The following is a 72,089-nucleotide window of genomic DNA, read 5'->3' as shown; positions in this document are numbered from 1 at the left end:
CCACCTCCTCCTCATCCTCGTCCTCCTCGTCCTCCAGTAGTGGGCCCTGGCTGGCCACATTTGTACCTGGCCTCTGCTGTTGCCAAAAACCTCCCTCTGAGTCACTTCGAAGAGACTGGCCTGAAAGTGCTAAAAATGACCCCTCTTCCTCCTCCTCCTCCTCCTCCTCCTGGGCCACCTCCTCTTCCATCATCGCCCTAAGTGTTTTCTCAAGGAGACATAGAAGTGGTATTGTAACGCTGATAACGGTGTCATCGCCACTGGCCATGTTGGTGGAGTACTCGAAACAGCGCAACAGGGCACACAGGTCTCGCATGGAGGCCCAGTCATTGGTGGTGAAGTGGTGCTGTTCTGTAGTGCGACTGACCCGTGCGTGCTGCAGCTGAAACTCCACTATGGCCTGCTGCTGCTCGCACAGTCTGTCCAGCATGTGCAAGGTGGAGTTCCACCTGGTGGGCACGTCGCATATGAGGCGGTGAGCGGGAAGGCCGAAGTTACGCTGTAGCGCAGACAGGCGAGCAGCAGCAGGATGTGAACGCCGGAAGCGCGAACAGACGGCCCGCACTTTATGCAGCAGCTCTGACATGTCGGGGTAGTTGTGAATGAACTTCTGCACCACCAAATTCAGCACATGCGCCAAGCAAGGGATGTGCGTCAAATTGGCTAGTCCCAGAGCTGCAACGAGATTTCGCCCATTATCACACACCACCAGGCCGGGCTTGAGGCTCACCGGCAGCAACCACTCGTCGGTCTGTTGTTCAATACCCCGCCACAACTCCTGTGCGGTGTGGGGCCTGTCCCCCAAACATATGAGTTTCAGAATGGCCTGCTGACGTTTACCCCGGGCTGTGCTGAAGTTGGTGGTGAAGGTGTGTGGCTGACTGGATGAGCAGGTGGAAGAAGAGGAGGAGGAAGCCGAGAAGGAGGAGGTGGCAACAGGAGGCAAAGAATGTTGCCCTGCGATCCTTGGCGGCGGAAGGACGTGCGCCAAACAGCTCTCCGCCTGGGGCCCAGCTGCCACTACATTTACCCAGTGTGCAGTTAGGGAGATATAGCGTCCCTGGCCGTGCTTACTGGTCCACGTATCTGTGGTTAGGTGGACCTTGCTACAGATGGCGTTGCGCAGTGCACACTTGATTTTATCGGATACTTGGTTGTGCAGGGAAGGCACGGCTCTCTTGGAGAAGTAGTGCCGGCTGGGAACAACATACTGTGGGACAGCAAGCGACATGAGCTGTTTGAAGCTGTCTGTGTCCACCAGCCTAAATGACAGCATTTCATAGGCCAGTAGTTTAGAAATGCTGGCATTCAGGGCCAGGGATCGAGGGTGGCTAGGTGGGAATTTACGCTTTCTATCAAATGTTTGTGAGATGGAGAGCTGAACGCTGGCGTGTGACATGGTTGAGACGCTTGGTGACGGAGGTGGTGGTGGTGGTGTTGGTGGTACATCCCCTGTTTGCTGGGCGGCAGGTGCCAACGTTCCTCCAGAGGCGGAGGAAGAGGCCGAGGCGGCAGCAGCAGAATAGGCCGAGGCGGCAGCAGCAGAAGAGGTAGCAGGGGGAGCCTGAGTGACTTCCTTGGTTTTAAGGTGTTTACTCCACTGCAGTTCATGCTTTGCATGCAGGTGCCTGGTCATGCAGGTTGTGCTCAGGTTCAGAACGTTAATGCCTCGCTTCAGGCTCTGATGGCACAGCGTGCAAACCACTCGGGTCTTGTCGTCAGCACATTGTTTGAAGAAGTGCCATGCCAGGGAACTCCTTGAAGCTGCCTTTGGGGTGCTCGGTCCCAGATGGCGGCGGTCAGTAGCAGGCGGAGTCTCTTGGCGGCGGGTGTTCTGCTTTTGCCCACTGCTCCCTCTTTTGCTACGCTGTTGGCTCGGTCTCACCACTGCCTCTTCCTCCGAACTGTGAAAGTCAGTGGCACGACCTTCATTCCATGTGGGGTCTAGGACCTCATCGTCCCCTGCATCGTCTTCCACCCAGTCTTGATCCCTGACCTCCTGTTCAGTCTGCACGCTGCAGAAAGACGCAGCAGTTGGCACCTGTGTTTCGTCATCATCAGAGACATGCTGAGGTGGTATTCCCATGTCCTCATCATCAGGAAACATAAGTGGTTGTGCGTCAGTGCATTCTATGTCTTTCACCGCTGGGGAAGGGCTAGGTGGATGCCCTTGGGAAACCCTGCCAGCGGAGTCTTCAAACAGCATAAGAGACTGCTGCATAACTTGAGGCTGAGACAGTTTCCCTGGTATGCATGGGGGTGATGTGACAGACTGATGGGGTTGGTTTTCAGGCGCCATCTGTGCGCTTTCTGCAGAAGACTGGGTGGGAGATAATGTGAACGTGCTGGATCCACTGTCGGCCACCCAATTGACTAATGCCTGTACCTGCTCAGGCCTTACCATCCTTAGAACGGCATTGGGCCCCACCATATATCGCTGTAAATTCTGGCGGCTACTGGGACCTGAGGTAGTTGGTACACTAGGACGTGTGGATGTGGCAGAACGGCCACGTCCTCTCCCAGCACCAGAGGGTCCACTAACACCACCACGACCATGTCCACGTCCGCGTCCCTTACTAGATGTTTTTCTCATTGTTATGGTTCACCACAACAACAAATATATTATTTGGCCCAATGTATTGTATTCAAATTCAGCGGGATATAAATTTGAGGCCTAGTATTTAGGCGCTGGGTGACCGGTATGGATTTAGTGACAGAATTAGACTTGGAAATGCACAGAAGCGTGTGTGTGTGAAGTTATTCTGAATGACCCAATGTGCACCTTGAATATTATATACCCTTTTAGGGATAGATTTCAAATAGCTCTGATATAGCAGAAACCACTAAATTATGAAATTGTTAAATTGGGAATTGTATTTAAACCCAGAACAAAAAATGTGCTTTGACGGACACTAAATAACTTTCCCAGCCACAACAGGACAGCGTTAACGAGAGATTTAGCAGGATATAAATTTGAGGCCTAGTATTTAGGCGCTGGGTGACAGGTATGGGTTTAGTGACAGAATTAGACTTGGAAATACACAGTAGCGGGTGTGTGTGAAGTTATTCTGAATGACCCAATGTGCACCTTGAATATTATATACCCTTTTAGGGATAGATTTCAAATAGCTCTGATATAGCAGAAACCACTAAATTATGAAATTGCTAAATTGGGAATTGTATTTCAACCCAGAACAAAAAATGTGCTTTGACGGACACTAAATAACTTTCCCAGCCACAACAGGACAGCGTTAACGAGAGATTTAGCAGGATATAAATTTGAGGCCTAGTATTTAGGCGCTGGGTGACAGGTATGGGTTTAGTGACAGAATTAGACTTGGAAATACACAGTAGCGGGTGTGTGTGAAGTTATTCTGAATGACCCAATGTGCACCTTGAATATTATATACCCTTTTAGGGATAGATTTCAAATAGCTCTGATATAGCAGAAACCACTAAATTATGAAATTGTTAAATTGGGAATTGTATTTAAACCCAGAACAAAAAATGTGCTTTGACGGACACTAAATAACTTTCCCAGCCACAACAGGACAGCGTTAACGAGAGATTTAGCAGGATATAAATTTGAGGCCTAGTATTTAGGCGCTGGGTGACAGGTATGGGTTTAGTGACAGAATTAGACTTAGAAATACACAGTAGCGGGTGTGTGTGAAGTTATTCTGAATGACCCAATGTGCACCTTGAATATTATATACCCTTTTAGGGATAGATTTCAAATAGCTCTGATATAGCAGAAACCACTAAATTATGAAATTGCTAAATTGGGAATTGTATTTCAACCCAGAACAAAAAATGTGCTTTGACGGACACTAAATAACTTTCCCAGCCACAACAGGACAGCGGTAACGAGAGATCTAGCAGGATATAAATTTGAGGCCTAGTATTTAGGCGCTGGGTGACAGGTATGGGTTTAGTGACAGAATTAGACTTGGAAATACACAGTAGCGGGTGTGTGTGAAGTTATTCTGAATGACCCAATGTGCACCTTGAATATTATATACCCTTTTAGGGATAGATTTCAAATAGCTCTGATATAGCAGGAACCACTAAATTATGAAATTGCTAAATTGGGAATTGTATTTCAACCCAGAACAAAAAATGTGCTTTGACGGACACTAAATAACTTTCCCAGCCACAACAGGACAGCGGTAACGAGAGATTTAGCAGGATATAAATTTGAGGCCTAGTATTTAGGCGCTGGGTGACAGGTATGGGTTTAGTGACAGAATTAGACTTGGAAATACACAGTAGCGGGTGTGTGTGAAGTTATTCTGAATGACCCAATGTGCACCTTGAATATTATATACCCTTTTAGGGATAGATTTCAAATAGCTCTGATATAGCAGGAACCACTAAATTATGAAATTGCTAAATTGGGAATTGTACTTCAACCCAGAACAAAAAATGTGCTTTGACGGACACTAAATAACTTTCCCAGCCACAACAGGACAGCGGTAACGAGAGATTTAGCGGGATATAAATTTGAGGCCTAGTATTTAGGCGCTGGGTGACCGGTATGGATTTAGTGACAGAATTAGACTGGGATATGGCCAAAAAATAACCACACTATTGCTGGTTAAATGCACTTGGTGACGGGCGCAGCTTGCCCCTGATTTAGTATATGGCCAAAAAATGAACAGACTATTGCTGGTTAAATGCACTTGGTGTCACAGCTTGACGCACCACACTACTGAGGGTTAAATGCACTTGGTGACGGGCGCAGCTTGCCCCTGATGTAGTATATGGCCAAAAAATGAACAGACTATTGCTGGTTAAATGCACTTGGTGTGACAGCTTCACCCTGATGTAGGCTTTAGCCAAAAAACAACCACACCATTGAGGGTTAAATGCACTTGGTGACAGGCGCAGCTTGCCCCTGATTTAGTATATGGCCAAAAAAATGAACAGACTATTGCTGGTTAAATGCACTTGGTGTGACAGCTTCACCCTGATGTAGGCTTTAGCCAAAAAACAACCACACCATTGAGGGTTAAATGCACTTGGTCGCAGCTTGGATGCACTTGGTCGCAGCACCGCACAAGACACAAAATGGCCGCCGATCACCCCAGAAAAAAGTGACTGACAAACGGTCTGGGCAGCCTAAAAACAGTGAGTGAGCATTTGAATTTCAGCAGCTCAATGATGCACAGCTGCAGATCGATCGATTAATCAAGTGAAGTCCTTTGGAGGAGTTAATCTGCCTAATCTCGCCCTACTGTCGCATCCGCAACCTCTCCCTACGCTAATCAGAGCAGAGTGACGGGCGGCGCTATGTGACTCCAGCTTAAATAGAGGCTGGGTCACATGGTGCTCTGGCCAATCACAGCCATGCCAATAGTAGGCATGGCTGTGACGGCCTCTTGGGGCAAGTAGTATGACGCTTGTTGATTGGCTGCTTTGCAGCCTTTCAAAAAGCGCCAAGAAAGCGTCACAAAAGCGCCAAGAAAGCGACGAACACCGAACCCGAACCCGGACTTTTACGAAAATGTCCGGGTTCGGGTCCGTGTCACGGACACCCCAAAATTCGGTACGAACCCGAACTATACAGTTCGAGTTCGCTCATCCCTAGTTATAACTGTTCACCATTTTGCAATGGCCAAGATAGTAATCTGGGCTAAATGTTCACTTCTTGATAATGTTGTTAAGGGTACAAAAGGGTACTACTGCAAACATCAGGTCTCTGAACACAGTAAATGGTCTCTCCCTGTGGGGGGTCTGGGGAGCACCTGGGGGCTGGGTACTTGGAATCCACACCTCACCCTTATCCCCTTAGCATGACTGACCTCCATATTTCTTCAAATAATGTTAAGGGATTTAAGTCACCCTCCAAAAGATCTGAAATTTTCTCCCAATTAAAGATACATGGCAGCTTGGTAATTTTTCTTCAAAAAAACATTTTAATTTTGATCATTACCCGAAACATTTCATACTCAAACTTTCCAATATGGTATCACTGTGGATCTGACTCCTCAGCCTCCAGGGGCGTTAGTATTGGCTTCAAGAAGGGGAGCTCATTCCAGTACTGCTCACATGTACATGATCCTGAAGGTCGTTATTTAATGTTGAAGGGGACTTTTGCAAACCAGATGTATACGTTCAATAACATATATGCCCCCAATTCCCGACAATATCAGTGGTTTAAAACACTTTTCCCATTAATAGAGAAATTCAAAGAAGGTATAGTAATTATGGGTGGAGACTTCAATATCTCACTGGAACTTTTGTTAGACTCCTCCTCTCAAAAATCCACCCTCTCCCCAAAAGAAACTCAGGGCATCACTCCCAGTTAGTGGATGCATGGAGACTTTTAAATCCACTTTGTAGGGATTACACTTTTTACTCTAACTTGCATCAATCCTACCATAGAATCGACTATCTGTTTATATCCAGAGAACACCTTCAAAACTGCACCAAGGCTGAAATAGGCTCCATCCACCTTTCAGACCATGGCCCAATTCACACATCTCTTATTTCTCCCCATCATGCTCCCAAAACATTCAAGTGGAGATTAAATGAACAATTAATCACCATACCAGAACTTAAAGCCCAGGTCTTCTGGACAAGTATTTCCATCTGAATGCTATTCCTGAAACATCCCCTCATATGGTGTAGGATGCCCACAAAGCATTTTATTAAATTGGGAACACACCTAAAAAAGAAAAGAATGGTGCGGATGGAGATGCTCTTATCAGAAATCCAAAGGGTTGAGGGCCTTCATTAAAAAACCTTACTAGAATCTAATCTTTCCCAACTTATTGATCTTAGAACTAAAAAATCTTCTCAACCCCAATTAGGCCCAATACTATCTACACTCTCAATTCAAGTACTTTGCTCATGGCAATAAAGCCTCTAAACTGATGATGAGCTTTATAAAAAATAGGAAATCTCAAAAATATATTACTAGAATAAACAAACAAGACATCCACGGAGATTGCTCTCCAATTTCAAAAATACTAAGATAATATACCTCAACTTCTTCTAGGTAACACCAACCTAACCATTTCTGACCCGAATAATTCCTTCCTTAGCTCTATATCTCTCCCAAAATTAGACTTCACCCAAAACAAGCCCTTGGCGCCCCCTTCAGCCCTGATGAACCTGAAAAACTATTCATAGACTCCCAAATGGCAAAACCCCAGGCCCCGATGGCCTCCCTGCTCTTTATTATCATACCTTTAGTAAATTCCTAATCGCCCGCCTCATACATATATGCAACCAAACCCTCCAGGGGTCCCCTGTGTCGTCAGATATGACCAGGGCACATATAACCATCCTGCCCAAAGAAGGAAAAGATCCAGCCCAGTGTGCAAGTTACCGCCCCATATCTCTGTTAAACCTAGATTTAAAATTAATGGCCAAAATGCTAACCGCCTCTCACCTTTCCTTCCCACTCTGATACAGAGACCAGACAGGTTTCATCAAAGGTCGGGAGGGAAAAGATAATTCTGCAAGAATCATTAACGCCCTCTACCATGCCAAAAAGAACTCCATCCCCCTTGCATTGCTGAGCACCGATGCAGAAAAGGCATTTGATAGGGTCAATTGGGATTTCATGTGCCATGCTATGATCAAATTTGACCTTCCAATGCCATTCATATATGCTACATTTGCCATGTATACGGTAAATGACATTATCTCTCATACATTCGGTATTCGTAATGGTACTAGACAGGGGTGTACTCTATCTCCCCAACTATTTGTCATGACTATGGAACCACTCCTCCAAGCCATCAGGCAAGAACCTAAAATAGAAGGGATTAATTTGGGCAAACAAGAACATAAGGCAGCTGCCTTTGCCGATGACTTACTGATTCTAACTATAAACCCGCAAAATTTTTGTCTGTCATCTACAATTTACTAGAAAAAATTCAGCCCACTATCCAACTTCAAAATGAATATGAATAAATCTCAGGTCATGAGTGTGGGCCTTCGCCTATGCATGACAAATTCCCTAAAAGCCATATCACCCTTTAATTGGGAAGCCCCGCACATCACATACCTGGGGATTAAAATAGGCCCGGGGTACCCGATGGTTTCTCTCCCTATATAACTTTGTTTTCAGTGGAACACAGCGCAGGCCAGTTACAGGGAAATAATGTCTCTGTATGGTGATGATAGTGGTGTTGACGGTGTCTCCTACCTGGGTACAGCTAGACTCCTGGCTCCTGGCTGACTTGCAATAAATTGAAGTTGTCATATGAGGAGTAATAGAGGGATTTTGCAGCAGGAACTGATGTCCAGACCTTTAGTAAAGTTAAAACTCATATTTACTGAGGGTAACTTGTATCTAAGCAAAGTACAGCTTTGGTCTTAGGTCCCAGCAGGCTTTCAGCAATGGTTGGCAGGAATGAATCTTCTGCTCTGTAAACCTGGAGCTTGCAGGAAAGTACATCTGCTTTATAGCTCCAAAACTATGGCAGGAATTTGTCTTCTGCACTTTTTTCAGTCTTCTGCTTTATGGGGACTGACTAGCTGAGGAGGAGTATGGCTTCTCCTGGGTCTCTGGACTTTACTCACAGTTATATTCTCAGGGAATGCTTTCTTCATGGAACTGGAAATTGTCTGCTTGCTTTATCCAGCTGAGGCTGCAGGGCTCAGGCTGGGGATTTGATCAATATCTCCGCATAAGACTTGGTCCTGGCTCCTTACACACACACCCTACCCCTAGCAGGGGGTGGGCTACACTCCTCCCTAACTTCCTTCTCCACCCAGGGTGTAGGTTGTGGGAATAGTCCACGCCTCCACAGAGGGGTAGCTAAGCTGGAATGAACTATTCCAGCTTAGAAATACTAAACTGGAACTAACTACTTACTAACACATTGCTTCCACCTGCTGGTGAACATGGAAATTACAATAATTATTTACATTTAACATGGTTTATGCACAATTTTGAATGACATAATGTAAAATCATATCAGATGACAAGGTAAAGGCTCTTAACACAACTCTGGGGTGTTACAATTTCTTGTTTTGTCACTTGCCTAAAGTGTGAATAAAACACTGAACTGTTTGATCCAAAGAACTTGTTGCCTCTGTACTGTGTCTGCTAATCCTGTCTACCAGAGCAAGTCCCCACAATATATACTGTATGGCCAATGGATGCCTTAGCGGATGCTAGCTATCCAACTTGTCCATAGGCTGTCACATTAAAAAGCATACTGTATATGTTTAACATAAGTATTTAAAGGGGTTGTGCGAGTTCAGAGCTAAACCCGGACATATCTACATTTTAACCCTGGCAGCCTCCCTAATATGAGCATCGGAAATTAGCTTTTTGGTTTATAATAACACACTGCAGGATGGAAGCTTCTGCCCAGCAGTGTGTTTTGGTGGGCGAGCTTTAGCGCTACCCTAGCCGTTTTACAGGCTAGGGCAGCACTAAAGCACGCACATTAGTGCTGGTGACATCATAGGGCTCACTGCTGGGTAGAAGCTTCCACCTAACAGTCCCTATGGATCTCTAGGAAAAGCTTTTCCCTGCGCGATTCAGTGTAGGGCAAAGGAGAGCATCGAAGCATGAAATGCTTCCATGCTCATATCAGGATGGCTGCCTGTGTGAAATTGTGGGTGTGTCCTGGTTCAGCTCTGAAATATTCATTTTATGCTGGATGACTGTGACAGATGCCTCTGACAAATGCCATCTATTTGCCATCTGTCACCCAATGGCTCCCATGTTAAAAAGTTACATATCATTTTTATTTATTTTTTACTGGATGTCCCAAGACTGTATTGAATTGGTATTATTATAAACTGTGTAAGGTTTCATTCACGCTACCATATTTTGCGGTCTGCAAAAAATATGGATGACGTCTTTGTGATGTCAGTGTTGCATCTGTTTTTTTTTGTTTTTGTTTTTTGGGCGGACCCATCCGCACAATGGACAAGTATAGAACATGTTCTATCTTTTTTTGTGCGGCTGTGTAATGGACATATGGATGTGATCAGCACATGTTGTGCTGTCTTCCTTTATTTATGACCCCTTTGTCTGCATCCGATCAGATGCAAGGTAAGAATATGATTGCGTGAATGGGGCTTAATAATGTAATTCAAGAATAAAGGATTGGCACATCTGTAGATTAAAGTTGGATGCAATGGATGCAGTAAACAATTGCTATTCTCTAAAAATGACTTGGGGCTTAGAAGATGGTCGTCTATTATTAGATAGGCACCTCCAGTGTTGCAATGAAATTCTGCATAGTGTGAAATTACATGCAAAACACTATAAAATACGAAATGTAGATTACTGTATGCTAAAATCAAAACTAATGTCTCTTTTAATAAATACTTTAGTTGTCAAGTTTTTACCCAGAATATTCATTCTATATACAATTCAATACTTTGCAACATGCAAAAATCAATGCAAAAAAGATCATTGATGACAATTTGCTGCAAAAGCATCTTGGCATTTCCCTACACTATATTCACACCTCCTCAGTCAATAAAGCATTAGACCTGGTTCCATATAGAACCTTTGTGCACTTTGAAGTTGCAGTGTTTAGATTTTCCATTCAGATTTCTTTGCTGAGGTGTTTTTATTTATTTATTAATTTATTTTCTTTCCTAAAATCATGTGTTATTAAGGGAATTGCAGCATACTGTAGGTTTGGTTGCACAGACTTCATCACGGCAATAGGGGAAATTTACTATAAAGTTCTCTGACTTAAGATGCATCAAAATCATTAAAAGACACACACTTCTTAAGAATTTTGGCACATCGTGGTAAGTTAGTGTACCAGATGCCTATATGTATGGTGTAGAATTCAGGTCTTACTTATGTAGAGAAGCATTTCAAAATTCCCTCCAATGTGTTTTTCCATGGAAGCAGCTCTAGGGATATTTCTACTGTTAGGCCCCTTTCACACAAGCAAGTATTCTGCGCAGGTGCAATGCGTGATGCGAACGTTTTGCGCCTGCACGGAATCCGGACCCATTCATTTCAATGGGGCTGTGTACACGAGCGTTGGGTTTCACGCATCACTTTTGCGTTGCGTGAAAATCACTGAATGTTTAATATTCTGCAATTTTCCAAACAGCCCTGGCCCCATAGAAGTGAATGGAGCAGCGTGAAAATCGCATTGTATCCGCAAGCAAGTGCAGATGTGATGTGTTTTTCATGAATGGTTGCTGAGAGATGTTGTTTGTATACATTCAGTTTTTTATCATGCGTGCGAAAAACGCATCAAAACACATTGCACCCACGCAATAAAAACTGAACAACTGAACACGATCGCAGGCAAACTGAATCACATTGCCTGGGAAATTGCTAGAGTCGAGAAAAAACATTTTAATGTAAAACAATTGTTATCCAGTTTTGCTGCAGTTTTCATGTAAGTTGGTTATTGGTTGGCCAATTATTATTATTTATTTGAATATTATTCAAATTAATTCCATGGTGTTGTACATCTAGAGGGATTACTCATATACAATATAAAAAATACTAATGCGATCACAGAGTGATACAGATACCTGCACATAGGTTCGGGCTGTCAAACAAATTCAACATGGATTTTGGCGCAGATTTCTTAGCATTTTAGCACCAAAATTCACATGACTTACTTACGGATTTTGATATGGTTTTTCCCCATCTTACTCTTTGCATTGCAAAGGCTACTTTCACACTAGCGTTAATATTTTACGATATTGAAATCCGTCATAGGGTCTCAATACCAGAAAAAAATGCTTCCGTTTTCTCCCCATTCATTGTCAATGGGGACAAAACGTAACTGAACAGAATGGAATGCTCCAAAATGCTTTCACTTCCGTTCTCATACCGGAGAGCATGCTGCGGCTTGCTTTCCATCCTAGAATGCGGAGGAAGATGGATCCGTCATGACTAACAATGTAAGTCAATGAGGACGGATCCGTTTTCTCTGACACAATCTGACACAATAGAAAACGGATCCGTCCCACATTGACTTTCAATGGAGTTCATGACGGATCCGTCTTGGGTATGTTACAGATAATACAGTACAAACGGATCCGTTCATAACGGATGCAGACGGTTGTATTATCAGTAACTGAAGCGTTTTTGATGAACCCTGCCGGATCCTGCAAAAATGCTAGTGTGAAAGTGTGAAAGTTCTAGTGTGAAAGTAGCTTTAGGCTACATGCACATGACAGTATGTGTTTTGTGGTCCGCAAATTGCGGATCCACAAAAAAAATTGATGCCGTTCGGTATGGCATCAGTTTTTTGTTAGCGGATCCGTTTTTTTTGCAGATCCATTGTAATAATGCCTATCCTTGTCCGCAAACTAGAAAAAAATAGGAAATGCTGACAAAAAATAGGACATACTGATGCAGACAGCACATGGTGTGCTGTCCGCGTTTTTTGCGGACCCATTGAAATGAATGGGTCCGCATCCTATCCGCAAAAAAAAACGAATTGGACACGAAAACAAAATGCAGTCGTGTGCATGAGGCCTAAATCTGCACAAATCCGCACAAAGAACACACACAAACAATGCACTAGCTGCAGATTTCTAAATCCACATGGCAGGTCAATTTCCACACAGAAAAAAAAAAGCTAAGTGTACTTTTATCAGATCTCATTCTGTTTGGAGGTACTGTATGACCCTGTGGTTTTTCTGTACCAAAAATTCTGCACAGTAAAAACACTTGTATTCTGCAATGTGTGTAGGTACCCTGAAGTGTATCACATCTAGACCATACAGTAAAGTTTATCACACCATATGGCAGAATGAAGAATACTTCCATATACACTCACCTAAAGAATTATTAGGAACACCCTACTAATACGGTGTTGGACCCCCTTTTTGCCTTCAGAACTGCCTTAATTCTACGTGGCATTGATTCAACAAGGTGCTGATAGCATTATTTAGAAATGTTGGCCCATATTGATAGGATAGCATCTTGCAGTTGATGGAGATTTGAAGGATGCACATCCAGGGCACGAAGCTCCCATTCCACCACATCCCAAAGATGCTCTATTGGGTTGAGATCTGGTGACTGTGGGGGCCATTTTAGTACAGTGAACTCATTGTCATGTTCAAGAAACCAATTTGAAATGATTAGAGGTTTGTGACATGGTGCATTATCCTGCTGGAAGTAGCCATCAGAGGATGGGTACATGGTGGTCATGAAGGGATGGACATGGTCAGAAACAATGCTCAGGTAGCCCGTGGCATTTAAACGATGGCCAATTATTTAAACGATGGCCAATTGGCACTAAGGGGCCTAAAGTGTGCCCAGAAAACATCCCCCCACACCATTACACCACCACCACCAGCCTACACAGTGTTAACAAGGCATGATGGATACATGTTCTCATTCTGTTTACGCCAAATTCGGACTCTACCATTTGAATGTCTCAACAGAAATCGAGACTCATCAGACCAGGCAACATTTTTCCAGTCTTCAACAGTCCAATTTTGGTGAGCTCGTGCAAATTGTAGCCTCTTTTTCCTATTTGTAGTGGAGATGAGTGGTACCCGGTGGGGTCTTCTGCTGTTCTAGCCCACCTTTCTTTCCCATTCTGACATTCAGTTTGGAGTTCAGGAGATTGCCTTGACCAGGACCACAACCCTACATGCATTGAAGAAACTGCCATGTGATTGGTTGACTAGATAATCGCATTAATGAGAAATAGAACAGGTGTTCCTAATAATTCTTTAGGTGAGTGTAAATAGCAAGGATACTTAGCATAGTGTAGTGAGTAGTTTGTCACTATGATGCAAGACACAGTCATATGACAACATTTGGTAGACAACAGGTACTTGGTGAAAAAGGCTGGTTGTGATTTAACCAGGTGACATTTGTGCTACTATAGAGTAGTCTATTGCATTATCCGTATTTCTAAATTAATTGGTATACTATTTCCACCATTAATTGATATATATTCTGTGTCGCTGCATGGAAAAATTGATCTATGACAGCAACATATAGCTATAAACTGTCATAGATTTGTACTATAATTTAAAGAGGACATGTCACCACAAAATGCAATGCAGTCTGAAAGCACCATTTTATAGAGCCGGAGAAGCTGATCTATAGTTTTGTAGGAAAAGATTCAGTAAAACCTGTAATTTATTTATACACTTTTCTCTCTCTGCTTTTTCTACCTCCTTTGAGCAGCTATTGGTACAGGATGGAGGCGTTATCAGTAATAGTATTGTATGTGTATAAGTGAGCATACAGAGATAGCTGTCAGTCACTGATAACCCCTCCCTCCTGTACCTATAGCACTTTATGGAGCTGCAGATGTAAATGTAAAAAATTAGTTTTACTGAATCTTTTCCCACTAAAATATATATCAATCTGCTCAGCATCTCCTGTTCTGTAAAATGCTGAACTTCATTTTTTGGTGACAGGGCCTCTTTAAGCCAGCATCTGTCATAAATTACAGTAAATCTCGAAGAGTCACATCATTTATGTGAAAACGTTAAACTTTCTGATGCCAGAAAAATGTAGATTAGTGCTAGATTTCCCCAACATGTGATGGAACATTCAACTATTCTGTTTAATCCTTAAAAATGTGTGTATGGGCCAATATGTATATGGATCTGTGCAAAATGGATCCGTAATACAGCTTTTTGCATTAGGCCTTAAAAAGGTATTCAGATTGGTACAAGTTATCCCCTATCCCCTATAGATTCGGTTGGTTTGCCAAATTTTCCGAAAATATTTGATTCGATCCGAATTTATTTGCGGCAAATTGTGTTAGAAAATGGCTATTTCCTGGCTGCAGAGAGCCTGTATAGTAGTGTAGAACACTGTGCCTTGCAGTAACATGCATAGGGAGTCTGCTGTGGTAGTGAAACAATACTGTGAGTCACTATGGCAAATGAGAGGTGTCGCTCTTAGGCTACATGCACAAGTAACGGCCGTCACACAGCAATCTTTAGCACCAGTGAAAGTCTATGGGGCTATTCACATGGCTGTTCTTTTAACGGCCAGTGAATAGCGTCCGTTCCAAAATAGGACATGTTTCACGGCAGGACGGACCCCATTGAAATCAATGGGACAGTTTTTAATGGCCGATTGACAGGAGTGCACCCGTCTAATGGACGGTAAAAACAGGTACACTGGCCATTTAGGGGTTAAAAAAAAATCACCTCATCCACTTGCTCGCAGAGCGTCAGTCTCTTCTCTCTTCATTGAGCAGGACCTGTGTTCTGCGTGTTGATGTAACCACGTGGGAGCGCGCAGTGACGTCATCGCGCACCATCGGCAGGTCCCATTTTGTGAAGAGAGAAGAGACTGCTGCAGCACGAGCAAGTGGATGAGGTGAGGTTTTTTTTTTGGGCTGTGGGACTCTATATAAACCATGGGGGACATTATAAAGATGGGGTCCCTAAAAAAAACGAAAAACACACACTATGGGGGACATTATTTAAGATGGGGCCCTACATTGGGGGCATTATTAAAGCTGGGGGCAGCAACAAGAAAAAAATCCTACACTATGGGGGACATTTTAGCTTAGGCCCTACCATCCTGTGGGTGTTCTCAGAAGAGTGGGTCTAGAAATAACTTGAAATCAAATTCATTCATTTTTCATGTCTGTTTTTAAGGGACACGAAAAACTGATCCAAAACGGATGCAAAACGGACATTAAAAACAGACACATGGCCAGAAAATGGATGCACACAATGATGCAAAATGGCCATGAAAAACTGACAGTGTGTCAGTTTTTAACTGATGTTTTTTTTTCACTGTCGTGTGCATGAGGCCTTAGAATCACTTTACACTTCACTCATTTGGTCAATTACGGGGCCAAAACTAATAGCCTTACAGGTCAATGTTAGCGCCAGGTATAAAGAACCATGCAGAGGCCTAAGATCCTACTATAGCGTGAAAGAGCACACTCCTTTTACACCGTCGTCAGCTGATTGCACATAGATGTCTACAGAACCTGCTCTATTAAATGCTTATACAAGTAGAGGACCCCTGACAGAGGAGAGGGTGTCATCAGTAAGTTTGTGTTGAGGTCACTGATTATTTTGCCCTTCCTCTGATCCGTCAGAACAATTACCCCCCCCCAAAAACGGATCCTGTCAGTAATCCATCAGTATTGCTAAAGCAAAAAAAAACAGGAGTGGATCCAAAACAGAGATGGAATACTGAATGGAATATTTGCATGTCTTCTGTGTTTTGTACCCACTCCTGCTTTTGGCTACCAGATCATAAGCAAATTCTGATGCAAAATATGGGCCATGTCATACAGGCCTTACACCTGCTACTTAGACAGCACCGTTGTGCGTCTCATTTTTCCTTCCTTCTGACAGATCAGAAGAAGGGTCAAAAAAATTATGATGTCAACCAGGCCAAAAAGGCAAAATAGTGACCCAGTCATGAAGTTGAGAGGGTAAGAACGGATAACAAGTACACAGAGTGGCCCAGTGACAGAGTAGTGAGGTAGCAGCAGCATGAGGAGACCAGAGAGTGGCCCAATGACAGAATGGTGAGGTGGCAGCAGCAAGAGAAGTCCACAGAATGGCCTAGTGACATAGTGTTAAGGTGGCAGCAGCATGAGGACCCCACAGAGTGGCCCAGTGACATAGTGGTGAGGTGGCAGCAGCATGAGGAGCCCACAGAGTGCTGTGGTAGCAGCAGCATGAAAAGACCACAGAGTGGTGATGTGGCAGCAGCATGTGGAAACCGCAGAGTGGTGAGGTGGCAGCAGCATAAGGGGACCACAGAGTGGCCCAGTGACATAGCGGTGACGTGGCAGCAGCATGAGGAGACCACAGAGTGGCCCAGTAACATAGTAGTCAGCTGGCAGAAGCATGAGGAGACCACAGAGTGGTGATGTGAGAGCAGCATGAGGAGACCATATAGTGATGAGGTGGCAGCAGCATGAGGAGACCACAGAGTGGCCCAGTGACATAGCGGTAAGGTGGAAGCCTCATGTGGAGACCACAAAGTGGTGATGTGACAGCAGCATGAGGAGACCAAAAATTGGCCCAGTTATATAGTGGTGAGGTGACAGTAGCATGAGGAGCCCACAGAGTGGTGAGATGACAGCAGAATGAAAATACCACAGAGTGGTGAGGTGGCAACAGCATGAGGAGACCACAGAGTGGCCCAGTTACATAGTGGTGAGGTGGCAGCAGCATGAGGAGACCACAGAGTGGTGAGGTGGCAACAGCGTGAGGATACGACAGAGTGGCCCAGTTACATAGTGGTGAGGTGGCAGCAGCATGAGATCACAAAGTGGCCCATTGACATAGTGATGAGGTGGCAGCAGCATGAGGAGACCACAGAGTGGCCCAGTTACATAGTGGAGAGGTGGCAGCAGCATGAGGAGACCACAGAGTGGCCCATTGACATAGTGGTGAGGTGGCAGCAACATGAAGAGACCACAGAGTGCCACAGTGACATAGTGGTGAGCTGGCAGCAGCATGAAGAGACCACAAAGTTGTGATGTGGCAGCATCTTGAGGAGACCACAGAGTGGTGAGGTGGCAGCAGCATGAGGAGACCACAGAGTGGTAAGGTGGCAGCAGCATGAGGAGACCACAGAGTGGGGAATTGGCAGCAGCATGAGGAGAACACAGAGTGGCCCAGTGACATAGTGGTGAGCTGGCAGCAGCATGAGGAGACCACAAAGTGGTGATGTGGCAGCAGCATGAGGAGACCACTGAGTGGTAATGTGGCAGCATGTGGAGACCAGAGTGGGGAATTAGCAGCAGCATGAGGAGTCCGCAAAGTGGCCCATTGACATAGTGGTGAGGTGGCAGCAGCATGAGCAGACCAAAGAGTTGTGATGTGGCAGAAGATTGAGGAGACTACAGAGTGCTGAGGAGGCAGCAGCATGAGGAGACCAAAGAGTGGCCCAGTGACATAGTGGTCAGCTGCTTTTTGGCAAAAAAATGACGGCTTGGGACCCTCCACCTTGGTTCGGGACAAGCCATCAGTTCTCTTAAAGGTGCAGAGTCCACCACTTGGAAAGGGAGGGACTGCAGCACCAGCAACTTGGCCAGGAGCACGTTCAGTTTTTGTGTCATTGGGTGAGCGCACGCATACTGTTGTCTCCTGGCAATCGTTTCGGAGATCGATTGTTGACGGAATGACTGATGAGAAGTCAGGACCATCAGATGATGAGAAGGACAGACAGCTCCCTTCAGCTGAGGTGGTGGAGCCTTGACTGCCTGAAATCGTCTGCATGCCACTGGGGTTTACAGTGCTTGCTGCAGCAGGCTGGACCACCACATTGGAGCTACGGTTCTCCCAGGGAACTTTATGGTGACCCATTGACATTGGCACCCTGGCCACACTTAACCTTCTGCTCACAAATTCGGCAAACGGCCATGTTCACCTCCGGCGGCCTAACAAAAAATTGCCACATCGCCGAGTATGGCATTTTCCCCCCAACACTCCACGCTGACTGCTACTGCCGCTGCCTCCTTGAACCCCTGCACTGCTACTTTCCGGGCCAGTCGGCTCCTGCGAAGTGGGTGGTCTACCCCAGCCATATTTGGCTCCTAACCTCCCACTGCTGCCACCCTGCTGACTCACAGCCACGCTACCACCCTGCTGGCTCAGCCACCCTCTTCTCCTGATGATGATGATAAAGCCTCTTCTTCGCCCGGCTACCAAGTGAGATCGGCTACATCATCATCATATGCTACTTTCTGCACGTCACTGATGTCCCCCTAAACGGTATCGGTGACAAGAGCCTGACCGCTCGCAACACCTGCTCCCACTTGACTTTCATCACTACTTGTCCGCCTACCAGAGAAAGCGGTGGATGTCTCCTCCAGATCTTGGCTGGGAAGTAGCTGCTGACTGTCCTCTAGTAGCTCGTCCTCGCTGAAAAGTGGAGCTGAGCCTACGGCATATAAAACTTCTCGCGCTGAGTTAACTGAAAATTACAGAGGAAGGTTCAGGACAGATGGAGGCACAGGGCCTACTTCCGGGCCATGCCAACTAAGCGTTGTGTCAGAACCCACCGACTCTTGATGTCACTTGCGACAAAGACCGAGTCAACCATTCAAGCATTGCTAGGTTGCTGGTGAAGACACGACCGCTAGATGACACCAGTAGTTCAGGCCTCTGTCACGACCATGTTTATGGCCGTGACTCCTTGGGAGCCGCATACAGTTGCCCGAGGTTTGGATTGTAGTGTCAACCGCAGCGGGAGGCATATTGTTGTTGGCCTCAAGTGCGGTTGCCGCGGACAACAGCTATGTGTGCGGTTCCCTTGGAGTTGTGTGCGCGTTTGTATGCACTTTGGTATGTCTGTGTGCACTCTGTGTTATGTGTGGTGTGCACTTACATCGTCCCCTCACTGTGGTTGCCTGTGGCAACGATTGGTCGTTGTGTGTACATGTGGTGGCAGTGTCCCAGCCTTCGGGCTGACTCCCAGGACACGGTTGCCACCCATGTCGTTGCCTGCGGCAACAGCCACAGTGTGTTCGTTGTTTGGACACTTCCCCTGTAAGTTGTGTTTTCCCTTCAGTGGTTTTGGAAGGGTTAACTCCCTTTCTGTGTGTGTGAGTCACGGGGTGTGTCTGATTGTTGGGTGTGGCCTCTTGGCCCTATATAGCCTCAGTTGTAGGCAGTAGCCAGAGAGGGTGCTTCAGCCATGCTGGCTGGAGACATCCTCCTGGTTACTTACCAACTGCCAGTGGGGGCCATCCTTCTGGTCATAGCAAATATAATGTCGTTTGGTGTCTAGAAGATGTGTTTGGTTTTATGCTTGTTTAGTGCACCTATGGTCCTGGGTTCCCGTGTGATGTGTGTTGTGTGCGGAGTCCTGTTGTTTGTGGATAGCAGTACTTCCACATGGGTTCCAGGTTTTGTGTCTGTGGCAGGTGAGTGTTATGTTTGTGGCAAGTACCTGCCATTGCCATAGGTTGTATTTGTTCTCCCTTCCTTGCAGCTTGGCCAGTTAGACTCCTGTTCCTCCGTATCCAGAAGGAACAGGTTGTCTTACCCTGACTCCTAGTCCAGGGACCGGTCGGAGGGTGAGTTAGGGCTCCGAGGTTCCTGAGCATGGGTCCTCCTACCTTAAAGGTCGGCCCATGCAGCTAGGAGTTAGGGTCAGGTTAGGGACACGATAGGAGGTGACCTGCTCCCTAATCCTGTCCACCTGGTCAAGTAGCGACCATCTTCCACCATCGCACGGCTGAGGGTTTTCCCCATCCTCAGCCGTGACAGCCTCTCACTGAGACTCCTGCTGCCAACCCCCCTTCTTCTGCTGCTGTCATGGTGGGGAGTGGGGGAAACCCCCCAAAGTACAATGTGACCGACAAGCTACTAGTCCAGAAGCTGGAATAAGGGAGAAGGTCACCTCCTATTGCTTCCCTAACCCTCGCCCTAACTCCTACCTATATGAGCGGACCTGGATGGTAGGACGGCACATACCCAGGAACCCTTAGTCTCCCTGATAATCGCTCAAAAATAGGCAAAGGGCTGAGGTGACCTGTTCTTCCATTACACGGAAGCACAGGAGTCTCAACCAGCCTAGTTTCCAGGAAAAAGTAGAGACCATATATAGCTACTGGATTGGCAGGTAAGCACACAGAACAACACACTCACCTGCCGCAGCCACAATGTCTGGTGAACCAGTTTTACGGACACTGGGGAAACACATCGGGACAAGTAACTGTAAAGGGACAAGAATCTGAAAACTCCACTAGCAGGGTTACAGCAGGTGACAGTCAGGCCTTAGCTACCGAGAGGTGGGGTCGCCACTTTCGGGGTGGGTGCTCCGCCTGTAGGCAGGGGTAATGTTGAGGGATATATTAGGGATTTCTTCCCCCTCCTGTCCTGACTTCACCTCTCGTATAGCCATTGTCCAGGTCCATGGTCTCCAAACTGTAAGTTTGTAAATTTTAGTTTATTGGATTGTATTATCCTGGACACATCTAAAGTAAGGCTTTATCTATTTATCTGGCATAGTTCACAATTATTTTCTTTATTTATATAGGGTATTATATTAACATGTAAAAGTTAAAGCTACGTTTTATTTGGAAAGTAATTTTTTCTCTGTGATATTCCGATTTGTCACTTTTAAAACCTTTTAATTTTTTACAGTGATAGCCCTTTTCCTATTACTACACCCCAGAAAAAGAAATACAACAATCACAATTCACTGCAGAACGGATAATGAGACGTACATATATTTCCTTTTAATAATAAACCACGTAAATGGCTGTAGTACAATGTAACTTTGCCACTGAACGGCAATTTAGACGATACATTTTTTTTTTCTGATTAATAAACCCCCCCAAAAGAAATGACAATCACAATTCACCACAGAACGGCAATTAGGACGTATTCTTTTTCCTATTTCTAAACCCTAAAAAAAGAAACAATCACAATTCACCCCAGAACAGCTAATAGGACGTACGTATCTTTCCTATTAATACACCCCGTAAATGGCTATATCACACCGAACTTTCCCCCCAATCACAAGCAAGGTTTGCTGGAATTATTGATGTATCATAAAGTGCAAACAACCTAAAAGCAGCAGTATAACACCAATTTGGATCCCCAATTAGTGCAGCAAGATATAATAGAATCACTCCTATTACCCAGGCCTAGCACTCTCCTATTGCACCCTGTTATCATTTTATAGTGTGGATGATGCCTCTCCATCCTTTTTCCTACAGCTTGAATAATCTTTCCCTGAACTTCTCGATTGAATTGATCTTTCAGCACAAAGAAGTCCTTCCTATCACTGTCTCTAGTGCCTGCTGACATCTCTCCCTGTACTAAGCACACTGGAAAATGACTGAATCCAAGATGGCTGAGGCTATTTATAGGGCTTCGACATCACAGGGGCTGGCTGGCTGCTGATTGGCTGCATGCATGGCATCGTGGGTGATCACTCATTTCCAGAGTTCCTTGCTCCATGTCCTAACACCTGCAACAGCCATTTTACGAAAAAATGTGATTCGGTACAATGAAGAGTGAATAAATTTGGCTTCGGTGTGAATCAAATTTTTCCTGAAATTCGAATCTAATTCTACTTCGTCAACTTCGATTTGCTTATCTATACTAATGATGCCAGGATTTCTAAAAAGACAATGGCTGATATGGCGCGTCACAATGTCTTGGCATAAAGCCTGTCAGTACAATACAATTCCAGATTATGTGCGGGTTAATTAAAAGAAAAATTACACTTGATTTTTAAAAAATAATTACAATTACCCACTACACATAACTGTCACAACCAGACAGCTGAGAAGCTCTGACAGAAGCCTTTCAGAACCTCCTCCTTGAGTTTTCTTTGTTGCTGGGCGGCTTATACTACTTCCTGGAGTGTGTGTGCATGCTGATCCTGTTTCCCAGTCTGCTACAAAGTTAAGTGCTGTACATTTATCTGTTATTTTCTGTTTGCTGGATCCCAGGTGACCCTGACTCCCTCCGTGTCTGGTGTAGGGAGCCGGTGATCATGTCCCCTCACTATTGTAGGGTGTTCAGGGGTTATATAGTCGAGGTACGTGGATATGCAACCATCCATCTTTGGGATTTTTGCATAGGCTGAGCAGCCAGGGAAAGTGCCAGGTCTTGTGCAGGGGTCTCCCTTTTGGTTCCTTAGCCTTGGATCCAGTGAGTCATATATGCATGTAGCATTGTCTTGTTTCCTGTACACCGTCAGTGACAATAACCCACTACACATGCTATGCGCTACATTATGAAATTACTATAAAAGAACTAATCAAATCCTGACTAATCTGACATTACACTGTACATGCACAAAGGTTCCGTTTGACCTTCACAAGTAAAAATACATATATGTTTATTTGTTCTCCAGGAACCCTTAATGATTGAAATTGACAAGCACAAAAAACACGGCAATATTTCAAGAGTCTATGCCTTGGATTACTTTGACCAGTTTAACCAGAGAGCTTTTCTATGGTCTTCTGTGTTTTTTTTGCTCATAACCGGGATGACACATTTCATTTAGACTGTCTGCCTGGTCAGAAGAGCAAACAAGCAGAAATATTGGCAGTAGTTTCTAACTTGTGAAATAATACATCTCTTTAAATATTTGTGACTCCGTTGGGAAATGAGATTCATCTTTGAGATATCAGATAAATAAATCTATCCCATTAATGCTAATTACATTTAAATACACTTTAAAGCAACAACAAAATATGACTTTATGAGAGTGGAAAGCAACACAATTATCATCTAATGTACATCTCAAGGACAGTGCTCATTTAGCATATGGTGCCTTTGATCAGTCATCTTTTACCTCTAAATAAAATACACTCTCTAGTGATGCTTGTTGTTGTGCAAATGACGCGTAATGATAATGACAATAAGGCTATGTCCATACAGAACATAAACAGAGATGAGCAATTTTTCAGAAATTCATTTAGGGTTCGATTTGGTCATTAGTTGGCAGATTAGATTGGGTCAAAATTACAGATGAGCAAACCTTTTGAGATTTGGTTTGTTTCAGAGTTGCAACATTTTTCCAAAAGTTAGTTTCGGACCCAAATAGATTCTACCCAAATGAAAGTTTCTCCAATTGCCCTGAAAATTGGTAGTTAATTCCCTCTAGTCCCCTAGGGCATATATATATATATATATATATATATATATATATGTACAGTTGCAAGAAAAAGTATGTGAACCTTTTGGAATGATATGGATTTCTGCACAAATTGGTCATAAAATGTGATCTGATCTTCAACTAAGTCACAATAGACAATCACAGTCTGCTTAAACTAATAACACACAAAGAATTAAATGTTACCATGTTTTTATTGAACACACCATGTAACAACATTCACAGTGCAGGTGGAAAAAGTATGTGAACCCCTAGACTAATGACATCTCCAAGAGCTAATTGAAGTGAGGTCTTACCCAACTGGAGTCCAATCAATGAGATGAGATTGGAGGTGTTGGTTACAGCTGCCCTATAAAAAACAGCAGTTCTGGGTTTGTTTTTCACAAGATGAAATGATGCCTCGCACAAAAGAGCTCTCAGAAGACCTACGATTAAGAATTGTTGACTTGTATAAAGCTGGAAAGGGTTATAAAAGTATCTCCAAAAGCCTTGCTGTTCATCAGTCCACGGTAAGACAAATTGTCTATAAATGGAGAAAGTACAGCACTCCTGCTACTCTCCCTAGGAGTGGCCGTCCTGTAAAGATGACTGCCAGAGCACAGCGCAGACTGCTCAATGAGGTGAAGAAGAATCCTAGTGTCAGCTAAAGACTTACAAAAGTCTCTGGCATATGCTAATATCCCTGTTAGCGAATCTACGATACGTAAGACGTTAAACAAAAATGGATTTCATGGCATTTACATGATACTACAGAGGAAGCCACAGCTGTCCCAAAAAAACCATTGCTGCACATTTACACTTTGCACAAGAGCACCTGGATGTTCCACAGCAGTACTGGCAAAATATTCTGTGGACAGATGAAACCAAAGTTGAGTTATTTGGAAGAAACACACAACACTATGTGTGGAGAAAAAGAGGCACATCACAACATCAAAACCTCATCCCAACTGGGAAGTATGGTGGTGGGGGCATCATAATTTGGGGCTGCTTTGCTGCGTCAAGGCCTGGACAGATTGCTATCATCGAAGGAAAAATGAATTCCCAAGTTTATCAAGACATTTTGCAGCAGAACTTAAGACCATCTGTCCACCAGCTGAAGCTCAACAGAGGATCGGTGTTGCAACAGGGCAATGACCCAAAGCATAGAAGTAAATGAACAACAGAATGGCTTAACCAGAAGAAAATATGCCTTCTGGAGTGGCCCAGTCAGAGTCCTCAACCCGATTGAGATGCTGTGGTATGACCTCAAAAAAGCGATTCACACCAGACATCCCAAGAATATTGCTGAACTGAAACAGTTCTGTAACGGACCGTTTCAGCAGACAAGGGGTTAAAATCTGTTTAGGCGATATGCCCCTTTCTGAGAGACAGGCACAGCTACTGCAGAACACCAAACTCCCGAACTGGATTCAAAATAGCACTCCAAACTGGAACCTCGCGAATAGCTGCTAGCAGACGAACAGGAAAAGCATACAATCAGCTTACACTCCTGGCAATCAGTCTCTAACAGCATACAGGGAACCCCCCCAATAACGAGACAAGGCTCCGTGTTGAGGGTCAAGCAGTGGTCTGACTGTACTTCAAGTGCAGCCTCTTTTATTCACAGAAAACAAACATAGTACTGCTCACAGGGTTTTGAAATCCAACCAATCAAAATCTTACAACACACACAATGCAAGTACAGCAACCAATCGTTCACGCCCTCAGAGGACCAGAAGGGAGACTGCGACACAGGACAGATACAACACATCCCCACAATGCATCATGGTTTCCTCCTCTCTGTCCCGGAGACAACCGAGGAGCAATCCAATTGTCTCTCAGGACAAAGGGAAATCGCCAATACACATGTAGAGACAACAGGACAGGAATCACCACCCAAACACACAATGTCACACCCCCACAGCAAACACAGACATTTAACATATCCCCAGATAGCTCAAGTCTGAGTGCATATCATTAGGTGAATGGCACTCAGAATACACAAATACAATAATATTAGCTATCTGGGTACCCTCACATAACATACAATTTAACTGAACGCATAATAACATAAAATACAATTCCAAAGACAGATTTAAGCTGTGCGGCCGGTCTGTCTTCTCCTTTAAAGTTAATATGGGCCATAATCCTGAGGCAAAAGGCTTTTAAACAGGCCTCTCCAAAACCCAGTGGCAAGGTTGGTTTCGCCACACATCTCCCCCTCCCAGGGAAGACTAACCAGATACCTGACCTCACGCCGGTCGGTACATGAGTTAGTCTGGCAGCTCACCCACAACCAAATACTGGACCTGTTGAATTTAGTAGCCTGTCTCTGTCCAGTGAATCCACCAAGGTTATATTGGTAGCTGGTACTCCCGGTCTCTGAGTTGCTCCCTGGCTTGGAGTGAGGGTTGCTTTGTGGGCAGGGATCAGCGGGACTCTGCCCTGGTACCAGCGCTACCATGGAAGAAGCCTGGTTGGAGTCTGGTTGTTGGAGGGGGAAACTGACTGTCTCCCCTTTGGCTAAACAGCCCTGTTGCTGGGGGACAGGACTGACTGTCCCTACCCCTGTGCTGTAAGTGCAGAGACCACTGTCCCATCTGCACTGTTGTGGGGCTTACTGTCTCCCCCTGGTGCATTAAACTGCCGCTGGGTAGAGGGGGTAACAAGCTCTTCTCCCATACATACTTCCAGCCGCTGGGGAGGGCGACCGACCGCCTCCAATCCCAATACAGTGTCCTGCTGCTGGGTAAAGGAGACTGGGCTCTCTATTCCCTGTAGGACACTTTGCCGCTGGGGGACAGGACTGACTGTCTCTACCCCCTGTAACTCCGCCTGCCGCTGGGGAATGGAGACTGGGCTCCCAATTCCCTGTAAATCACCCAGCCGCTGGGGAATGGAGACTGGGCTCCCAATTCCCTGCAATTCACACGGCCAATAGGGAGAGGGGGTAACTAGCTCCTCTCCCATACATACTTCCAGCCTCTGGGGAGGGAGACTGACTGTTTCCACTCCCAATACAGTGTCCTGTTGCTGGGGAAAGGAGACTGGGCTCTCTATTCCCTGCTGGACACTCTGCCGCTGGGGAATGGAGACTGGGCTCCCAATTCCCGGCACATCACTCGGCCGCTGGGGATGGAGACTGGGCTCCCAATTCCAAAAAAATCATGCTGCTGCTGGGGGGCAGGAGCAACTACCTCTGCCCCCTGTAACTCAGTCTGCCGCTGGGGAGGGAGGACGCTGCTCTCCTCTCCCTGCATTTTACACTGCCGCTGGGGAATGGAGACTGGGCTCCCAATTCCCTGCAGGACCAGTGGAGAGACCTCAGTCCCATCTCTACCGGCCACCTGGGGTCCTTCCCAGTAACGCTCTACAATATCTGCCCATCTGAATGGGTCTGGGTCTGTCACCTTACTCTCCTGCTGAGCCTTCCCAATGGAGTGGAAGAGATCTCGGTAGTCCTGCTCCAGTTCCCACTCCAGGGTTGCTAGGTGAGCCAGGTCTTGCTCTACCTCATGGGGGTCATCCCACTCATGCCTAGCCTCCCTCTCATAGAAAATGTCCTGAAGTCTGGTTTGCGCAGGGCTCCCAAAGCCAGGCTCTGCAAAGGACTCCCATAACAAGCCAGGACCATCAAACTTCTCTCCCTCTGGCTTGTCATGTTCGGCTGTCCAGGGTATATACTGTGCCATATACCACCAAAGCGCCTGGTAGGCATCCTCCAGCCATAGCTCCTGCCATACCCGGTGCTCTAGTTCCTTCACCCATTCCTCCAGGGGCTGCTCTCCCAGGAAGGGCATCCGCAGGGCAACTTGCTTCTGCAACCGCTGCTCTTCACTGGGGAGACTCTCACCCCGCTGGTATTGTACATTATCGAGGGCCTGGTACCAGATGCCTTTCCTTAATGCATCCCGGCCATCCAGGTCCTCCTCCTCGTATAACACTGCTATTCCATCCTGTTGCTTTTAGGGTCGCTGTACTGGGACATGCGTTGCCCTTAAATTGTAGAATCCACAGAAATGGTGTCTCCTGTAGCTGTCCTTCTGGCTGTAGGAACGATCCTGCTGCTTGCCACCATTTGTAACGGACTGTTTCAGCAGACAAGGGGTTAAAATCCGTTTAGGCGATAGGGCCCTTTCTGAGAGACAGGCACAGCTACTGCAGAACACCAAACTCCCGAACTGGATACAAAATAGCACTCCAAACTGGAACCTCACGAATAGCTGCTAGCAGACGAACAGGAAAAGCATACAATCAGCTTACACTCCTGGCAATCAGTCTCTAACAGCATACAGGGAATCCCCCCAATAACGAGACAAGGCTCCGTGTTGAGGGTCAAGCAGTGGTCTGACTGTACTTCAAGTACAGCCTCTTTTATTCACAGAAAACAAACATAGTACTGCTCACAGGGTTTTGAAATCCAACCAATCAGTATCTTACAACACACACAATGCAAGTACAGCAACCAATCGTTCACGCCCCCGGAGGACCAGAAGGGAGACTGCGACACAGGACAGATACAACACATCCCCACAATGCATCATGGTTTCCTCCTCTCTGTCCCGGAGACAACCAAGGAGCAATCCAATTATCTCTCAGGACAAAGGGAAATCCCCAATACACATGTGGAGACAACAGGACAGGAATCGCCACCCAAACACACAATGTCACACCCCCACAGCAAACACAGACATTTAACATATCCCCAGATAGCTCAAGTCTGAGTGCATATCATTAGGTGAATGGCACTCAAAATACACGAATACAATAATATTAGCTATCTGGGTACCCTCACATAACAATACAATTTAACGCATAATAACATAAAATACAATTCCAAAGACAGATTTAAGCTGTCTTCTCCTTTAAAGTTAGTATGGGCCATAATCCGGAGGCAAAAGGCTTTTAAACAGGCCTCTCCAAAAAACAGTGGCGAGGTTGGTTTCGCCACAAGTTCTGTAAAGAGTAATGGTCAAGCATTACTCCTGACTAGGGATGAGCGAACTCGAACTGTATAGTTCGGGTTCGTACCGAATTTTGGGGTGTCCGTGACACGGACCCGAACCCGGACATTTTCGTAAAAGTCCGGGTTCGGGTTCGGTGTTCGTCGCTTTCTTGGCGCTTTTGTGACGCTTTCTTGGCGCTTTTTGAAAGGCTGCAAAGCAGCCAATCAACAAGCGTCATACTACTTGCCCCAAGAGGCCATCACAGCCATGCCTACTATTGGCATGGCTGTGATTGGCCAGAGCACCATGTGACCCAGCCTCTATTTAAGCTGGAGTCACATAGCGCCGCCCGTCACTCTGCTCTGATTAGCGTAGGGAGAGGTTGCGGCTGCGACAGTAGGGCGAGATTAGGCAGATTAACTCCTCCAAAGGACTTGATTAACTGATCGATCTGCAGCTGTGGATCATTGAGCTGCTGATCCTCAATTGCTCACTGTTTTTAGGCTGCACAGACCGTTTGTCAGTCTCATTTTTCTGGGGTGATCGGCGGCCATTTTGTGTCTTGTGGTGCGCCAGCACAAGCTGCGACCAAGTGCATTTAACCCTCAATGGTGTGGTTGTTTTTTGGCTAAAGCCTACATCAGGGTGAAGCTGTCACACCAAGTGCATTTAACCAGCAATAGTCTGTTCATTTTTTGGCCATATACAAAATCAGGGGCAAGCTGCGCCTGTCACCAAGTGCATTTAACCCTCAATGGTGTGGTTGTTTTTTGGCTAAAGCCTACATCAGGGTGAAGCTGTGACACCAAGTGCATTTAACCAGCAATAGTCTGTTCATTTTTTGGCCATATACAAAATCAGGGGCAAGCTGCGCCTGTCACCAAGTGCATTTAACCCTCAATGGTGTGGTTGTTTTTTGGCTAAAGCCTACATCAGGGTGAAGCTGTCACACCAAGTGCATTTAACCAGCAATAGTCTGTTCATTTTTTGGCCATATACAAAATCAGGGGCAAGCTGCGCCTGTCACCAAGTGCATTTAACCCTCAATGGTGTGGTTGTTTTTTGGCTAAAGCCTACATCAGGGTGAAGCTGTCACACCAAGTGCATTTAACCAGCAATAGTCTGTTTATTTTTTGGCCATATCCCAGTCTAATTCTGTCACTAAATCCATACCGGTCACCCAGCGCCTAAATACTAGGCCTCAAATTTATATCCAGCTAAATCTGTCCCTAGTGCTGTAGCTGGGCGAGTTATTTAGTGTCCGTTCAAGCACATTTCTTGTTCTGGGTTGAAATACAATTCCCAATTTAGCAATTTCATAATTTAGTGGTTCCTGCTATATCAGAGCTATTTGAAATCTATCCCAAAAAGGGTATATAATATTGAAGGTGCACATTGGGTCATTCAGAATAACTTCACACACACCCGCTACTGTGTATTTCCAAGTCTAATTCTGTCACTAAACCCATACCTGTCACCCAGCGCCTAAATACTAGGCCTCAAATTTAAATCCCTCTAAATCTCTCGTTACCGCTGTACTGTTGTTGCTGGGCAAGATATTTAGTGTCCGTCAAAGCACATTTTTTGTTCTGGGTTGAAGTACAATTCCCAATTTAGCAATTTCATAATTTAGTGGTTCCTGCTATATCAGAGCTATTTGGAATCTATCCCTAAAAGGGTATATAATATTGAAGGTGCACATTGGGTCATTCAGAATAACTTCACACACACCCGCTACTGTGTATTTCCAAGTCTAATTCTGTCACTAAACCCATACCTGTCACCCAGCGCCTAAATACTAGGCCTCAAATTTAAATCCCTCTAAATCTCTCGTTACCGCTGTACTGTTGTTGCTGGGCAAGATATTTAGTGTCCGTCAAAGCACATTTTTTGTTCTGGGTTGAAGTACAATTCCCAATTTAGCAATTTCATAATTTAGTGGTTTCTGCTATATCAGAGCTATTTGAAATCTATCCCTAAAAGGGTATATAATATTGAAGGTGCACATTGGGTCATTCAGAATAACTTCACACACACGCTTCTGTGCATTTCCAAGTCTAATTCTGTCACTAAATCCATACCGGTGACCCAGCGCCTAAATACTAGGCCTCAAATTTAAATCCCTCTAAATCTCTCGTTACCCACCGCTGTACTGTTGTTGCTGGGCAAGATATTTAGTGTCCGTCAAAGCACATTTTTTGTTCTGGGTTGAAGTACAATTCCCAATTTAGCAATTTCATAATTTAGTGGTTTCTGCTATATCAGAGCTATTTGAAATCTATCCCTAAAAGGGTATATAATATTGAAGGTGCACATAGGGTCATTCAGAATAACTTCACACACACGCTTCTGTGCATTTCCAAGTCTAATTCTGTCACTAAATCCATACCGGTGACCCAGCGCCTAAATACTAGGCCTCAAATTTAAATCCCTCTAAATCTCTCGTTACCCACCGCTGTACTGTTGTTGCTGGGCAAGATATTTAGTGTCCGTCAAAGCACATTTTTTGTTCTGGGTTGAAGTACAATTCCCAATTTAGCAATTTCATAATTTAGTGGTTTCTGCTATATCAGAGCTATTTGAAATCTATCCCTAAAAGGGTATATAATATTGAAGGTGCACATAGGGTCATTCAGAATAACTTCACACACACGCTTCTGTGCATTTCCAAGTCTAATTCTGTCACTAAATCCATACCGGTGACCCAGCGCCTAAATACTAGGCCTCAAATTTAAATCCCTCTAAATCTCTCGTTACCGCTGTCCTGTTGTAGCTGGGAAAGTTATTTAGTGCCCGTCAAAGCACATTTTTTGTTCTGGGTTGAAGTACAATTCCCAATTTAGCAATTTCATAATTTAGTGGTTTCTGCTATATCAGAGCTATTTGAAATCTATCCCTAAAAGGGTATATAATATTGAAGGTGCACATAGGGTCATTCAGAATAACTTCACACACACGCTTCTGTGCATTTCCAAGTCTAATTCTGTCACTAAATCCATACCGGTGACCCAGCGCCTAAATACTAGGCCTCAAATTTAAATCCCTCTAAATCTCTCGTTACCGCTGTCCTGTTGTAGCTGGGAAAGTTATTTAGTGCCCGTCAAAGCACATTTTTTGTTCTGGGTTGAAGTACAATTCCCAATTTAGCAATTTCATAATTTAGTGGTTCCTGCTATATCAGAGCTATTTGAAATCTATCCCAAAAAGGGTATATAATATTCAAGGTGCACATTGGGTCATTCAGAATAACTTCACACACACGCTTCTGTGCATTTCCAAGTCTAATTCTGTCACTAAATCCATACCGGTCACCCAGCGCCTAAATACTAGGCCTCAAATTTATATCCCGCTGAATTTGAATACAATACATTGGGCCAAATAATATATTTGTTGTTGTGGTGAACCATAACAATGAGAAAAACATCTAGTAAGGGACGCGGACGTGGACATGGTCGTGGTGGTGTTAGTGGACCCTCTGGTGCTGGGAGAGGACGTGGCCGTTCTGCCACATCCACACGTCCTAGTGTACCAACTACCTCAGGTCCCAGTAGCCGCCAGAATTTACAGCGATATATGGTGGGGCCCAATGCCGTTCTAAGGATGGTAAGACCTGAGCAGGTACAGGCATTAGTCAATTGGGTGGCCGACAGTGGATCCAGCACGTTCACATTATCTCCCACCCAGTCTTCTGCAGAAACCGCACAGATGGCGCCTGAAAACCAACCCCATCAGTCTGTCACATCACCCCCATGCATACCAGGGAAACTGTCTCAGCCTCAAGTTATGCAGCAGTCTCTTATGCTGTTTGAAGACTCCGCTGGCAGGGTTTCCCAAGGGCATCCACCTAGCCCTTCCCCAGCGGTGAAAGACATAGAATGCACTGACGCACAACCACTTATGTTTCCTGATGATGAGGACATGGGAATACCACCTCAGCATGTCTCTGATGATGACGAAACACAGGTGCCAACTGCTGCGTCTTTCTGCAGTGTGCAGACTGAACAGGAGGTCAGGGATCAAGACTGGGTGGAAGACGATGCAGGGGACGATGAGGTCCTAGACCCCACATGGAATGAAGGTCGTGCCACTGACTTTCACAGTTCGGAGGAAGAGGCAGTGGTGAGACCGAGCCAACAGCGTAGCAAAAGAGGGAGCAGTGGGCAAAAGCAGAACACCCGCCGCCAAGAGACTCCGCCTGCTACTGACCGCCGCCATCTGGGACCGAGCACCCCAAAGGCAGCTTCAAGGAGTTCCCTGGCATGGCACTTCTTCAAACAATGTGCTGACGACAAGACCCGAGTGGTTTGCACGCTGTGCCATCAGAGCCTGAAGCGAGGCATTAACGTTCTGAACCTGAGCACAACCTGCATGACCAGGCACCTGCATGCAAAGCATGAACTGCAGTGGAGTAAACACCTTAAAACCAAGGAAGTCACTCAGGCTCCCCCTGCTACCTCTTCTGCTGCTGCCGCCTCGGCCTATTCTGCTGCTGCCGCCTCGGCCTCTTCCTCCGCCTCTGGAGGAACGTTGGCACCTGCCGCCCAGCAAACAGGGGATGTACCACCAACACCACCACCACCACCTCCGTCACCAAGCGTCTCAACCATGTCACACGCCAGCGTTCAGCTCTCCATCTCACAAACATTTGATAGAAAGCGTAAATTCCCACCTAGCCACCCTCGATCCCTGGCCCTGAATGCCAGCATTTCTAAACTACTGGCCTATGAAATGCTGTCATTTAGGCTGGTGGACACAGACAGCTTCAAACAGCTCATGTCGCTTGCTGTCCCACAGTATGTTGTTCCCAGCCGGCACTACTTCTCCAAGAGAGCCGTGCCTTCCCTGCACAACCAAGTATCCGATAAAATCAAGTGTGCACTGCGCAACGCCATCTGTAGCAAGGTCCACCTAACCACAGATACGTGGACCAGTAAGCACGGCCAGGGACGCTATATCTCCCTAACTGCACACTGGGTAAATGTAGTGGCAGCTGGGCCCCAGGCGGAGAGCTGTTTGGCGCACGTCCTGCCGCCGCCAAGGATCGCAGGGCAACATTCTTTGCCTCCTGTTGCCACCTCCTCCTTCTCGGCTTCCTCCTCCTCTTCTTCCACCTGCTCATCCAGTCAGCCACACACCTTCACCACCAACTTCAGCACAGCCCGGGGTAAACGTCAGCAGGCCATTCTGAAACTCATATGTTTGGGGGACAGGCCCCACACCGCACAGGAGTTGTGGCGGGGTATTGAACAACAGACCGACGAGTGGTTGCTGCCGGTGAGCCTCAAGCCCGGCCTGGTGGTGTGTGATAATGGGCGAAATCTCGTTGCAGCTCTGGGACTAGCCAATTTGACGCACATCCCTTGCTTGGCGCATGTGCTGAATTTGGTGGTGCAGAAGTTCATTCACAACTACCCCGACATGTCAGAGCTGCTGCATAAAGTGCGGGCCGTCTGTTCGCGCTTCCGGCGTTCACATCCTGCCGCTGCTCGCCTGTCTGCGCTACAGCGTAACTTCGGCCTTCCCGCTCACCGCCTCATATGCGACGTGCCCACCAGGTGGAACTCCACCTTGCACATGCTGGACAGACTGTGCGAGCAGCAGCAGGCCATAGTGGAGTTTCAGCTGCAGCACGCACGGGTCAGTCGCACTACAGAACAGCACCACTTCACCACCAATGACTGGGCCTCCATGCGAGACCTGTGTGCCCTGTTGCGCTGTTTCGAGTACTCCACCAACATGGCCAGTGGCGATGACACCGTTATCAGCGTTACAATACCACTTCTATGTCTCCTTGAGAAAACACTTAGGGCGATGATGGAACAGGAGGTGGCCCAGGAGGAGGAGGAGGAGGAGGAAGAGGGGTCATTTTTAGCACTTTCAGGCCAGTCTCTTCGAAGTGACTCAGAGGGAGGTTTTTTGCAACAGCAGAGGCCAGGTACAAATGTGGCCAGCCAGGGCCCACTACTGGAGGACGAGGAGGACGAGGATGAGGAGGAGGTGGAGGAGGATGAGGATGAAGCATGGTCACAGCGGGGTGGCACCCAACGCAGCTCGGGTCCATCACTGGTGCGTGGCTGGGGGGAAAGGCAGGACGATGACGATACGCCTCCCACAGAGGACAGCTTGTCCTTACCCCTGGGCAGCCTGGCACACATGAGCGACTACATGCTGCAGTGCCTGCGCAACGACAGCAGAGTTGCCCACATTTTAACCTGTGCGGACTACTGGGTTGCCACCCTGCTGGATCCACGCTACAAAGACAATGTGCCCACCTTACTTCCTGCACTGGAGCGTGATAGGAAGATGCGCGAGTACAAGCGCACGTTGGTAGACGCGCTACTGAGAGCATTCCCAAATGTCACAGGGGAACAAGTGGAAGCCCAAGGCCAAGGCAGAGGAGGAGCAAGAGGTCGCCAAGGCAGCTGTGTCACGGCCAGCTCCTCTGAGGGCAGGGTTAGCATGGCAGAGATGTGGAAAACTTTTGTCAACACGCCACAGCTAACTGCACCACCACCTGATACGCAACGTGTTAGCAGGAGGCAACATTTCACTAACATGGTGGAACAGTACGTGTGCACACCCCTCCACGTACTGACTGATGGTTCGGCCCCATTCAACTTCTGGGTCTCTAAATTGTCCACGTGGCCAGAGCTAGCCTTTTATGCCTTGGAGGTGCTGGCCTGCCCGGCAGCCAGCGTTTTGTCTGAACGTGTATTCAGCACGCCAGGGGGCGTCATTACAGACAAACGCAGCCGCCTGTCTACAGCCAATGTGGACAAGCTGACGTTCATAAAAATGAACCAGGCATGGATCCCACAGGACCTGTCCGTCCCTTGTCCAGATTAGACATTAACTACCTCCCCATAACCATATATTATTGGACTCCAGGGCACTTCCTCATTCAATCCTATTTTTATTTTCATTTTACCATTATATTGCGATGCTACCCAAAGTTGAATGAACCTCTCCTCTGCCTGTGTGCTAGGCCTAAATATATGCCAATGGACTGTTGCAGTGGTGGCTGACATGAAGCCTGATTCTCTGCTATGACATGCAGACTAATTCTCTGCTGACATGAAGCCAGGTTGTCTGTTACGGGACCTCTCTCCTGTGCCTGGGTGCTGGGCCTAAATTTATGACAATGGACTGTTGCAGTGGTGGCTGACGTGAAGCCTGATTCTCTGCTATGACATGCAGACTGATTCTCTGCTGACATGAAGCCAGATTGTCTGTTACGGGACCTCTCTGCTCTGCCTGTGTGCTAGGCCTAAATATATGCCAATGGACTGTTGCAGTGGTGGGTGACGTGAAGCCTCATTCTCTGCTATGACATGCAGACTGATTCTCTGCTGACATGAAGCCAGATCGTCTGTTACGGGACCTCTCTGCTCTGCCTGTGTGCTAGGCCTAAATATATGCCAATGGACTGTTGCAGTGGTGGCTGACGTGAAGCCTCATTCTCTGCTATGACATGCAGACTGATTCTCTGCTGACATGAAGCCAGATCCTCTGTTACGGGACCTCTCTCCTCTGCCTGGGTGCTGGGCCTAAATTTATGACAATGGACTGTTGCAGTGGTGGCTGACGTGAAGCCTGATTCTCTGCTATGACATGCAGACTAATTCTCTGCTGACATGAAGCCAGATTGTCTGTTACGGGACCTCTCTCCTCTGCCTGGGTGCTGGGCCTAAATTTATGACAATGGACTGTTGCAGTGGTGGCTGACGTGAAGCCTGATTCTCTGCTATGACATGCAGACTGATTCTCTGCTGACATGAAGCCAGATCCTCTGTTACGGGACCTCTCTCCTCTGCCTGGGTGCTGGGCCTAAATTTATGACAATGGACTGTTGCAGTGGTGGCTGACGTGAAGCCTGATTCTCTGCTATGACATGCAGACTGATTCTCTGCTGTCATGAAGCCAGATTGTCTGTTACGGGACCTCTCTGCTCTGCCTGTGTGCTAGGCCTAAATATATGCCAATGGACTGTTGCAGTGGTGGGTGACGTGAAGCCTCATTCTCTGCTATGACATGCAGACTGATTCTCTGCTGACATGAAGCCAGATTGTCTGTTACGGGACCTCTCTCCTCTGCCTGTGTGTGTGCTGGGCCTAAATATATGCCAATGGACTGTTGCAGTGGTGGCTGACGTGAAGCCTCATTCTCTGCTATGACATGCAGACTAATTCTCTGCTGACATGAAGACAGATTCTCTGTTACGGGACCTCCCTCCTCTGCCTGGGTGCTGGGCCTAAATATATGCCAATGGACTGTTGCAGTGGTGGCTGACGTGAAGCCTCATTCTCTGCTATGACATGCAGACTAATTCTCTGCTGACATGAAGACAGATTCTCTGTTACGGGACCTCCCTCCTCTGCCTGGGTGCTGGGCCTAAATATATGCCAATGGACTGTTGCAGTGGTGGCTGACGTGAAGCCTCATTCTCTGCTATGACATGCAGACTGATTCTCTGCTGACATGAAGACAGATTCTCTGTTACGGGACCTCTCTCCTCTGCCTGTGTGTGTGCTGGGCCTAAATATATGCCAATGGACTGTTGCAGTGGTGGCTGACATGAAGCCTGATTCTCTGCTATGACATGCAGACTAATTCTCTGCTGACATGAAGCCAGGTTGTCTGTTACGGGACCTCTCTCCTGTGCCTGGGTGCTGGGCCTAAATTTATGACAATGGACTGTTGCAGTGGTGGCTGACGTGAAGCCTGATTCTCTGCTATGACATGCAGACTGATTCTCTGCTGACATGAAGCCAGATTGTCTGTTACGTGACCTCTCTGCTCTGCCTGTGTGCTAGGCCTAAATATATGCCAATGGACTGTTGCAGTGGTGGGTGACGTGAAGCCTCATTCTCTGCTATGACATGCAGACTGATTCTCTGCTGACATGAAGCCAGATCGTCTGTTACGGGACCTCTCTGCTCTGCCTGTGTGCTAGGCCTAAATATATGCCAATGGACTGTTGCAGTGGTGGCTGACGTGAAGCCTCATTCTCTGCTATGACATGCAGACTGATTCTCTGCTGACATGAAGCCAGATCCTCTGTTACGGGACCTCTCTCCTCTGCCTGGGTGCTGGGCCTAAATTTATGACAATGGACTGTTGCAGTGGTGGCTGACGTGAAGCCTGATTCTCTGCTATGACATGCAGACTAATTCTCTGCTGACATGAAGCCAGATTGTCTGTTACGGGACCTCTCTCCTCTGCCTGGGTGCTGGGCCTAAATTTATGACAATGGACTGTTGCAGTGGTGGCTGACGTGAAGCCTGATTCTCTGCTATGACATGCAGACTGATTCTCTGCTGACATGAAGCCAGATCCTCTGTTACGGGACCTCTCTCCTCTGCCTGGGTGCTGGGCCTAAATTTATGACAATGGACTGTTGCAGTGGTGGCTGACGTGAAGCCTGATTCTCTGCTATGACATGCAGACTGATTCTCTGCTGTCATGAAGCCAGATTGTCTGTTACGGGACCTCTCTGCTCTGCCTGTGTGCTAGGCCTAAATATATGCCAATGGACTGTTGCAGTGGTGGGTGACGTGAAGCCTCATTCTCTGCTATGACATGCAGACTGATTCTCTGCTGACATGAAGCCAGATTGTCTGTTACGGGACCTCTCTCCTCTGCCTGTGTGTGTGCTGGGCCTAAATATATGCCAATGGACTGTTGCAGTGGTGGCTGACGTGAAGCCTCATTCTCTGCTATGACATGCAGACTAATTCTCTGCTGACATGAAGACAGATTCTCTGTTACGGGACCTCCCTCCTCTGCCTGGGTGCTGGGCCTAAATATATGCCAATGGACTGTTGCAGTGGTGGCTGACGTGAAGCCTCATTCTCTGCTATGACATGCAGACTAATTCTCTGCTGACATGAAGACAGATTCTCTGTTACGGGACCTCCCTCCTCTGCCTGGGTGCTGGGCCTAAATATATGCCAATGGACTGTTGCAGTGGTGGCTGACGTGAAGCCTCATTCTCTGCTATGACATGCAGACTGATTCTCTGCTGACATGAAGACAGATTCTCTGTTACGGGACCTCTCTCCTCTGCCTGTGTGTGTGCTGGGCCTAAATATATGCCAATGGACTGTTGCAGTGGTGGCTGACGTGAAGCCTCATTCTCTGCTATGACATGCAGACTGATTCTCTGCTGACATGAAGCCAGATTCTCTGTTACGGGACCTCTCTCCTCTGCCTGTGTGTGTGCTGGGCCTAAATATATGCCAATGGACTGTTGCAGTGGTGGCTGACGTGAAGCCTCATTCTCTGCTATGACATGCAGACTGATTCTCTGCTGACATGAAGCCAGATTCTCTGTTACGGGACCTCTCTCCTCTGCCTGTGTGTGTGCTGGGCCTAAATATATGCCAATGGACTGTTGCAGTGGTGGCTGACGTGAAGCCTCATTCTCTGCTATGACATGCAGACTAATTCTCTGCTGACATGAAGACAGATTCTCTGTTACGGGACCTCTCTCCTCTGCCTGTGTGTGTGCTGGGCCTAAATATATGCCAATGGACTGTTGCAGTGGTGGCTGACGTGAAGCCTCATTCTCTGCTATGACATGCAGACTGATTCTCTGCTGACATGAAGCCAGATTCTCTGTTACGGGACCTCTCTCCTCTGCCTGTGTGTGTGCTGGGCCTAAATATATGCCAATGGACTGTTGCAGTGGTGGCTGACGTGAAGCCTCATTCTCTGCTATGACATGCAGACTAATTCTCTGCTGACATGAAGACAGATTCTCTGTTACGGGACCTCCCTCCTCTGCCTGGGTGCTGGGCCTAAATATATGCCAATGGACTGTTGCAGTGGTGGCTGACGTGAAGCCTCATTCTCTGCTATGACATGCAGACTAATTCTCTGCTGACATGAAGACAGATTCTCTGTTACGGGACCTCTCTCCTCTGCCTGGGTGCCGGGTCCTAAATATCTGAGAATGGACTGTTCCAGTGGTGGGTGACGGGAAGCCAGATTCTCTGCTATGGAACCTCTCTCCAATTGATTTTGGTTAATTTTTATTTATTTAATTTTTATTTTAATTCATTTCCCTATCCACATTTATTTGCAGGGGATTTACCTACATGTTGCTGCCTTTTGCAGCCCTCTAGCTCTTTCCTGGGCTGTTTTACAGCCTTTTTAGTGCCGAAAAGTTCGGGTCCCCATTGACTTCAATGGGGTTCGGGTTCGGGACGAAGTTCGGATCGGGTTCGGATCCCGAACCCGAACATTTCCGGGATGTTCGGCCGAACTTCTCGAACCCGAACATCCAGGTGTTCGCTCAACTCTACCTGTCACCTATGCAGAGCAGCGTTTTCTATCCGGCAAAATTTGTAAAATGTCACCTGACAATGTAACAGATGATTTTTTGAAATTTATGTTCCTGTCACCTATGCAGAGGTGCCCCCGTGACATCCACCATCCATTTGGATATCTTCTCTATCAACTTTCAATGTTCTTTTCTGATCAACCATGTTGATCACGGTTATCGGTAAATCAGGGTTCCACCCCACAGAGGGAGCGTTAGAAAGAGAGACCACATCCAAGGGAGATTAATGGATTAATTATTTTTTGGATCGAGCGGAAATATGGGAAAAGATATTGAAGCGCAAATGTGGGACAACTTGTTAAAGTTTAAACATTGAATGAAAGGAGGTGGCGCACATCAATTAAAGAAGCATTTCCGAAATTATATTCCCTGTCACCTATGCAGAGCAGGGGTTTATTCACGTCCAAAATTGTAAAATGTCGACCCAAGAATGCAACAGAAAAATTTGTGAAAATTATTAACCTGTCTACTTGGTAAAGCAGGGGTCTATGACAGAAAAAAATTGTTTATTGTCACCCGAAAATGTAAAAGATAAATTAGTGAAATTTATTAAGCTGTCAACTAGGTAGGGGAGGGGTATATTACACCCAAAAATTTGTGAATTTCACCCTAAAATGTAACAGACAAATTAGTGATTTTTTTTAATCTGTCTACTAGGTATAGCAGTTCTACATCACCCCCAAAAATTGTTTAATTTCACCCAAAAATGTAACAGACAAATTTGTGAATTTTTTTAACCTGTCTACTTGGTATAGCAGTAGTACATCACACCCAAAAATTTGTGAATTTTACCCGAAAATGTAACAGACAAATTCGTGATTTTTTTTAACCTGTCTACTAGCTATAGCAGTGGTACATTACAACCAAAAATTGGTGAATCTCACCTGAAAATTTAACAGACAAAGTAGTGAAACAACATAAAATAAAATACATACAAATAAAAAAATAAAAACTTGATTTATGAGTTGGAGGTCCATATGGAGTAGGAGCTTGAGGAGGCGGTGGACGTAGCGGTGTAGGTGGAAGCAGCGGTGGAGGAGGACGAGGTAGCCAACACTGGTTTTTGGTTTTATTTTTTTAATAAGGGTACACTAAAAGAGTGTGAAATATCCAAAATACAAGAATGAGCAATTGTGCTGTAGTATAACACTGGCTGGTTAAGGCGGCTATACATGTCTATTCTGCACAAGGTACGGACAAGTCCTGTGGGATCCATGCCTGGTTCATTTTTTAACGAACGTGAGCTTGTCCACATTGGCTGTGGACAGGCGGCTGCGCTTGTCTGTGATAACGCCCCTTGCCGTGCTAAACACACGTTCAGATAATATACTGGTTGCAGGGCAGGCCAGCACCTCCAAGGTGTAAAGGACAAGCTCAGGCCATGTGCCCAATTTGGAGACCCAGAAGTTGAAGGGGGCAGACCCATCATTCAGTACGTGTAGGCGTGTGCACACATACTGCTCAACCATGTTGGTGAAATGCTGCCTCCTGCTAAGACGTTCCATAGCAGCTGGTAGTGCTGGTTGTTGTGGCATGCTGACAAAGATTTTCCACATTTCAGCCATGCTAACCCTGCCTTCTGAGGTGCTGGCGATGCCCCAGCTGCTTTGGCGACCTCTTCCTCTGCCTTCGCTTTGTGCTTCCACTGTGCCCCCGCTGTCAGAATGCCACCAGCAGTGCGTCTATCAGAGTGCGCTTGTACTCGCGCATCTTACCATCACTCTCCAGTGAGGGAATTAAGGACGGTACGTTGTCCTTGTAACGGGGATCCAGCAGCGTGGCCACCCAGTAATCAGGACACGTTAGAATGTGGGCTACTGGGCGGTCGTTGCGGAGACACTGCAGCATGTAATCACTCATGTGTGCCAGGCTGCCCAGAGGCAACGAAAAGCTGTCCTCTGTTGGAGGTGTATCGTCTGTGTCCTCTGTATCCCTCCAACCAGTGATGGCCTTGAGCTGGTGTGGGTGCCACCCTGCTGTGAACAAGGTTCCTCCTCTTCCATTTCCTCCACCTCGTCATCCTCCAGAACTGTGCCCTGGCTTGACAATTGTGTACCTGGCGTTTGTGGGTGCAGGAAAACACCCTCGGAGCCACTTGTGAATGACTGGCCGGAAACCCTATGAAATGATCCATCCTCCTCCTCCTGTGCCACATCCTCTTCCATCATCACCAGCAGCGTTTTTTCAAGGAGGCATTGAAGTGTTATAGTAATGCTGAGAACGGCGTTATCGGCACTGGCCATGTTAGTGGAGTATTTGAAACAGCGCAACAAGGAACACAGGTCTCGCATGGAGGCCCAGTCATTGGTGGTGAAGTGGTGCTGTTCCGCAGAGCGAAACACCCGTGCGTGCTGCGGCTGAAACTCCACTATCGCCTGCTGCTGCTCGCACAGTCTAGCCAGCATGTGCAAGGTGGAGTTCCACCTTGTGGCAACATCGCATATGATGCGGTGAGCGGGAAGGCCGAAGTTACGCTGCAGCGCTGGCAGGCGAGCTGCAGCTGTGTGAGAACGTCGAAAGCGCGCACAGACTGCCCGCACTTTATGCAGCAGCTCTGACATATTGGGGTAATTTTTAAGGAATCTCTGCACCACCAAATTCAGCACATGCGCCAGGCAAGGGACCATCCTCAAAGCGGCTAGTCCCAGAGCTGTTACAAGATTTCGCCCATTATCGCACACCACCAGGCCGGGCTTGAGGCTTACTGGCACAAACCACTCATCGGTCTGTTGTTCAAGGCCCGTCCACAGCTCCTGCGCGGTGTGGGGTTTGTCACACAAACAGATAAGTTTTAGAACTGCCTGCTGTAGTTTACCCCTGGCTGTGCTGAAGTTTGTGGTGAAGGTGTTACGCTGACCGGATGAGGAGCCGGTAGAAGATGAGGAAGCGGAGTAGGAGAAGGACGCAACAGGAGGCAAACTAAATTGCCCTGCAATTCTCGGTGGTGGAAATACATGCGCCAAACTGCTATCTGCCTCAGGCCCAGCCGCCACTGCATTTACCCAGTGTGCTGTTATGGAGATATAACGTCCCTGAGCGTGCTTACTGGTCTACATATCCGTAGTGAGGTGCACCTTGCCACAGATGGTGTTGCACAGTGCACACCTGACTTTGTCCCCCTCTTAGTAGTGCACGGAAGGGATGGCTTGCCTTGAAAAGTAGTGGCGGCTGGGCACAATGTACTGTGGGACAGCCACCACCATAAGGCCTTTTAAACTCTGCATCTCCACCAGACGGAATGACAGCATTTCAAAAGCCAGTAATTTAGAAATGCTGGCATTCATGGCCAGGATTCGCAGGTGGATAGGGGGGTACTTCCTCTTCAGCTTCAGTGTTTGGGACATGGAGAGCTGAATGCTTCTGTAGGACATTGTGGAGATGCTTGGTGACCCAGGTGGTGTTGCTGGCAGATTCTCTGTTTGCGGCGTGGCAGGTGGCACTGTCACTCCAGAGGTGGATGAAAAGGCTGAGTCTGCGGCAGAAGAGGAAGCAGGAGGAGCCAAAGACCTTTCTTAGTTTTTGAGGTGTCTACTCCACTGCAGCTCGTGCTTTGCACTTAAATGCCTAGTCATGCAGGTTGTGCCCAGGTTGAGAACGGTTATGCCTTGCTTCAGGCTCTTATTGCACAGCGTGCAAACCACTCCTGCCACGCCAGGAAACTGCTTGGAGCTGGCTTTGGTGTGCTTGGTCCCTTGCTGCGGTGGGCAGTAGCAGGCGTACTGTCTAGGGGACGGCTGCTCCGCTTTTGCACCCTGCTCCGTCTTCTGCTGTGCTGGTGGCTCTGTGCGACCACCGCCTCTTACTCTGAACTACATAGGTCACTCGCATGACCTTGATTCCATGTGGGATGGAGGACCTCATCGTCCTCCACATCATCTTCCACCCAGTCTTCACCCCTGCCCTCCTTGTCAGTCTGCACACTTTCTAAACCACCAGCAGTTGGCACTAGTGATGAGCGGCAGTCATCATATTCGAATTTGCAATTTTTTGTGAATATTTTGTAGAATATTCGGCGAATATTCGCAAATTCGAATATTCGTTATATTCTACGATTTTTTTACTCGAAAAATCGACAAGGTAATAATCGCGTAATATGCGAATTTTCGTAATGCAAATTTTTATTCCCAATTTTTCAATTGCCGAGCAAAAACATGATTCCTCCCTGCTTCTTGCTTGTGGGCCAATTAGTCATAGCACTATAGCGAATATATTACATTTTTCGAATATTTGTAATATTCTAAAACAAGAATATATAGCAATATAGTGAATATTCGAAAAAACAAATATACTATATATTAGCTAAATTGCTCTACATTAGTTTTTTTTTTGAATATTCGCTATATTGCTATATAATCTTGTTTTAGAATATTACGAATATTCGAAAAAATTTATATAGTCGATATAGTGCTATATATTAGTTTTTTAGAATATTCATAATTTTTCCCATTTAAAGTCATGATTCCTCCCTGCTTCTTGCTTGTGGGCCAATGAGTCATTGGCCCATAAGCAAGGAGCAGGGAGGAATCATGTTTTGAAAAATTTGCAATAAAAATTTGCATTACGAAAATTTGCAATAAAAAAATCTTGAATATTTCAAATTATGAATATATATCATTTTATTCAAAATATTAGCAAATTTTCGAATTACCTATATTCGCGATAAAAGTTTGAAATTCAAATACTTGTGATCAACACTAGTTGGCACCTGTGTTTCATCATCTGAGACGTGCTGTGATGGTCCTCCCATGTACTCATCTTGAAACATAAGTGGTTGGGCATCGGTGCACTCAATCTCTTCCACTTCTTGGGCAGGGATAGGTGGATGGCCCTGGGAAACCCTGCTAACAGAGTCATCAAAAAGCAGAAGAGACTGCTGCATGACTTGGGGCTCAGACTGCTTGGCTGATTTGCAAGGGGGTGAGGTGGAAGACTGATGGACATTGGCTGCAGGTGTCAACCTTGATCTTTTAGCAGGAGACTGGGTGGGAGACAATGTGAAGGAACTGGAGGCACTGTCAGCAACCCAATCTACTATTGCCTGTACTTGTTCTGGCCTCACCATTCATAGATTTGCATTAGGCCTGACCAAATACCGCTGCAGGTTCTGTTGCCTACTCGCACCTGAGGAAGGGGTTTCACTTGTGCATGTAGCTGGCACAGATCGACCACGTCCTCTCCCTGCAACAGTAGCTCCACCAGCAGCACCACGACCGGGGCCACGTCCCTTATTTGACGCTCTCCTCATATTTCTAAAATTTAGAATCTTGCCCTAAATGGGTGTTTTTTTTAATAGCAGAATATAAACACAGTATCTAAAGGGTGTATCTCACAATGACATATGCAGCAAAGGTTGCAACATTTTGTTTTTTGCTCTAAATGAGTGTTTTTTTACTAACCAAATATGACAGCTGTAGATAACGCTTGAATTTCACACGTGCAGATGCAGCAAGGGCTGTTAAACTGTGTATTTTGCCCAAAAAGGGTGTTTTTTTAAACCCAGAAAATTATAACTATATTTCTAGATTAAATTGCACACTGACTTATGTGGCACAGGCCCAATAGAAAGGTTATTGCCAAAAATTGGTGTTTTTTCAAAGGCAGATTATTATTACAGTATTTCAAGATTGGATTTGAATGTCATAAAAGCACATATGCAGAGCTGGTGCACTGAGCTTGCATAAAATGGCTGTTGCTGCCCACCTAACTAACAGATGGATAAAAGTTATTTTTCCCTGTCACTGGGCTCAGGGCAGGGTAAAAAAATTGTGCACTGCACCCACACAACAAAATCTATGTAGATCGCTGAGTTCAATTGGAGTTCAGATTAAAGAATCTGTCCTATTCTCTTCCTCACAGCAGCAGCATCCTCTCCCTACACTAAGCACAGCAGAGTGACGCGCAGCGCTACATGACTCCAGCTTATATAGAGGCTGAGTCACATGCTGCACTGGCCAATCACAGCCATTCCATTAATAGGCATGACTGTGATGGCTTCTAAGGGCACACAGTTAAACGCTTGCTGATTGGCTGCTCTGAAGCTTTTCAAAAAGCGCTAAAATATTGCCGAACACCAAACCCCGAACTTTTACAGAAATGTTTGGGTTCGGGTTCAGGTCCGGGGTCCAAAAATCCAAAAGTTCGGTTACGAACCCGAACTTTACAGTTTGGGTATGATCAACCCTAATTAAAACATGTAATGGCGTTGCAAGCGGCCAGAGCGGCCCAGAACGTCCACGATGCCTGGAAAGCTGTCCGTGCGGCGATCCTGTCATGGAACCATGAACCAGACGTACAACAAGAGATGAGTGGAAAATAAGAAGGCTTTATTGAAAAGCAAGCCGTAAGCAAAAGTCCAAACGGATGGCTAAACCGAAGCAGGGTCTTGCGTAGACAGAGGTCAGGAACCAGAAGGGTAGTCAGACGAAGCCTGGATCAGGAACCAGCAGGGTAGTCAGACGAAGCCAGGATCAGGAACCAACAGGGTAGTCAGACGAAGCCAGGATCAGGAACCAACGGGGTAGTCAGACGAGGCCAGGATCAGGAACCAGAAGCAGCAGCAGTCTTAGAAGCATGTGAACACAGGAGGACCAAGCAAGGAACTGAAGCCACAGACCTCCTATATATATGAGCTAGGCATCCAGCTCCTCCCAGTGGGAAGGAGAAGCCGCAGGGTGGGAGGCTACAAGAAACCCAGAAACCAAGATGGCCGCCAGCACATGTCAAACGAAGGAGAACAGTGAGAAGGTAAGACCATGACAGTACCTCCCCCTCAAGGGCCCCTCCTCCGCGGAGTAAGGAACGGTTTCTGAGGGAAGCGTGCGTGGAAGGCTCGGAGCAAAGCAGGAGCATGGACATCTGCGGAGGGAACCCAGGAACGCTCCTCTGGACCATAACCACGCCAATGGACCAAAAACTGCAACCGACCGCGGACCAGGCGTGAGTCCAGGATATTGCTCACCTCATATTCCTCACGATTGCCCACTTGGACCGGACGGGGCCGAGGAACCGAGGAAGTGAAACGATTACACACCAATGGCTTCAACAGGGAGACATGAAACACGTTGGAGATCCGCATGCCAGGAGGAAGCGCAAGGGCATAGGCTACCGGGTTTACCCTGCGAAGCACTCGGAAGGGACCAACAAAGCGAGGCGCCAGCTTGGGAGTGGGCACTCGAAGGTTGAGGTTGCGGGTGGACAACCATACACGGTCTCCGACCTGGTAGGAAGGAGCGGGCGCTCGTCTGCGATCAGCCTGGAGTCTCTGGCGCTGCGCAGAGACCTCAAGGGACCTCTGGATCTGTACCCAAGAAGCACGTAGGACGGAAAGGTGATCCTCCACAGCCGGAATATCCTGGGGAGAGAATACCTCCGGTAACACGGCAGGTTGGAACCCATAATTGGCCATGAAGGGAGACGTCCCAGAGGAAGAGTTCACTGCCGTGTTCCTGGCAAACTCAGCCCAAGGCAGGAGGTCAACCCAATTGTCTTGGTGATCGGAGACATAGCAACGAAGGAATTGCTCCAAGGCCTGATTGGATCGTTCTGCGGCCCCATTGGACTGAGGGTGGTAGGCCGAGGAGAAAAAGAGATGAATCCCCAACTGGGAGCAAAAGGCACGCCAGAACCTGGACACAAACTGACTCCCCCGATCCGCCACAATCTCCTTGGGCAAACCGTGCAACCGGAAGACCTCCCTGGCGAAAATCGTGGCCAACTCTTGTGCAGAGGGTAACTTCTTGAGAGGAACACAGTGGCACATTTTGGAAAACCGATCCACAATCATGAGAATGACCGTATGGCCTCGGGATGCAGGGAGGTCCACAATGAAATCCATCCCCAGGTGTGACCATGGGCGCTCCCCGGTGGCTATGGGTTGCAAAAGGCCCAACGGAAGGTGCCGAGGGGACTTACTCTGGGCACAAACGGAGCATGCCGCTACATATGCGGCGATGTCGGAACGTAGAGAAGGCCACCAGAACAGACGTGAAACAGCCCAGGACAGCTGATTCTTTCCAGGATGCCCCGCGGCCTTGGAGTTATGGTAGGTTCGCAACAACCGAATGCGCAACTCCTCAGGCACAAAACACCTGCCGTTGGGTCTCCCAGAGGGAGCACCAGATTGAGCCGCCAAAATCTGCTCACCCAGGGGAGAGGTCAGGCTGGTGCGAATGGCGGCCAGGATCTGATTCGGAGGTATGACCGAAGTCGGAATCGACTCCTCCCCGGACAGCTCGGAGTACTGCCGTGATAAGGCATCCGCTCTGATGTTCTTGGAACCGGGTAGGTAGGAGACCACGTAATTAAAACGTGACAAGAACAGAGCCCATCTGGCCTGACGTGGTGTCAATCTCTTGGCCTCAGAAAGGTAGGTCAGATTCTTGTGGTCCGTCAGGATGAGAACCGGAACCACCGAACCCTCGAGCAAGTGCCTCCATTCTTTAAGGGCCTGCACGATGGCCAATAACTCCCTGTCACCAATCAGATAGTTGCACTCCGCGGAAGACAGTTTCCGGGAGTAAAACCCACAAGGAAGCAGAGGACCCTCTGGTGTTCTACGCTGAGACAGGAGGGCGCCTACTCCCGTCTCAGACGCGTCCACCTCGAGGACAAAGGGCAACCCAGGGTTGGGATGCGACAGAATCGGAGCCGACACAAAGGCAGGCTTTAGAGCCTCAAACGCTCGGATGGCCTCGAGCGGCCAGACCTGGAAATTACTGCCCTTCCTGGTCAGATCCGTGAGCGGCTTGGCTAGCATAGAAAAGTCCCTGATGAACTTCTGATAATAATTGGCGAAGCCCAAAAAGCGCTGCAGGGCACGGAGACCACTGGGCTGGGGCCACTGTAAGACAGCCGAAACCTTCTCAGGATCCATGGAGAACCCCTCAGCGGAAATGATGTAACCTAAGAAGGTTACCTGGGATCGGTGAAATTCGCATTTCTCAAGCTTACCGAACAGCCTGTTCTCTCGTAACCGTTGCAACACTCGTCTGACATCCATAATGTGGGCCTCCATGGATTCAGAATATACCAAGATGTCATCCAAATAGACCACCACACACTGCTGCAACAGGTCACGGAAAACATCGTTGATGAATTCCTGGAAGACTGCGGGCGCATTGCACAACCCAAAGGGCATAACCAAGGATTCATAATGACCGGTCCTGGTGTTAAACGCGGTCTTCCACTCATCGCCCGCCTTGATCCTTACCAGGTTATATGCCGCCCTCAGGTCGAGTTTGGTAAAGACCGTGGCCCCTTTGAGGCGATCGAACAGCTCGGAAATCAAGGGTATCGGGTAAGCGTTCTTGATCGTGATGCGATTGAGACCCCTGTAATCGATGCAAGGCCTCAACTCACCGCCCTTCTTTTTCACAAAGAAAAATCCAGCCCCTGCCGGGGACGAGGATTTGCGAATGTGTCCGCGTGAAAGCGCCTCCCTCACGTACTCCTCCATGGCCTCATTCTCCGCTACCGACAGTGGATAGACTTTGCCACGAGGAGGAACGGCACCAGATTGTAACTCTATGGCACAATCGTATGGGCGGTGCGGAGGTAGGGCAACCGCGCGCACCTTATCGAATACATCCCGGTACTCTTCGTATTCAGGAGGACACAGAGAGTCCGAGGAAGTACACAGCAACTTGACAGGCCCATGGATGCAACTAGCCCCACACTGCGGTGACCACGAGAGGATCTCGGCCGATCTCCAATCGAAAGTCGGATTATGCTTCTGGAGCCAGGGGTACCCCAAGACCACAGAGTAGTGTGGAGACGAAATCACCTGGAAACAGACCGACTCTCTGTGAACGGCACCAATGGCTATCCCCACTGGAAGGGTCTCATGAGTCACGTGTGGCGGCAGAAGGGGTCTGCCGTCTATCGCCTCAAGAGCCAGTGGTTAACCTCGAGGCTGCAGAGGAATGGAATTGGCGGCAGCGAACACACTATCAATGAACAAACCACCAGCACCAGAGTCCACCAACGCCTGGGTCGTCACCGAGCCCCCGACCCAGGAGAGGACAACAGTGATCAGTGGTTTGTCAACACGGGAAACCGGGGACGAGGAGACTCCACCCAAGATCTGCCCCCGACAGGATCTCAGGTGCGAGCGTTTCCCGGACGGTTCGGACATGCCAACCGAAAATGCCCACTGAGACCACAGTACATGCATCGGCCCTCGCGTCTCCGGAGTACCCTCTCCCCCTCGGACAGGCGAGCAAACCCCAGCTGCATGGGTTCACCCCCAGACAAGTCATCCCCAGGAGGCGTGGGAGTAGAGGGAGGCACGGGTGGGACAGCAAACGTAGGCGCCAATCTGTTAGAAGACCTCCGCAGGCTCTCCTTAAAGGAAGGTCTCTCCCTGAGTCTGGTGTCAATCAAAATCAGGAAAGAAATAAGAGACTCGAGCTCCACTGGTAGGTCCTTAGCTGCAACCTCATCCTTCAAGGCATCCGAGAGACCATGAGAGAAAGCAGTGACCAGAGCCTCATTATTCCAGCCCACCTCTGCTGCCAGGGTACGAAACTCAATGGCGTATTCAGCTACGGATCGTGAACCCTGTCTGATGGACATAAGGAGCTTCGCAGCAGAGGCAGCACGAGCCGGCACATCGAATACCTTCCGAAGAGAAGCAACAAAACTGGAAAACTCGGCAACCACCGGATTGTTGTTCTCCCATAAAGGGCTGGCCCAGGCCAAGGCCTTGTCCGAGAGCAGCGAGATCAAGAAGCCCACCTTTGATCTCTCAGTAGGAAAGGCATGTGGCAGCAACTCGAAATAAATGCCCACCTGGTTAAGGAAACCTCGGCACTGAGTTGGCTCTCCCCCAAAGCGCTGTGGAAGGGGGGCAGAACCGGTCATACCCCGAGACACCGCAGGCGCAGCAACAGGTGTCGGGGTAGACTCTGGCGCAACAACCGGAGCGGCAGTAGGAACGGGCCCAGGAGCGACAACCGACCCATCGGCAACGGAAGCGAAATGAGCCGTGCGTTCAAGCAGGGTTTGCAACGCCACAGCGAACCGACCCAACAGGTGATCCTGATGATCAAGTCTGGCAACCAGCGTAGGTAGCGAGGATGGCCCTGTACCGTCAGAATTCATGGCTTGGTCCTAATGTCATGGAACCATGAACCAGACGTACAACAAGAGATGAGTGGAAAATAAGAAGGCTTTATTGAAAAGCAAGCCGTAAGCAAAAGTCCAAACGGATGGCTAAACCGAAGCAGGGTCTTGCGTAGACAGAGGTCAGGAACCAGAAGGGTAGTCAGACGAAGCCTGGATCAGGAACCAGCAGGGTAGTCAGACGAAGCCAGGATCAGGAACCAACGGGTTAGTCAGACGAAGCCAGGATCAGGAACCAACGGGGTAGTCAGACGAGGCCAGGATCAGGAACCAGAAGCAGCAGCAGTCTTAGAAGCATGTGAACACAGGAGGACCAAGCAAGGAACTGAAGCCACAGACCTCCTATATATATGAGCTAGGCATCCAGCTCCTCCCAGTGGGAAGGAGAAGCCGCAGGGTGGGAGGCTACAAGAAACCCAGAAACCAAGATGGCCGCCAGCACATGTCAAACGAAGGAGAACAGTGAGAAGGTAAGACCATGACAGATCCCTAAGATGTTCCCCTTGGATGACGTTGAGACCCTTATGGTGATGTTTGAAAAGGTGGCTGTGAGGGAGAAGTTACGTAAGGCTTCAGAAGTAGCTGGTAAACAGGATAAACCAATTACCTTTGTCACAAGTTATAGTGAAGAATATTTTGAGGTCTGCAAAATTATTAGAGGGCATTTCACTGTACGTAATGGTGATCAGGGATGGGATGGTATAGAGTCCTCAGGAGTTAAGTGCGTGGCACGTAGAGCACCCACACTGGGGCAAAAAATCATCCCGAGCCTATTCTCTGAACACACGAAACTGCAGCAGACTGGGTGATCCTATAATGGCAACTACAGATGTGGCAGCAATAGATGCATTTGCTGTAGATACATGGAGACCAGCAAGAGTGTAATTTCAACAGCCAATGGTAAATCAAACAAAATAAAACAGCTTATTAACTGCAATACAGAATTTGCGGTTTATGTTATAACATGTTAGGAATGTCAATTACAATATGTGGGATGCACAATGAAACAGATTAATGCAAGGATACACAAACATTTATCTGACATTCCCTATTTCAGGACAAGAAATATATCTGCCGCAAGTTCGCATTTTGCGATAGTTCACAAAGAAAGCACTGCAGCTTTTTCTGTCCAGGTAATCAAAAGGGTATCACGCCCTATTAAGGGTGGTGATCATAAATCCAAGCTTCTGAGTAGAGAAGCATTTTAGATGTTTAGTTTAGGAAGCTGCACACCTAATGGTTTAAATAAAAATAGCAAGTTTTTCATGTTTTAAATATGTTTTCATATATGTATGCACAAACTGGGTGTCTCCCTGGCAGTATTTTTCCTCCTCCCTTCATTCAGGTGTCGGGAATAGGCAATCAGCACGGGGGTTGGGTCTTTTTGCTTTAAAAGATTTTCTTTTACTTTTTGCTCTGTCATGAATAAGGTTTATTTTGTCCTAAATGCGTAGACTGTGGTGTCCATGTATGTCATTTTACCGCAACAAGAATAAAGAAAAAGTTTTTTATGGGAAGCTGGATCCATCCTTCTTTTTCTATATTGTTAAGCCGGGTCCGGGCTTTCATCCGTGCCTCCCAATACGTACACAGGTGAGCGCTGCAGTTGCTTCTCGTTATTAATATATATATATATATATATATATATATATATATACACTGAAGAGAAAAAGGGTAACAATGTTTTGAACTTTTGACTATACAGCTTCAAACAAGAGACTACCACCATATTATAGAAGCATTTGCAAGTACAATAAATGTATCATATAGCGAAGATGATTGTCTATAAAATGATGTTAGTCTCACGTTCGAAGCTGTAGTGGATGTTAATATATATATATATATATATATATATATATATAAATAGATAGATATACAGTGCTGCCCATAATAATTTATACCCCTGGCAAATTTTGACTTAAAGTTACTTTTATTCAACCAGCAAGTCATTTTTTGACGGGAAATGACAAAGGTGTCTCCCAAAAGATAATAAGACGATGTACAAGAGGCATTATTGTGGAAAAAAATAAATTCAGCTGTTATTTACATTTGAGCAAAAAGTGTCCAGTCCAAAATTATTCATACCCTTCTCAATAATCAATAAAAAAGCCTTTATTGGCTATTACAGCAATCAAACGTTTCCTACAATTGCAGACCAGCTTTTTGTATGTCTCCACAGGTATTTTTGCCCATTCATCTTTAGCAATGAGCTCCAAATCTTATAGGTTGGAGGGTCTTCTTGCCATCACCCTGATCTTTAGCTCTCTCCACAGATTCTCAATTGGATTCAAGTCTGGACTCTGGCTGGGCCACTCCAAAACGTTAATGTTGTTGTCTGCTAACCATTTCTTCAACACTTTTGCTGTGTGTTTTGAGTCATTGTCATGCTGAAATGTCCACTGGTGCCCAAGGCCAAGTTTCTGCAGACTGCCTGATGTTGTCGTTGAGAATCCTCATGTATTGCTCTTTTTTCATGGTGCCGTTTACTATGATTAGGTTCCCTGGTCCATTGGCTGAAAAACACCCCCAAAGCATTAGGTTCCCACCACCATGTTTGACAGTCTGGATGGTGTTCTTTGGGTTGAAGGCTTCTGCTTTTTTACGCCAAATGAAGGAAACATCATTGTGACCAAACATTTACATTTTAGATTCAACTGACCTTAACACAGAAGACCAGAAGTCTTCTTCTTTGTCCAGATGAGCTTTTGCCAATACCAAGCAAGCTTTTGTGTGCCTTATCTGGAGAAGTAGCGTCCTCCTTGGTCTGCTTTGTGCAGTGTCCGTTGGATTGTCTGCCCTGAGACATTGCCACCGGCAGAGCCCAGATTCACCAGGATGGCCTTGGTGGTGATCCTTCAATTCTTTTTCACCTCTCTAACTATCTTCCTAGCCAGCACAGGTGTCACTTTTGGCTTCTGGCCATGTCCTTAGATTTTCCACAGTGCCGAACATCTTGTATTTTTTGCTCAAATGTAAATAAAGGCTGAGAATTTTTTTTTCCCCACAATAATGCCTCTTGTACATCGTCTTATTATCTTTTGGGAGCCACCTATATCATTTCCCTTCAAAAAATTACTTGCTGGTGGAATAAAAGTAACTTTAAGTCAAAATTTGCATGGGGTATGAATAATTATGGGCAGTACTGTGTATATATATATATATATATATATATATATATATATTTATATATATATATATATCTCAGACACAAATTAGATTAAACCCTGTTCTTCATGCACCTGTGAAAACATAAAAAAAATTAGATACTATGTAAAATTCCCCCCCCCCCCCCCAAAAAAAAGTAAACAATTTATCCTTATAGACTGTGTAGAAAAGGTATAGAAGTGAAAATTTAATTGTAACAAATTTAATTTTACACAACTAGAATTAAATGGATGACATGTTAAAAGAAAAAGCTAGAGTATGTCCTTTGTGAGTAACTAAGAGGAATCATGTCCATAAATCTGTAGTGCCCTCAGGCATCATTGAAGCTTTGTAATGGATCATTTCTCATGTGATCCAGAATTTCACTAAGGTCTGTTTATGTTATACTAGAAAGCCTAAGCCTTTAAGAGATTCTTTAGTTCATGTAGATATTGGGCTCAAGAGAATGACAGGTCAAAATATATTTTCCCATCTATTCCCTTGTTAGAAACCAATGGGAAAAATAATTTAAATACAGTTTAACTTGTTACGTTTAGGGTGCAATTTAATTGTAATTCATCTTTAGAAGTTGCTGCTTGTAGTGCCATTAGTTAATACATGCAGGACACAAAAGGGAACAAATGCTGCTTGGATTCATCTTCAGTCAGGCATCAACCAGGACTGGAAAGAATAAAAAGAAGAATTACAGTTACAAGAAAAAGAAGGCAAATCCTTTAGAATTACTTCTGCATTACTTACTAATAAAATGTATTCTTATTGCTAGCTAAGATTCAATTATAGACAAACCCAATCTAACAAATCTAATGATACACAAACAGGTTTTACTGTTTATGTCTTTCATTGAGACCATTGAGTAAAAATTATTCATTCAATGTACAGAAAAGAACAAGTGATTATGTGGCTGGAGGTATATTAGACGGTCATTGGATATCAATTTTACTGCAGGCCAGTACAAATACAGTTGCAAGAAAAGGTACAGTATGTGAAGTAGAGTTGAGCGAACACCTGGATGTTCGGGTTCGAGAAGTTCGGCCGAACATCCCGGAAATGTTCGGGTTCGGGATCCGAACCCGATCCGAACTTCGTCCCGAACCCGAACCCCATTGAAGTCAATGGGGACCCGAACTTTTCGGCACTAAAAAGGCTGTAAAACAGCCCAGGAAAGAGCTAGAGGGCTGCAAAAGGCAGCAACATGTAGGTAAATCCCCTGCAAACAAATGTGGATAGGGAAATGAATTAAAATAAAAATTAAATAAATAAAAATTAACCAAAATCAATTGGAGAGAGGTTCCATAGCAGAGAATCTGGCTTCCCGTCACCCACCACTGGAACAGTCCATTCTCAGATATTTAGGCCCCGGCACCCAGGCAGAGGAGAGAGGTCCCGTAACAGAGAATCTGTCTTCATGTCAGCAGAGAATTAGTCTGCATGTCATAGCAGAGAATGAGGCTTCACGTCAGCCACCACTGCAACAGTCCATTGGCATATATTTAGGCCCAGCACCCAGGCAGAGGAGGGAGGTCCCGTAACAGAGAATCTGTCTTCATGTCAGCAGAGAATTAGTCTGCATGTCATAGCAGAGAATGAGGCTTCACGTCAGCCACCACTGCAACAGTCCATTGGCATATATTTAGGCCCAGCACACACACAGGCAGAGGAGAGAGGTCCCGTAACAGACAATCTGGCTTCATGTCAGCAGAGAATTAGTCTGCATGTCATAGCAGAGAATGAGGCTTCACGTCAGCCACCACTGCAACAGTCCATTGGCATATATTTAGGCCCAGCACACACACAGGCAGAGGAGAGAGGTCCCGTAACAGAGAATCTGTCTTCATGTCAGCAGAGAATTAGTCTGCATGTCATAGCAGAGAATGAGGCTTCACGTCAGCCACCACTGCAACAGTCCATTGGCATATATTTAGGCCCAGCACACACACAGGCAGAGGAGAGAGGTCCCGTAACAGAGAATCTGTCTTCATGTCAGCAGAGAATCAGTCTTCATATCATAGCAGAGAATCAGGCTTCACGTCACCCACCACTGTAAGAGTCAATTTTCATAAATTTAGGCCCAGAACCCAGGCAGAGGAGAAAGGTCCCGTAACAGACAATCTGGCTTCATGTCAGCAGAGAATCAGTCTTCATATCATAGCAGAGAATCAGGCTTCACGTCACCCACCACTGTAAGAGTCAATTTTCATAAATTTAGGCCCAGAACCCAGGCAGAGGAGAAAGGTCCCGTAACAGACAATCTGGCTTCATGTCAGCAGAGAATCAGTCTTCATATCATAGCAGAGAATCAGGCTTCACGTCACCCACCACTGTAAGAGTCAATTTTCATAAATTTAGGCCCAGAACCCAGGCAGAGGAGAAAGGTCCCGTAACAGACAATCTGGCTTCATGTCAGCAGAGAATCAGTCTTCATATCATAGCAGAGAATCAGGCTTCACGTCACCCACCACTGTAAGAGTCAATTTTCATAAATTTAGGCCCAGAACCCAGGCAGAGGAGAAAGGTCCCGTAACAGACAATCTGGCTTCATGTCAGCAGAGAATCAGTCTTCATATCATAGCAGAGAATCAGGCTTCACGTCACCCACCACTGTAAGAGTCAATTTTCATAAATTTAGGCCCAGAACCCAGGCAGAGGAGAAAGGTCCCGTAACAGACAATCTGGCTTCATGTCAGCAGAGAATCAGTCTTCATATCATAGCAGAGAATCAGGCTTCACGTCACCCACCACTGTAAGAGTCAATTTTCATAAATTTAGGCCCAGAACCCAGGCAGAGGAGAAAGGTCCCGTAACAGACAATCTGGCTTCATGTCAGCAGAGAATCAGTCTTCATATCATAGCAGAGAATCAGGCTTCACGTCACCCACCACTGTAAGAGTCAATTTTCATAAATTTAGGCCCAGAACCCAGGCAGAGGAGAAAGGTCCCGTAACAGACAATCTGGCTTCATGTCAGCAGAGAATCAGTCTTCATATCATAGCAGAGAATCAGGCTTCACGTCACCCACCACTGTAAGAGTCAATTTTCATAAATTTAGGCCCAGAACCCAGGCAGAGGAGAAAGGTCCCGTAACAGACAATCTGGCTTCATGTCAGCAGAGAATTAGTCTGCATGTCATAGCAGAGAATGAGGCTTCACGTCACCCACCACTGCAACAGTCCATTGGCATATATTCAGGCCCAGCACCCAGGCAGAGGAGAGAGGTCCCGTAACAGAGGATCTGGCTTCATGTCAGCAGAGAATCAGTCTGCATGTCATAGCAGAGAATCAGGCTTCACGTCAGCCACCACTGCAACAGTCCATTGTCATAAATTTAGGCCCAGCACCCAGGCAGAGGAGAGAGGTCCCGTAACAGAGGATCTGGCTTCATGTCAGCAGAGAATCAGTCTGCATGTCATAGCAGAGAATCAGGCTTCACGTCAGCCACCACTGCAACAGTCCATTGTCATAAATTTAGGCCCAGCACCCAGGCAGAGGAGAGAGGTCCCGTAACAGAGGATCTGGCTTCATGTCAGCAGAGAATCAGTCTGCATGTCATAGCAGAGAATCAGGCTTCACGTCAGCCACCACTGCAACAGTCCATTGTCATAAATTTAGGCCCAGCACCCAGGCAGAGGAGAGAGGTCCCGTAACAGACAATCTGGCTTCATGTCAGCAGAGAATTAGTCTGCATGTCATAGCAGAGAATCAGGCTTCATGTCAGCCACCACTGCAACAGTCCATTGGCATATATTTAGGCCTAGCACACAGGCAGAGGAGAGGTTCATTCAACTTTGGGTAGCATCGCAATATAATGGTAAAATGAAAATAAAAATAGGATTGAATGAGGAAGTGCCCTGGAGTCCAATAATATATGGTTATGGGGAGGTAGTTAATGTCTAATCTGGACAAGGGACGGACAGGTCCTGTGGGATCCATGCCTGGTTCATTTTTATGAACGTCAGCTTGTCCACATTGGCTGTAGACAGGCGGCTGCGTTTGTCTGTAATGACGCCCCCTGCCGTGCTGAATACACGTTCAGACAAAACGCTGGCTGCCGGGCAGGCCAGCACCTCCAAGGCATAAAAGGCTAGCTCTGGCCACGTGGACAATTTAGAGACCCAGAAGTTGAATGGGGCCGAACCATCAGTCAGTACGTGGAGGGGTGTGCACACGTACTGTTCCACCATGTTAGTGAAATGTTGCCTCCTGCTAACACGTTGCGTATCAGGTGGTGGTGCAGTTAGCTGTGGCGTGTTGACAAAAGTTTTCCACATCTCTGCCATGCTAACCCTGCCCTCAGAGGAGCTGGCCGTGACACAGCTGCCTTGGCGACCTCTTGCTCCTCCTCTGCCTTGGCCTTGGGCTTCCACTTGTTCCCCTGTGACATTTGGGAATGCTCTCAGTAGCGCGTCTACCAACGTGCGCTTGTACTCGCGCATCTTCCTATCACGCTCCAGTGCAGGAAGTAAGGTGGGCACATTGTCTTTGTAGCGTGGATCCAGCAGGGTGGCAACCCAGTAGTCCGCACAGGTTAAAATGTGGGCAACTCTGCTGTCGTTGCGCAGGCACTGCAGCATGTAGTCGCTCATGTGTGCCAGGCTGCCCAGGGGTACGGACAAGCTGTCCTCTGTGGGAGGCGTATCGTCATCGTCCTGCCTTTCCCCCCAGCCACGCACCAGTGATGGACCCGAGCTGCGTTGGGTGCCACCCCGCTGTGACCATGCTTCATCCTCATCCTCCTCCACCTCCTCCTCATCCTCGTCCTCCTCGTCCTCCAGTAGTGGGCCCTGGCTGGCCACATTTGTACCTGGCCTCTGCTGTTGCCAAAAACCTCCCTCTGAGTCACTTCGAAGAGACTGGCCTGAAAGTGCTAAAAATGACCCCTCTTCCTCATCCTCCTCCTCCTCCTCCTGGGCCACCTCCTGTTCCATCATCGCCCTAAGTGTTTTCTCAAGGAGACATAGAAGTGGTATTGTAACGCTGATAACGGTGTCATCGCCACTGGCCATGTTGGTGGAGTACTCGAAACAGCGCAACAGGGCACACAGGTCTCGCATGGAGGCCCAGTCATTGGTGGTGAAGTGGTGCTGTTCTGTAGTGCGACTGACCCGTGCGTGCTGCAGCTGAAACTCCACTATGGCCTGCTGCTGCTCGCACAGTCTGTCCAGCATGTGCAAGGTGGAGTTCCACCTGGTGGGCACGTCGCATATGAGGCGGTGAGCGGGAAGGCCGAAGTTACGCTGTAGCGCAGACAGGCGAGCAGCGGCAGGATGTGAACGCCGGAAGCGCGAACAGACGGCCCGCACTTTATGCAGCAGCTCTGACATGTCGGGGTAGTTGTGAATGAACTTCTGCACCACCAAATTCAGCACATGCGCCAAGCAAGGGATGTGCGTCAAATTGGCTAGTCCCAGAGCTGCAACGAGATTTCGCCCATTATCACACACCACCAGGCCGGGCTTGAGGCTCACCGGCAGCAACCACTCGTCGGTCTGTTGTTCTATACCCCGCCACAACTCCTGTGCGGTGTGGGGCCTGTCCCCCAAACATATGAGTTTCAGAATGGCCTGCTGACGTTTACCCCGGGCTGTGCTGAAGTTGGTGGTGAAGGTGTGTGGCTGACTGGATGAGCAGGTGGAAGAAGAGGAGGAGGAAGCCGAGAAGGAGGAGGTGGCAACAGGAGGCAAAGAATGTTGCCCTGCGATCCTTGGCGGCGGAAGGACGTGCGCCAAACAGCTCTCCGCCTGGGGCCCAGCTGCCACTACATTTACCCAGTGTGCAGTTAGGGAGATATAGCGTCCCTGGCCGTGCTTACTGGTCCACGTATCTGTGGTTAGGTGGACCTTGCCACAGATGGCGTTGCGCAGTGCACACTTGATTTTATCGGATACTTGGTTGTGCAGGGAAGGCACGGCTCTCTTGGAGAAGTAGTGCCGGCTGGGAACAACATACTGTGGGACAGCAAGCGACATGAGCTGTTTGAAGCTGTCTGTGTCCACCAGCCTAAATGACAGCATTTCATAGGCCAGTAGTTTAGAAATGCTGGCATTCAGGGCCAGGGATCGAGGGTGGCTAGGTGGGAATTTACGCTTTCTATCAAATGTTTGTGAGATGGAGAGCTGAACGCTGGCGTGTGACATGGTTGAGACGCTTGGTGACGGAGGTGGTGGTGGTGGTGTTGGTGGTACATCCCCTGTTTGCTGGGCGGCAGGTGCCAACGTTCCTCCAGAGGCGGAGGAAGAGGCCGAGGCGGCAGCAGCAGAATAGGCCGAGGCGGCAGCAGCAGAAGAGGTAGCAGGGGGAGCCTGAGTGACTTCCTTGGTTTTAAGGTGTTTACTCCACTGCAGTTCATGCTTTGCATGCAGGTGCCTGGTCATGCAGGTTGTGCTCAGGTTCAGAACGTTAATGCCTCGCTTCAGGCTCTGATGGCACAGCGTGCAAACCACTCGGGTCTTGTCGTCAGCACATTGTTTGAAGAAGTGCCATGCCAGGGAACTCCTTGAAGCTGCCTTTGGGGTGCTCGGTCCCAGATGGCGGCGGTCAGTAGCAGGCGGAGTCTCTTGGCGGCGGGTGTTCTGCTTTTGCCCACTGCTCCCTCTTTTGCTACGCTGTTGGCTCGGTCTCACCACTGCCTCTTCCTCCGAACTGTGAAAGTCAGTGGCACGACCTTCATTCCATGTGGGGTCTAGGACCTCATCGTCCCCTGCATCGTCTTCCACCCAGTCTTGATCCCTGACCTCCTGTTCAGTCTGCACACTGCAGAAAGACGCAGCAGTTGGCACCTGTGTTTCGTCATCATCAGAGACATGCTGAGGTGGTATTCCCATGTCCTCATCATCAGGAAACATAAGTGGTTGTGCGTCAGTGCATTCTATGTCTTTCACCGCTGGGGAAGGGCTAGGTGGATGCCCTTGGGAAACCCTGCCAGCGGAGTCTTCAAACAGCATAAGAGACTGCTGCATAACTTGAGGCTGAGACAGTTTCCCTGGTATGCATGGGGGTGATGTGACAGACTGATGGGGTTGGTTTTCAGGCGCCATCTGTGCGCTTTCTGCAGAAGACTGGGTGGGAGATAATGTGAACGTGCTGGATCCACTGTCGGCCACCCAATTGACTAATGCCTGTACCTGCTCAGGCCTTACCATCCTTAGAACGGCATTGGGCCCCACCATATATCGCTGTAAATTCTGGCGGCTACTGGGACCTGAGGTAGTTGGTACACTAGGACGTGTGGATGTGGCAGAACGGCCACGTCCTCTCCCAGCACCAGAGGGTCCACTAACACCACCACGACCATGTCCACGTCCGCGTCCCTTACTAGATGTTTTTCTCATTGTTATGGTTCACCACAACAACAAATATATTATTTGGCCCAATGTATTGTATTCAAATTCAGCGGGATATAAATTTGAGGCCTAGTATTTAGGCGCTGGGTGACCGGTATGGATTTAGTGACAGAATTAGACTTGGAAATGCACAGAAGCGTGTGTGTGAAGTTATTCTGAATGACCCTATGTGCACCTTCAATATTATATACCCTTTTAGGGATAGATTTCAAATAGCTCTGATATAGCAGAAACCACTAAATTATGAAATTGCTAAATTGGGAATTGTACTTCAACCCAGAACAAAAAATGTGCTTTGACGGACACTAAATATCTTGCCCAGCAACAACAGTACAGCGGTGGGTAACGAGAGATTTAGAGGGATTTAAATTTGAGGCCTAGTATTTAGGCGCTGGGTGACAGGTATGGGTTTAGTGACAGAATTAGACTTGGAAATACACAGTAGCGGGTGTGTGTGAAGTTATTCTGAATGACCCAATGTGCACCTTCAATATTATATACCCTTTTAGGGATAGATTTCAAATAGCTCTGATATAGCAGAAACCACTAAATTATGAAATTGCTAAATTGGGAATTGTACTTCAACCCAGAACAAAAAATGTGCTTTGACGGACACTAAATATCTTGCCCAGCAACAACAGTACAGCGGTGGGTAACGAGAGATTTAGAGGGATTTAAATTTGAGGCCTAGTATTTAGGCGCTGGGTCACCGGTATGGATTTAGTGACAGAATTAGACTTGGAAATGCACAGAAGCGTGTGTGTGAAGTTATTCTGAATGACCCTATGTGCACCTTCAATATTATATACCCTTTTAGGGATAGATTTCAAATAGCTCTGATATAGCAGAAACCACTAAATTATGAAATTGCTAAATTGGGAATTGTACTTCAACCCAGAACAAAAAATGTGCTTTGACGGACACTAAATATCTTGCCCAGCAACAACAGTACAGCGGTGGGTAACGAGAGATTTAGAGGGATTTAAATTTGAGGCCTAGTATTTAGGCGCTGGGTGACAGGTATGGGTTTAGTGACAGAATTAGACTTGGAAATACACAGTAGCGGGTGTGTGTGAAGTTATTCTGAATGACCCAATGTGCACCTTCAATATTATATACCCTTTTAGGGATAGATTTCAAATAGCTCTGATATAGCAGAAACCACTAAATTATGAAATTGCTAAATTGGGAATTGTACTTCAACCCAGAACAAAAAATGTGCTTTGACGGACACTAAATATCTTGCCCAGCAACAACAGTACAGCGGTGGGTAACGAGAGATTTAGAGGGATTTAAATTTGAGGCCTAGTATTTAGGCGCTGGGTCACCGGTATGGATTTAGTGACAGAATTAGACTTGGAAATGCACAGAAGCGTGTGTGTGAAGTTATTCTGAATGACCCTATGTGCACCTTCAATATTATATACCCTTTTAGGGATAGATTTCAAATAGCTCTGATATAGCAGAAACCACTAAATTATGAAATTGCTAAATTGGGAATTGTACTTCAACCCAGAACAAAAAATGTGCTTTGACGGACACTAAATATCTTGCCCAGCAACAACAGTACAGCGGTGGGTAACGAGAGATTTAGAGGGATTTAAATTTGAGGCCTAGTATTTAGGCGCTGGGTGACAGGTATGGGTTTAGTGACAGAATTAGACTTGGAAATGCACAGTAGCGGGTGTGTGTGAAGTTATTCTGAATGACCCAATGTGCACCTTCAATATTATATACCCTTTTAGGATAGATTTCAAATAGCTCTGATATAGCAGAAACCACTAAATTATGAAATTGCTAAATTGGGAATTGTACTTCAACCCAGAACAAAAAATGTGCTTTGACGGACACTAAATATCTTGCCCAGCAACAACAGTACAGCGGTGGGTAACGAGAGATTTAGAGGGATTTAAATTTGAGGCCTAGTATTTAGGCGCTGGGTCACCGGTATGGATTTAGTGACAGAATTAGACTTGGAAATGCACAGAAGCGTGTGTGTGAAGTTATTCTGAATGACCCTATGTGCACCTTCAATATTATATACCCTTTTAGGGATAGATTTCAAATAGCTCTGATATAGCAGAAACCACTAAATTATGAAATTGCTAAATTGGGAATTGTACTTCAACCCAGAACAAAAAATGTGCTTTGACGGACACTAAATATCTTGCCCAGCAACAACAGTACAGCGGTGGGTAACGAGAGATTTAGAGGGATTTAAATTTGAGGCCTAGTATTTAGGCGCTGGGTCACCGGTATGGATTTAGTGACAGAATTAGACTTGGAAATGCACAGAAGCGTGTGTGTGAAGTTATTCTGAATGACCCTATGTGCACCTTCAATATTATATACCCTTTTAGGGATAGATTTCAAATAGCTCTGATATAGCAGAAACCACTAAATTATGAAATTGCTAAATTGGGAATTGTACTTCAACCCAGAACAAAAAATGTGCTTTGACGGACACTAAATATCTTGCCCAGCAACAACAGTACAGCGGTGGGTAACGAGAGATTTAGAGGGATTTAAATTTGAGGCCTAGTATTTAGGCGCTGGGTGACAGGTATGGGTTTAGTGACAGAATTAGACTTGGAAATACACAGTAGCGGGTGTGTGTGAAGTTATTCTGAATGACCCAATGTGCACCTTCAATATTATATACCCTTTTAGGGATAGATTTCAAATAGCTCTGATATAGCAGAAACCACTAAATTATGAAATTGCTAAATTGGGAATTGTACTTCAACCCAGAACAAAAAATGTGCTTTGACGGACACTAAATATCTTGCCCAGCAACAACAGTACAGCGGTGGGTAACGAGAGATTTAGAGGGATTTAAATTTGAGGCCTAGTATTTAGGCGCTGGGTCACCGGTATGGATTTAGTGACAGAATTAGACTTGGAAATGCACAGAAGCGTGTGTGTGAAGTTATTCTGAATGACCCTATGTGCACCTTCAATATTATATACCCTTTTAGGGATAGATTTCAAATAGCTCTGATATAGCAGAAACCACTAAATTATGAAATTGCTAAATTGGGAATTGTACTTCAACCCAGAACAAAAAATGTGCTTTGACGGACACTAAATATCTTGCCCAGCAACAACAGTACAGCGGTGGGTAACGAGAGATTTAGAGGGATTTAAATTTGAGGCCTAGTATTTAGGCGCTGGGTCACCGGTATGGATTTAGTGACAGAATTAGACTTGGAAATGCACAGAAGCGTGTGTGTGAAGTTATTCTGAATGACCCTATGTGCACCTTCAATATTATATACCCTTTTAGGGATAGATTTCAAATAGCTCTGATATAGCAGAAACCACTAAATTATGAAATTGCTAAATTGGGAATTGTACTTCAACCCAGAACAAAAAATGTGCTTTGACGGACACTAAATATCTTGCCCAGCAACAACAGTACAGCGGTGGGTAACGAGAGATTTAGAGGGATTTAAATTTGAGGCCTAGTATTTAGGCGCTGGGTCACCGGTATGGATTTAGTGACAGAATTAGACTTGGAAATGCACAGAAGCGTGTGTGTGAAGTTATTCTGAATGACCCTATGTGCACCTTCAATATTATATACCCTTTTAGGGATAGATTTCAAATAGCTCTGATATAGCAGAAACCACTAAATTATGAAATTGCTAAATTGGGAATTGTACTTCAACCCAGAACAAAAAATGTGCTTTGACGGACACTAAATATCTTGCCCAGCAACAACAGTACAGCGGTGGGTAACGAGAGATTTAGAGGGATTTAAATTTGAGGCCTAGTATTTAGGCGCTGGGTCACCGGTATGGATTTAGTGACAGAATTAGACTTGGAAATGCACAGAAGCGTGTGTGTGAAGTTATTCTGAATGACCCTATGTGCACCTTCAATATTATATACCATTTTAGGGATAGATTTCAAATAGCTCTGATATAGCAGAAACCACTAAATTATGAAATTGCTAAATTGGGAATTGTACTTCAACCCAGAACAAAAAATGTGCTTTGACGGACACTAAATATCTTGCCCAGCAACAACAGTACAGCGGTGGGTAACGAGAGATTTAGAGGGATTTAAATTTGAGGCCTAGTATTTAGGCGCTGGGTCACCGGTATGGATTTAGTGACAGAATTAGACTTGGAAATGCACAGAAGCGTGTGTGTGAAGTTATTCTGAATGACCCTATGTGCACCTTCAATATTATATACCCTTTTAGGGATAGATTTCAAATAGCTCTGATATAGCAGAAACCACTAAATTATGAAATTGCTAAATTGGGAATTGTACTTCAACCCAGAACAAAAAATGTGCTTTGACGGACACTAAATATCTTGCCCAGCAACAACAGTACAGCGGTGGGTAACGAGAGATTTAGAGGGATTTAAATTTGAGGCCTAGTATTTAGGCGCTGGGTGACCGGTATGGATTTAGTGACAGAATTAGACTTGGAAATGCACAGAAGCGTGTGTGTGAAGTTATTCTGAATGACCCTATGTGCACCTTCAATATTATATACCCTTTTAGGGATAGATTTCAAATAGCTCTGATATAGCAGAAACCACTAAATTATGAAATTGCTAAATTGGGAATTGTACTTCAACCCAGAACAAAAAATGTGCTTTGACGGACACTAAATATCTTGCCCAGCAACAACAGTACAGCGGTGGGTAACGAGAGATTTAGAGGGATTTAAATTTGAGGCCTAGTATTTAGGCGCTGGGTGACAGGTATGGGTTTAGTGACAGAATTAGACTTGGAAATACACAGTAGCGGGTGTGTGTGAAGTTATTCTGAATGACCCAATGTGCACCTTCAATATTATATACCCTTTTTGGGATAGATTTCAAATAGCTCTGATATAGCAGGAACCACTAAATTATGAAATTGCTAAATTGGGAATTGTATTTCAACCCAGAACAAGAAATGTGCTTGAACGGACACTAAATAACTCGCCCAGCTACAGCACTAGGGACAGATTTAGCTGGATATAAATTTGAGGCCTAGTATTTAGGCGCTGGGTGACCGGTATGGATTTAGTGACAGAATTAGACTGGGATATGGCCAAAAAATAAACAGACTATTGCTGGTTAAATGCACTTGGTGTGACAGCTTCACCCTGATGTAGGCTTTAGCCAAAAAACAACCACACCATTGAGGGTTAAATGCACTTGGTGACAGGCGCAGCTTGCCCCTGATTTTGTATATGGCCAAAAAATGAACAGACTATTGCTGGTTAAATGCACTTGGTGTCACAGCTTGACCAACCACACTACTGAGGGTTAAATGCACTTGGTGACGGGCGCAGCTTGCCCCTGATGTAGTATATGGCCAAAAAATAAACAGACTATTGCTGGTTAAATGCACTTGGTGTGACAGCTTCACCCTGATGTAGGCTTTAGCCAAAAAACAACCACACCATTGAGGGTTAAATGCACTTGGTGACAGGCGCAGCTTGCCCCTGATTTTGTATATGGCCAAAAAATGAACAGACTATTGCTGGATAAATGCACTTGGTGTGACAGCTTCACCCTGATGTAGGCTTTAGCCAAAAAACAACCACACCATTGAGGGTTAAATGCACTTGGTCGCAGCTTGTGCTGGCGCACCACAAGACACAAAATGGCCGCCGATCACCCCAGAAAAATGAGACTGACAAACGGTCTGTGCAGCCTAAAAACAGTGAGCAATTGAGGATCAGCAGCTCAATGATCCACAGCTGCAGATCGATCAGTTAATCAAGTCCTTTGGAGGAGTTAATCTGCCTAATCTCGCCCTACTGTCGCAGCCGCAACCTCTCCCTACGCTAATCAGAGCAGAGTGACGGGCGGCGCTATGTGACTCCAGCTTAAATAGAGGCTGGGTCACATGGTGCTCTGGCCAATCACAGCCATGCCAATAGTAGGCATGGCTGTGATGGCCTCTTGGGGCAAGTAGTATGACGCTTGTTGATTGGCTGCTTTGCAGCCTTTCAAAAAGCGCCAAGAAAGCGTCACAAAAGCGCGAAGAAAGCGACGAACACCGAACCCGAACCCGGACTTTTACGAAAATGTCCGGGTTCGGGTCCGTGTCACGGACACCCCAAAATTCGGTACGAACCCGAACTATACAGTTCGAGTTCGCTCATCCCTAATGTGAAGCCTTTGGAATGATATGGATTTCTGCACAAATTGGTCATAAAATGTGATCTGATCTTCATCTAAGTCACAACAATAAAACAATAGACAATCACAGTCTGCTTAAACTAATAACACACAAAGAATTAAATGTTACCATGTTTTTATTGAACACACCATGTAAACATTCACAGTGCAGTGTGGAAAAAGTATGTGAACCTTTGGATTTAATAACTGGTTGAACCTCCTTTGGCAGCAATAACTTCAACCAAACGTTTCCTGTAGTTGCAGATCAGACGTGCACAACGGTCAGGAGTAATTCTTGACCATTCCTCTTTACAAGACTGTTTCAGTTCAGCAATATTCTTGGGATGTCTGGTGTGAATCGCTTTTTTGAGGTCATGCCACAGCATCTCAATTGGGTTGAGGTCAGGACTCTGACTGGGCCACTGCAGAAGGCGTATTTTCTTCTGTTTAAACCATTCTGTTGTTGATTTACTTATATGCTTTGGGTCGTTGTCCGGTTGCAACACCCATCTTCTGTTGAGCTTCAGCTGGTGGACAGATGGTCTTAAGTTCTCCTGCAAAATGTCTTGATAAACTTGGGAATTAATTTTTCCTTCGATGATCGCAATCTGTCCAGGCCCTGACACAGCCCCAAACCATGATGCCCCCACCATCATACTTCACAGTTGGCATGAAGTTTTGATTTTGGTGTGCTGTGCCCCTTTTTCTCCACACATAGTATTGTGTGTTTCTTTCAAACAACTCAACTTTAGTTTCATCTGTACACATAATATTTTGCCAGTATTGCTGTGGAACATCCAGGTGATCTTGTGCAAACTGTAAACGTGCAGCAATGTTTTTTTTTGGACAGTAGTGGCTTCCTCTGTGGTATCCTCCCATGAAATCCATTCTTCTTTAGTGTTTTACGTATCGTAGATTCACTAACAGGGATGTTAGCATATGCCAGAGACTTTTGTAAGTCTTTAGCTGATACTCTAGGACTCTTCTTAACCTCATTGAGCAGTCTGCGCTGTGCTCTTGCTGTTATCATTACAGGGTGGCCACTCCTAGGGAGAGTAGCAGCAGTGCTGAACTTTCTGAATTTATAGACAATTTGTCTTACCGTGGACTGATGAACAGCAAAGCTTTTGGAGAAACTTTTATAACCCTTTCCAGCTTTATGCAAGTCAACAATTCTTAATCTTAGGTCTTTTGAGAGCTCTTTTGTGCAAGGCATCTGTCACGGATGGTGTTGCAGAAAACAAGAAGTAACAAATAAAGATCCGACTGACTTGATCCCAAACTAAGGACTGCTCAGCCCATGCAAAGATCTCTGTGATAGAAAGTTGCATGTCCATGTACCTAGACTGAGTGACACCTGAAAACCCTATAATAGTGAGGGGACATGACCACCGGCTCCCTGCACTAAATACGGAGGGAGTCAGGGTCACCTAGAATCAAGCCAACAGGAAAACACAAATGAAGGGATAGACTTATCTGAGAACCCAGCAGTAGCAAACTTCTAGCACTGAGCACAATCCAGGAAGTAGTATAAACCGCAAATTGAAGCAGTATGGGAGGGGATATAAAGGGAGGCAATCACTGCAAATAGATGACAGCTGGAAGAGGGAGAAGAGATGTCAAAGCGAAACTAAAACAAAAGAACATCATGCAGGAGGTACTGAAGAACGTCTGTCAGAACTCCCTCAACGAGTGGACTCCGGACACTCAGAGCCCACTTTCTCAGGATGGGACCTATGGAATGCCCTGATAAGACGGGAACGCCCTGATAAGACGAGTAGCCTTAAAGGGACACTGACAGGCCCAATAACCATAAATAGCTGTACATATGCATGCACAGGTCATCTAAAAACATTAAAAACATATAAGTATAACCCCTGTCCACATTATGAATACAGTAAACTCATGTTTTATAACCTGAAGTAATTGCTTTTCTTTCTGCCCAAGGGGCGGGGTTTCAGCTCCACTTGCGCCCAGCCAGCATCAGCCCAACCGTCGTTTTGAAGCGCCGCCCAGCTCATCAATATTCACTTCGCTGGGCGGTTTCTGCTGTCCCCGACCTTCTGAGATCCAGCGCATGCCCAATAGAAAGCTATGGGCATCGGACTCGCTTTCAGCTTCTGCGCATGCACTCGGCACACATAGCTTTCTATTGGGCATGCGCCGGATCTCGGAAGGTCGGGGACAGCAGAAGCCGCCCAGCAAAGTGAATATTGATGAGCTGGGCGGCGCTTCAAGTGGAGCTGAAACCCCGCCCCTTGGGCAGAAAGAAAAGCGATTACTTCAGGTTATAAAACATGAGTTTACTGTATTCATAATGTGGACATGGGTTATACTTATATGTTTTTAATGCACATATGAAGACCTGTGCATGCATATGTACAGCTAATTATGGTTATTGGGCCTGTCAGTGTCCCTTTAATGTCCGCCACTGGGACCCACATCCTCTCCTCAGGGCAATAACACTCCCAATAAACAAGGTACTGGAGAGAACCGTGGATAACACGAGAATCCACAATCCTAGAGACCTGAAACTCAAGATTACCATCAACCACAATCGGAGGAGGAGGCAAAGAGGAGGGTACAGTGGGTTGGACATAAGGTTTTAATAGGGACTTTTGAAAAACATTATGGATCTTCCAAGTCTGAGCAAGATCAAGACGGAAGGCAACGGGATTGATGAAGGACAAGATTTTGTAAGGCCCAATAAACTTAGGACCCAACTTCCAGGAGGGAACCTTCAACTTGATATTCTTAGTAGACAACCACACGCTTATATGTCTCACTCATGCTCTTTAGATTATCCTGAATCTCTCTTCATCAGGTAAACCAGAAGACCCCTCTCCAGAGAATGTCCCAAACTGCGAAAGAAACCCATATGCACCAAAAAATGGCGAACTCAGCAAGGGACAAAAAATAACACCAATCCTCCTGATTCTCCGCCACAAAACAGTGTAGATATGTGTCCAGATTCTGATTGATGTGCTCTGTCTGGCCATTCGACTGCGGGTGGAAAGCAGAAGAGAATGAAAACCGAACCGCCAAGCGAGAACAGAAAGCCTTCCAGAATCTGGAAACAAACCTAAATGTCCCTATCAGAGACTATGTCTGAAGGAATGCCATGCAATTTGACAATGTGATCAACAAATGCCTGAGCCAGCATTTTAGGGGGGCAACCCAGGAAAAGGAATAAAATGCTCCATTTTGCTAAAACCACCACCACCAGAATCACAGTCTTCCCCGAGGAACGAGGCAGGTCCGTAATGAAGTCCATGGAGAGATGTGTCCAAGGATGGGAAGGAATGGGTGACGGGAGGAGAGGACCTGATGACCGTGAATGAGGGACTTTGACACGAGTGCAGGTCTCGCGGGCTGCCACAAAACCCTTAACCGAATTATGAAGAGCCGGCCACCAGAATCTCCGAGCAATGAGATCCACTGTGGCTCTACCCCCCGGGTGCCCAGCTAGGACAGTATCGTGGTGCTCCTTAAAAACCTTATGTCGTAAAGCGAGAGGCACAAACAACCTCCCAGGAGGACAAAGATCAGGAGCCTCTGCCTGGGCTGCCTGAACCACTGCCTCCAATTCAGGATGAAGAACAGAGACCACCACCCTTCAGCCAAAATGGGACCCGGGTCTTCAAAGTTCCCCCCTCCGGGAAAACAACGTGACAGGGCATCCGCCTTCACATTCTTAACCCCAGGGCGGAACGTGACAACAAAATTAAACCTTGAAAAGAACAAAGACCATCTGGCCTGTCTCGGGTTCAGACGCTTGGCTGACTCCAAGTAGGCCATATTCTTATGGTCAGTAAACACGGTAATAGGGTGCCATTCCTTAAAAGCTAATTTGATGGCCAAGAACTCCCTATCTCCCGCATCGTAATTTCTCTCTGCGGAGGAGAGTTTCTTCGAGAAAAAGACACATGGTCGCCATTTGGCAGGAGAGGGACCCTGAGATAAGACCGTACCCACACCCACCTCAGAGGCGTCCACCTCAACAATGAAAGGCAGAGAGACATCAGGTTGTATCAAGATGGGAGCGGAAGCAAAACTCTCTTTGATACTAGAAAAGGCCTTACGCGCCTCTACCGACCAGGAGGAAAAATCTACCCCCTTTTTAGTCATATCAGTGAGTGGCTTAACAACAGAGGAATAATTCAAAATGAACTTCCTGTAATAATTGGCAAAACCCAAAAAATGCATCAGCGCCTTCTGATTCTCAGGAAGCTCCCAATCAAGCACAGCGTGGACCTTCTCAGGGTCCCTGCAAAAGCCAGAAGCGGAGAGAAGAAAACACAGAAATTGAATTTCTGGAACAGCAAATACACATTTTTCCAGTTTAGCGTACAATTTATTCTCCCGCAGAATGAGCAAAACCTGACGTAGGTGGTCCCTATGAGTCTTGAAATCAGGAGAAAAAAATCAAAATATCATCTAGGTACACTAGTACAAATTTCCCCATTAAATGATAAAAAATGCTGTTCACAAAATGTTGGAAGACGGTTGGAGCATTCATCAAACCAAAAGGCATAACCAAATTCTCAAAATGGC

Source organism: Bufo gargarizans, chromosome 2 (assembly GCF_014858855.1).
Source record: "Bufo gargarizans isolate SCDJY-AF-19 chromosome 2, ASM1485885v1, whole genome shotgun sequence".
NCBI lineage: Eukaryota > Metazoa > Chordata > Amphibia > Anura > Bufonidae > Bufo > Bufo gargarizans.
Note: the sequence above shows the minus strand (reverse complement) of the source record.